General features: G+C 43.8%; 3 protein-coding genes across 6 annotated transcripts; 2 read left to right on the plus strand and 1 right to left on the minus strand.

The window, feature by feature from the left end:
* Positions 1 to 1,474: 1,474 nt before the first annotated feature.
* Positions 1,475 to 7,211, plus strand: LOC106577897 (plasminogen activator inhibitor 1). The gene is made up of 8 exons (XM_014156332.2): positions 1,475 to 1,713; positions 3,499 to 3,737; positions 4,214 to 4,438; positions 4,667 to 4,861; positions 5,169 to 5,468; positions 5,711 to 5,797; positions 6,214 to 6,297; positions 6,732 to 7,211. The coding sequence occupies exons 2-8, from the start codon at positions 3,500 to 3,502 to the stop codon at positions 6,776 to 6,778; spliced, it is 1,176 nt and encodes a 391-aa protein (XP_014011807.1). The 5' UTR covers positions 1,475 to 1,713; position 3,499; the 3' UTR covers positions 6,779 to 7,211.
* Positions 7,212 to 9,938: 2,727 nt separating this feature from the next.
* On the plus strand, positions 9,939 to 22,116 carry LOC106577896 (AP-1 complex subunit sigma-1A). Of its 4 annotated transcripts, XM_014156329.2 has the most exons (7): positions 9,959 to 10,140; positions 10,822 to 10,858; positions 14,297 to 14,439; positions 15,130 to 15,308; positions 17,261 to 17,369; positions 19,220 to 19,357; positions 19,766 to 22,116. In XM_014156329.2, the coding sequence occupies exons 1-7, from the start codon at positions 10,138 to 10,140 to the stop codon at positions 19,811 to 19,813; spliced, it is 657 nt and encodes a 218-aa protein (XP_014011804.1). In that variant the 5' UTR covers positions 9,959 to 10,137; the 3' UTR covers positions 19,814 to 22,116. The 4 variants fall into 4 exon arrangements, with proteins under 4 accessions (XP_014011805.1, XP_014011806.1, XP_045557486.1 ...); XM_014156331.2 differs by lacking the exon at positions 14,297 to 14,439 and having other exon boundaries at positions 9,955 to 10,140; XM_045701530.1 differs by lacking the exon at positions 10,822 to 10,858 and having other exon boundaries at positions 9,957 to 10,140.
* Positions 22,117 to 28,708: 6,592 nt separating this feature from the next.
* Positions 28,709 to 38,794, minus strand: LOC106577895 (neurosecretory protein VGF). The gene is made up of 2 exons (XM_014156328.2): positions 38,579 to 38,794; positions 28,709 to 33,826 (listed from the first exon to the last, which is right to left on the minus strand). The coding sequence occupies exon 2, from the start codon at positions 33,770 to 33,772 to the stop codon at positions 31,562 to 31,564; it is 2,211 nt and encodes a 736-aa protein (XP_014011803.1). The 5' UTR covers positions 33,773 to 33,826; positions 38,579 to 38,794; the 3' UTR covers positions 28,709 to 31,561.
* Between the last annotated feature and the right edge of the window lie 33,295 nt (positions 38,795 to 72,089).

The raw sequence follows: 72,089 nt of genomic DNA on the forward strand, positions 1-72,089 counted from the left end.
AGGAAAGCTTTGACTATGTAGACTCAGTGAGCATATCCTTGTTATTGAGAAAGGCTGTCGTAGGCAGACCTGGCTCTCAAGAGAAGACAGGCTATGTGCACACTGTCCACAAAATGAGGTGGAAACTGAGCTGCACTTCCTAACCTCCTGCCAAATGTATGACCATATTAGAGACATATATTTCCCTCAGATTACACAGATCCACAAAGGATTTGAAAACAAACCCAATTTTGATAAACTCCCATATCCATTTGGTGAAATCCCACAGTGTGCAATCACAACAGCAATATTTGTGACCTTTTGCCTCAAGAAATGGGCAACCAGTGAAGAACAAACACCATTGTAAAGACAACCTATATTTATGTTTATTTTTTTCCCCTTTTGTACTTTAACTATTTGCACATAATATGACATTTGTAATGTCTTTATTCTTTGGGAACTTTTATTGTTTATTTCACTTTTGTTAATGATCTACTTCACTTGCTTTGGCAATGTTAACATATGTTTCCCATGCCAATAAAGCCCTTAAATTGAGAGACAGAGAGAGAGAGGGAGAGAAAGAGGGGTTGGCAGAGAGAGAAAGTTGGAGAGAGAGAGGGGTTGGCAGGGGGAGAGAGAGAGAGGGAGAGAGAGAAAGGGAGAGAAAGAGTGGTTGTCAGGGAAAGAGAGAGGGAGAGAGAGGGGGGAGAGAGAGAGGGAGAGAGAGAGAGAGAGATGATGATGAATGAGTAGACACACTACAAGGTGGAACAAGCAGAACATTTTAATGAGAGAGCTTTCTTTCTCAGTGGGATTCCTTGGTGGAAAGGTGTATACAACCTCTCTCTGTCAATTAAATTCAATATAAGGGCTTTATTGGCATCGCAAACATAGATAATAAACAAAAATTAAATAAACAATAAAAACTTTCTCTCTCTCTCTGTCCGTCCGTCTCAGTTCCTCTCCTCTCATAAAACCCCTATTTTAAGCCGTACACACTTGAATTCTCTTAAACATGAATAGTCAGTGAGGGCATTTCTAAAGATAACAATGGTTACATTGGTTTAGTAAGCATGAACTGGACATCGGCCAGTTGGTGAGTAGGGATTTTTTTCTTCCCAGCAGCCCTTGCCAGACAGTGGGCGCTCCCAACTCCCCTGAGTAAACAGCATGACTGGACGTACTCCTTCACTCTCTTTCTCCGAGTGCAAAAAGAAACAAAGAGAAAAATGTGTCTGTGAGATATAAAGAGAGTGACAAAGAACATAAGTGAGTGTGTGTGTCAGAGAGTGAGAGAGAGTGTGTATGTGGGTGCACTAGTGTGTGTCTATGTACGAGTGTGTGCATGTATGTGTGTGTGTGTGTGGGTTTGCACATGTGTGTGTGCCACAGCCTCACTAAGGAGTGAGGCCCGTCCAGACAGTTACGGATGATGACCTCATAGACACTAATAACTTCCTCTCGGCGCGTGTCTACAGGGGCGGGGCCTAGAGGGAAGAGGGAGTGGCCTGTGGGGAAGCATGTCGCTACGACTACGCTATAAAAACCAGTAGACCTCTCACTCACACACTCACACTCAACCGGTGATTCTCTTCTAACGCACAGGGAAAAGACTGACCCACTACTATTACAGCGACTCTCAAGCAACTCTCAAGCAACTCAAGAGCTACTCAAGCGACTCTCAAGTTCATCTTCAACAAGTTCATCTTTCAACACTTCAACTTCAATTTAAGAGTGAGTTTGGATTATTCTATTCTTTAGAACAGGTTTTATCACATCTTAGAATATGCCCCTCATGCAAACTGCTTAGAAATGTAATTTGTTGTTGTTATTATTATGTACCAAATCGCTAAATGGAAACATATTTACCGTCTGTCTGTCCGCGGGTGTCTATAAACTATCTCAGAGTTTTATTTCCCTTCAAGCCAATCAGAAACGAGTATTCAACAACGCCATGGTATCAGAGTCAATATTTGAACAGTGAACTTCAGTAGACTGTTCTGTAGAAGTCCCGTGGCACAGCTATTGTCTGTTGTCCAGTCACTAGGTCAGTCACCACACAGTGAAAGGGCTTTTGACAGGACGAGAGGTGAGTCAAGTTGGACAAACAGAACCTGCAGACCTTTACGTTTGAACTGGGGGAGCCTGAGTAGAGGAGTAGTAGACAACACTAGTGTAGGACCCCCCCCCCCCACCCCCGCTCAGCAGCTCAACTTCATCCTATCTACTTTCTAACACACTTCTGTCTCCCTTTCTCTCTCTCACACACACTCACATTCTGTCTGTCTGTCTCTCTCTCTCTCTCTCACTCACGCTCACATTCTGTCTGTCTGTCTCTCTTTCTCTCACTCACGCTCACATTCTGTCTGTCTGTCTCTCTTTCTCTCTCTCACTCACGCTCACATTCTGTCTGTCTGTCTGTCTCTCTTTCTCTCTCACTCACACACACTCACATTCTGTCTGCGTGTCTGCCTGTCTGTCTGTCTGTCTGTCTGTCTGTCTGTCTGTCTGTCTGTCTGTCTGTCTGTCTGTCTGTCTGTCTGTCTCTCTTTCTCTCTCTCTCCGTCTCTCTCTCCGTCTCTTTCTTTCTCTCTCTCTCACTCCCTCTCGCTCTCTCGCTCCCTTTCGCTCTCTCTCTCTATCTCTCTCTCTCTTTTTCTCTCCCCCTTCTCTCTCTCTCTCTCTCTCTCTCTCTCTCTCCCTCTTTCTGTCTCACACCCGCATGTTCAAGGCTAGCACCTGTGTCTTGTCTCTTGTTTTGTCTCACCCATGTCTGTCTGTACCCACAGCATTCCAATGCCAGGGCCACTGTGTCTCTGTGCCAAGGTCTGTTTTCCATTGAGAACCAGGGTCATATTAATTAGTGCACACCATAGCAATCCAACAGTAAAATGTACATTTCTTATTGGACAAGTCCTGTTTCAGTCCGTTTCCTTCCATTTGTGCCTAGTGAATATGACCCAATGTGAACTATTCTGATTTACTATCCTTCCTCCAGAAGTGTTGTAACATACCTCTGGTTGTACTAGTCTGGTGGAATGAGCATTTAGCTCAACTACGAACAGATTTAGCTATGAACAAGCTGTGGAATGCTTTTTAAAAGGGTTCTAAATTCTAATAGCTAGCCAGCAGAAAGTGTGCCAACTGCAAGGTATTTTATGCTGACTCAAAAACTGACCTGGGTGTTTCAAGAAAACATATGGTATTAACGTTTTTATACGTAACCCCTCGGGTAACACTCTTGTACAGCTAAGCATCTGACAGATATTTCATATTTCTTCTTTGATCCTTCAATCATTTCACTAATATTCCTCTCCTCTCCTCTCCTCTCCTCTCCTCTCCTCTCCTCTCCTCTCCTCTCCTCTCCTCATTTCCTTTTACACAATATTGTTAGATCTCTCTATCATTTCACTAATCGCTCTCTCCTCTCCTCCCTCTCTCCTTTGAATGCTTTACCTGTATATAATGTTGTTAGAGTCCTCTAACCTTCTCCTCCCCCTCTCCTCCATCTCTCCCCAGGATGCTGTGCCTGTACGTGTGGTTCTTCCTCGGCCTGTCCGGAGCCGCCATCTCTAACCTCCAGGAGAAACAGACAGACTTTGGGATGCGGGTCTTTTCCCAGGTGGCCCAGAACTCCAAGGGGTCTAACCTGGCCTTCTCCCCCTACGGCGTGGCCACCATTCTGGGCATGGCACAGCTGGGAGCTGGGGGCAACACCCTGAAGACCCTGAACGCCAAATTGGGTTTCTCACTACAAGGCAAGGAAGGATGGCTGCTGTGTGTCTGATAACATAGGGGACATTTACAAAGCAATACCAATGGTAGCCTTGACGATGACATAACCGTAGGCTGACATATTCAGAACAAAAAGAGAATCTAATGACTAGCAACATTCGACTTGGTACTGGTACCCCTGTATATAGCCCAGTCATCATGTATCTATTACTAGTTTTGTTATTGTTTTACTTTTCTATTATTTCTCTATTTTCTTTCTCTCTGCATTGTTGGGAAGGGCCAATAAGTAAGCATGTCACTGTTAGTCCACGAAGCATCTGATGAATAAAATTAGATTTGATTCCCACTATCTCAACATCTCTCTATGCAATTGTGACTCATTCATTCTCTCATTCTCTCCTCTCCTCTACCTCCTCCTCCTCTTTCTCTCCAGCCTTCTTTGTACCTTGAACCAGAAATTAAAATCAATTAATCAATGAATCCTTCTCTCCTCCTCCAGAGAGAGGGATGGCGCGTCAGCAGCGTCTTCTCCAGCGGGACATCTCCAGTGAGGAGGGAGTGGAGCTGGCCAGCGGCGTCATGGTGGAGAGAAAGATGACTCTGGAGAAAGGCTTCAGGAGGGGGCTGGGGAAAGCCTTCCAGGCCTCCCCTCACCAGCTGGACTTCTCCAGGCCAGACCAGGCCCTGGACATCATCAACGCCTGGGTCTCTGACCACACTGCAGGTGAGATACAGTAGTACTGAATACAGTACACCTTCACAGATGACACAAAGTGGAGGATAGTTTAGTATTCATCAGAATGAGGATAGAATGGAATGGAATAGAATAAATAGAATAGAATAGAACAGAATGGAATATACTTTATTCGTCAATTTGACCATGACATCAAACATTTGTGTCAGCACTGACCCCACTGTCTCAACAAACCTCCATACCTCTCTCTCCTCTCAGGTACCATCCCTTCATTCCTGTCCTCCGGTGCGCTGACCGATGAGACCCGTATGGTCCTGCTGAACGCCCTTCACTTCCAGGGGCTATGGAAGGTGCCCTTTGACCCAAAGATGACAGAGGAGAGGCTATTCCACTGTGCCAACGGCAGCTCTGTGCCCGTACCCATGATGAGGCTCACACACCGCTTCAAATACGGTGGGTAGCACGTCGGCACCGGAAACACTTCAGAGTTTCCCTTTTAATCCAGCCTTTTTTGTGTGTAAACACTCGTGTTACTTTAAGAAGACCTCACTCACAGGACATGAGATCTGTGCACGTAACTCGCATCTCCCATTGACATAATTTTACAGTTAAGACTCTTAGGGTATGTACTCTTCAACAGTCATTCATACAAGTCAGCCCCAAGCCAGCAGCTATAGTGTTTAAACCAAATCATGACTGCTACCTCCACCAATCAAAACAAAACTAATCCAACCTCCATCTCTCCTCTCCTCCTCTACAGGTGAGTTCGTGACCCCCGATGGCGTGGACTACGACGTCATCGAGGTTCCGTACGAAGGCGAGTCCCTGAGCATGCTGCTGGTCTCCCCCTTCGAGCCCGAGACGCCAGTGAGCTCACTCAGTAGCGAGCTGACCACCCAACGGCTGCAGCAGTGGAGACAGGAGCTGAGGAGCGTTAAACGTCAACTGGCCCTGCCTAGGTTCACCCTGGACACTGAGGTGGATCTGAAGTCTATTCTAATCAAGATGGGGTTGGGGGATATGTTCAACCTGGCCAAGGCAGACTTCACACGCATCACCAGTGAGTACCTTACCATTACTATTCATCAGTTAGTGCTTGGTGTCTGAAGTGGAATTCTGTTTACTACGCAGTGCACTGTTATGACCCGGCTCAGGGCCTATGGAATAGGAAGGGCTCCAATATCCACACTAGCATTCCACTTCTATATAATCAGTGTCCAACAAATATACTGTATGTTTTCTTATTCTTTTTAGACAAAAGAATATAACCTCCCTCCCTCTCTTTCTCTCCCTCTCTTTCAGCTGAGCAGCCTCTGTGTGTGTCCAAGGTTCTACAGAAAGTCAAGATTGAGGTGAACGAGGAGGGAACTAAGGGATCAGCTGCTACAGGTAAAGGATCCATGGACTACATGTTGATGACAGACTCAATTCAGTATTTATTATATGGATCACAGGCGGCCGGTGGCACCTTAATTGGGGAGGACGGGCTCATAATAATAGCTGGAACAGAATGGATGGAATGGTATCCAACAATGGTATCCAATGCCATTCCATTCCGTCCATTCCAGCCATGATTATGAGCCGTCCTCCCCTCAGCAGCCTCCTGTGATATGGATGTATGCTATGGTAATTCATAAGGAATTGATGGTAACTTTACAATAATAAATAATAGAGAGTTGTGTTTTGACTGCATTGCCTATCATAGAGAGGCACGTAAAGACAATACATTGAGGATGAATTGATGATAGTATCTGAGTTGTGTTTTGACTGCATCGTCTCCTCTCCTGTCTTTTTCCTCTTTCCAGCTGCCATCCTGTTCTCTCGTATGGCTGTAGAGGAGATCACAATGAATAGACCTTTCCTCTTCCTCATCCATCACAAGTCCACAGGTGAGTTTCCCCTACTATACCTACATCACAGTGGAGGCTTTTGAGGAGAAGACGGCTCATTATAATGGCTGGGATGGCGCAAATGGAATGGCAAAAAACACATGCAAACCACGTGTTTGATGTATCTGATACCATTCCGCTGATTCCACTCCGTCATTACCATGAGCCCGTCCTCCCCCATTAAGGTGCCACCTTCTTCCTGTTGCTACATCACCATCTATGTAAAAAAAAAAACATGTTAGCCTTGGTTATCCACTGTCTCCACTCACCATAAGTCTAGCTAGCTGTGCCCTCTTTATACAACTGCATACACGTTTGAGTAAATTCATATACTGCATGATCTTGTTGGAATTATCTTTGTCCCTCTGACACATTGACATACTTCCTACCTTGTTCTTTCTCTAATATAAAATATATTTGTTTTCCCATCCCAGGTGCTGTTCTGTTCATGGGTCAAGTCAACCAACCCCAGCAACACTAGTGACCAATAGGAACCCTTGAAACACAGACTAGATCACAATGACCATGGACACTCCTATCATTCCATTGGCAGGGATACCTGCCAATCAACTTGCTACTGAAACCGACCATGAATAGTTACATCTATGACCTTGACATTAACAACAAGTTAATTATACATATCCACCTTACCGAAAGGGAAAAATGCATATATTTTGATAAGAAGTGAAAGTTTATATATCTGTTAATTGTTCTGATGGGATATATTTTTTTAATTGTAATGTGAGCAATTGGTATGGTTGAAAATGAATTTGATATGAAGGGAAAATGATTGAATGGGAAAAAAGATGTATGAATTTTATTTTTATTTTTCTGTATTGCTCTGCTTGTTCCAACACGTTGTATTTTTAAAGTATTTATATATTTATTAAAATGACAACTTCTAAAAAACCTAATGTGTTGACTCGTACAATTGAAAACGTTTGCATATTAGTGTCAACCTCTTGTGTCCATAACATGAACAGTGACTTAGAAAATCAATTATTTCATTGGAGTAGTTGGATCCAGAAATCTAGGTTTTAATTCAGATTCTGAATACAATAAAATAGGCCCCACAGTGTGACATAAGATGTGTGCAGCCTGCATGTTGTGGTTGCACTAAATTTAGGCAACAGAGCAGGCCTAAATGTAATATTGCCTGCAATATGTAGAGCCTCTGATAAAACCGGCAATTTAACTTGTGTATAAATCTATAAAAATCTCTCTATCTTTCTGACTGAATGAACTCATTTTTGGCCATCATTTCGTAAGAACTGAATTTCCATGGAAACCACATCAACCGGCTTGTCATGGCAACACCACCCGAACACACTGAACCCATGCGAGAGACACTCTCACATGTCATGCCCCCGATCCTCCCAAGAATACTCATCATGCACACCAAATCAAGATTTATAACAAAATATAGGCTACTCATGAACGCAAATGAAAGCACTTTATGTTAGTTTTACTAACGCAATAGTTTGAAATAGGCCTAGATCCTGAGTGTTGAGACAGGGAATAATAGTTCTTATACCCAAATCAAAGGACTCTCTTTACCTGGACAACTGGATAGCAATCAAGTTATTGGCAACTGACTTTAAATTACAAGCCCATGTCTATGTCAATAAGCTGAAACAAGGCCTTGATGATATAATTAGTGAAACTCAATCAGCCTTCATTAAAGGAGTATTCATAACCATGTAAGATTGGTTTTAAATATTTTAGATTACAGTGAATTCATAGAAGACGGCTTCATATAGTTTTTTAAAGACTTTTGCCACTTTAGAACACAACTTTTTATTTAGAACTCTCTACTTTTGGGTTCGGGGAGAATTTCTGTAAAGTGATAAGGATGTATAATACTAGCATCTCAGTAACTGAGTAATGGCACATCCCCTCGTTTCTCTATTGCTAGAAGACTTAGACAGAGGGGAAATTGGACAACCCTATTTATTTTTGCCACATATATACTAGCCATATTTAACAAATCTGAGAATTTAAAAGTAATCTGCATTTTTTTGGTAAAGATATAACAGTCAATTTGCAGATGATACTGCCCTTTCCGAAAGGATAGGGCGACTATTCCCTTGGCTATTGACAGAATCAAGATATTTTCTATGGCCTCTGGGTTGACTCTCAACATTAACAAATGTGATCTCACGCCAATTCATTTGTGACTCCGACAACATTGCCTCCATACCTGTTAAAAAGTTAAATATTTTGGAATTGTTATCACCAAAAACCTTTGGAAAATTGTTTAACATCAAAAATAGGATTAATTCCATGAGTTTCATTAAGTCAGTGGCTGCAAAGTGATATCTGTTAAGCGGAGCGACACAGGGGAACCCAAGAGCAGACTCAGAAGAGGAAACAGTGATGAATGAACCAAATTATTTATTGTTACACAGAGAGATATGGAGTGCAGATCCAGGGAAGCTCAGATGAGTTGCAGATAAACCAGATGTGGAGACTGAGGTTGAAGTTAGCTGAGTAGAACAGGCTTAACAGGTCCTGAGGGGTATCCAAGGTAGTTGTGGTAAGTAAAATCCAGAGCAAGGTAGTTGGGTGGTGAGATGTGGAACAGGAGACAGAGAGGTAAACTGCAATGACAAGATAAACTGTGTCATGCAAGGAAACAGGCACAGCAGCGTAACAGGATCTTGACTAATCATACATGGCTAGAATCACAAACTGACTGAGCAGAGACTACAATCTGGCAGAGAGGAAGTGGAAGGACTGAGTTTTTGTAGAGGTCTTGATTATGGAACAAGTTGCAGCTGGTAGGGATCTGCTCTGACTCCAGCACACCTGTCTCCAACCACACAATCACACAGAGAGGGAGAGGGAGAGAGAGAGTGTGTACAGGGGGAGTAACTGCAGGTCAAGAAGACACCGGATGAACACCTGAGGGCGTAGCAGGAGCAGATGTGACAATATCTCAATTTTGGGTCGTATTCTTTTGTCCAAGACTGATGGTTTATCGAGAATCATTTAGCCAAGTCAGTCCCTATTTATTTATTCTAATAACATGAAAAAGTAAATTCTGTTATACTTAGATTTGTTTGGAGGAATAAAAAGCATTCTATTCGGAAATCTCAATTAGTGAAAGACTATGATTGTGGAGGTTTACAGGCTATTGATTTTGAGTCGTTAGTGGGTGCTTTCAGAATTAATTGTTAAAATTATGTCTGTCTAATCCTGCCTCTATGTGGTATCATATCCCTAAAAGTCTGTTTAATAAACTTGGTGGATTGAAATCCTAATGAAATGTTATTTTGACCCTCCAAAATTACCTGTGAAATTGTCTAAGTTTCATCAGTAAATTGAATTTTTATGGAAAAGATTATTCAAGCACAATTTTTCCCCCCATAAAACATTGATTTGGAATAATATAATTATTAAAATGATCAGGAAATCCACCAAAGGCCTTTGGTTTGACAAGGGTATTATATTTTGTCTGTGTGTGTGGGAGGCGGGGGGGGTCGTTCGCCTGGTGTTTGTTTATTTTATTTTTTCATTGTATTCACAGGAATGTCCCTGTATAGATGTGTAATATTGTTATTATTGTTGCAATAAATAAAAATAAATAAATAACTAGCGAGTTCGCCTGGCTACAAAACGGTTGCCTCAAAATGCGCAATGCGCATGTTCAGTGAGCTGACGTCTGTCACCGGATTCTTTCCTACTACTAGCTAGTTGACTGACCGGATGGGTTGCTCGCGTTAGCGTAGTACTCTGCTAAAACAGACATGGAATGTTGACACTTGCTGCGTTTAAAACCAAATCAAGTAATTAATCTAGGAAGCCACGAGTTAATATTCGCGTCGAGAACCCGATAAAATGGTAAGTATTGTCGGCGATAGTATCGCCATAAAAATAGTTGACTAGCTAAAGCTAACCTGCTAGCTCATTAGCTAGCAAAGTGTATGGTTTCAGGAAGCAGTGTAAACCAAGCCGGTTGGCCAACTGACAGTTGAGCTGTGTTACCTAGTTAGTAATGTAAAGTGGTTAATGCTAAAATATAGGTAACTTGCTTGCTGATAGACACGCTGTACATTCGAATTGTATCTAATATAAATTCTAACTTCGCCAGCAAGATGTTCGTTAGTTAGCAAGTTAGCTTCGAGGCTTCAAACTAACCTTTGATATTTGTTTAGCCAAATACTATAGTCATTAGACCATTGGATTAGACAAACATCTATCTAGATACCTGCAATGATACAAATGAACAATGTGTGTTGATTTCAATGTGTAGCTAACTATTCAGACACTAGTTTCTCTGTTGCGGACCTGTTTGTCAGTCAGTTAGGCTAACTACCTATTGTATTGCTGTCCTGATACCATTATTGTACTAGTGTGGACAGAATGCTGAACTGTTGACTGTTAGACCATGTCCACCTTTGTCAACTTGATAAACACTCCTTTCATCGGTACACTCCAATGCAAATGGGAAATGCTGTCTCCATGTCACCAGTATCCTACTACAGGACATAACACCCCTTCCGTGTCTCTTCTCTCTGTCAGCTTTATACTAGAGAGAAAGCACTGAGCAGGTTTGACTGTAAGTAAAGTGGAACTAGCATAGCCCAAGTAGTCTGTATTATTGATTGGTGTGAGTAGTTTGTACTAGAGCTGGGACGATGAACCAAAAATGATCGACACCAACCAAACACTTATCTTGAACATTTTGCTAATAGTGTTATGATAAATAACCTGTAGGGCTCTACTACAGAAATGTGAAGTTTGAAATGAAATAAGTTTGCTAATATGGGTTATTTTTAATGGGACAATTGATAGCTAGAACAGTAACAGTTTTAATGGTTAATATAAAAAAAAGACTTACACATTGTGATAAACTTAATGTTCAAATTAACGTGATAATTAATTTATAGTGGATTTTTGTCTATCACCCAGCTCTAGTTTGTACGGTTCGTCTAGTTCTGTGTATTTAACCTATGGTCCCTAACATCATGTGTAGCTCAGCTTTGCTTCTGTGTTCTTCGTGGTAACTAACTAGCTGTAGTGCCAGTCTGTTAGTGCCAAACAAGGAGTTGCCATGATGGCACAAAGTGACAAGGAGTTGCCATGATGGCACAAAGTGACAAGGAGTTGCCATGATGGCACAAAGTGACAAGGAGTTGCCATGATGGCACAAAGTGACAAGGAGTTGCCATGATGGCACAAAGTGACAAGGAGTTGCCATGATGGCACAAAGTGACAAGGAGTTGCCATGATGGCACAAAGTGACAAGGAGTTGCCATGATGGCACAAAGTGACAAGGAGTTGCCATGATGGCACAAAGTGACAAGGAGTTGCCATGATGGCACAAAGTGACAAGGAGTTGCCATGATGGCACAAAGTGACAAGGAGTTGCCATGATGGCACAAGACAGACTGGCACTCAGGCTACTTTTTAATTTGTATTTATTTAACCCTTATATTACCAGGTAAGTTGACTGAGAACACGTTCTCATTTACAGCAACGACCTGGGGAATAGTATCATCTCCTCTGGAACTAACTACTGATGTTCTCTGTATAGCTTTCAATCTAATATTGTTTGCTTTAGCCTCAGTCTAACTTTTAATGATCTCTACAGTTGCTGTTAATAATATTTGATTACTAAACTAACTAATATTTATGGTTGTCTGGTCATTGCTTCTTGAAGAGTGATGGGTCTCTGAGTTCTAATTGTGTTTTACATGGACATATTGTACACAGAAGAGCTCTGTCAATTCTGTTGGCTAAATTGAATGTTAGCCTGGTTCCCGATCTGTTTGCGCTGTCTTGCCAACTCATATATGGTCATTGTCATGCCAAATGCGACAACGACCATAGATCTGGGCCCAGGCTACAATACTGTGGGTCCTTTGATAAAGTCTTATGACTGCTGCTGCTACATCGCATCATATTTTAGGATCTGACACAGATGAGACTAAGAATACTCCCAAAGAGAATTCTATTCTTGTACACAACATGGCCGCTTCTACCGCATCACATGTCTCTCTCGCTGTCTGTAGTGTCTCTGAGGACACACACTGTTTAGTTCTCACATCTTCACTGTTCTTTCCTGTTATCTCTCTCTTTCTCGCACACACAGGCAGGCAGTACGCACTACGCACATACATTTATGGAGTCATTTTAGAAGGTGACTTTCACATATGATGATGTTTTAGGCAGGCTGTATTACAGAATAGAGAATGAGAGCTGGCCCAGAGTAAAAGAGTGGTTGGTGTGTTGGGCCATATGCTACTGGGGTTAATGTTTGTGCTACATTAGTATCTAGGAGATTGACGCTCCACCAGACCACACGGTGCCAGGGAGTTCCAGTGTTGTATAGCAATCTCTGCTACTGGACAGTTGTTCCTCCTCAATATTAACACTATGGGCATACAGTACACCAGTGGTTCCCAACCTTTTTATAGTCCCGTACCCCTTCAAACATTCAACCTCCAGCTGCGTACCCCCTCTAGCACCAGGGTCAGCACACTCTCAAATGTTTTTTGTTGTTGTTGCCATCATTGTAAGCCTGCCGCACACACTAATTGATACATTTATTAAACATAAGAAGGAGTGTGAGTTGTCGTCACAACCCGGCTCGTGGGAAGTGACAAAGAGCTCTTATAGGACCAGGGGCACAAATAATAATCAATTATTTTGCTCTTTATTTAGCCCTCTTACATATAAAACCTTATTTGTTAATCAAAAATGGACAATAACTCACCACAGCTTAATGAGAAGGGTGTGCTTGAAAGGATGCACATAACTCTGCAATGTTGTATTGGAGAGAGTCTGTCTTAAAAAAAAAATTCACACACAGTCTGTGCCTGTATTTAGTTTTCATGCTAGTGAGGGCTGAGAATCCACTCTCACATACAGTTGAAGTCGGAAGTTTACATACACCTTAGCAAAATACATTTAAACTCAGTTTTTAACAATTCCTGACATTTAATCCTAGTAAAAATTCCCTGTCTTAGGTCAGTTAGGATCACTACTTTTATTTTAAGAATGTGAAATGTCAGAATAATATTAGAATTATTTATTTCAGCTTTTATCTTTCATCACATTCCCAGTGGGTCAGAAGTTTACATACACTCCATTAGTATTTGAGAGCATTGCCTTTAAATTGTTTAACTTGGGTCAAACTTTTCAGGTAGCCTTCCACAACCTTCCCACAATGTTAGGTGCATTTTGGCCCATTCCTCCTGACAGAGCTGGCGTAACTGAGTCAGGTTTGTAGGCCTCCTTGCTCGCACACACTTTTTCAGTTCTGCCCACACATTTTCTACAGGATTGAGGTCAGGGCTTTGTGATGGCCACTCCAATACCTTGACTTTGTTGTCCTTAAGCCATTTTGCCACAACTTTGGAAGTATGTTTGGGGTTGTTGTCCATTTGGAAGACCCATTTGCGACCAAGCTTTAACTTCCTGACTGATGTCTTGAGATGTTGCTTCAATATATCCACATAATTTTCCTTCATGATGCCATCTATTTTGTGAAGTGCACCAGTCCTTCCTGCAGCAAAGCACCCCCACAACATGATGCTGCCACCCCGTGCTTCACGGTTGGGATGGTGTTCTTTGGCTTGCAAGCCTCCCCCTTTTTCCTCCAAACATAACGATGGTCATTATGGCCAAACAGTACTATTTTTATTTTTGTCAGACCAGAGGACATTTCTCCAAAAAGTACAATCTTTGTTCCCATGTGCAGTTGCAAACCGTAGTCTGGCTTTTTTATGGCGGTTTTGGAGCAGTGGCTTCTTCCTTGCTGAGCGGCCTTTCAGGTTATGTTGATATAGGACTCGTTTTACTGTGGATATAGATACTTTTGTACCCGTTTCCTCCAGCATCTTCACAAGGTCCTTTGCTGTTCTGGGATTGATTTGCACTTTTCTCACCGAAGTACATTCATCTCTAGGAGACAGAACGCGTCTCCTTCCTGAGCGGTATGACAGCTGCGTGGTCCCATGGTGTTTATACTTGTGTACTATTGTTTGTACAGATGCACGTGGTACCTTCAGCCATTTGGAAATTGCTCCCAAGGATGAACCAGTCTTGTGGCGGTCTACAATTGTTTTTCTGAGGTCTTGGCTGATTTCTTTTGATTTTCCCATGATGTCAAGCGAAGAGGCGCCGAGTTTGAAGGTAGGCCTTGAAATACATCCACAGGTACACCTCCAATTGACTCAGGCTAATTGACATCATTTATCAGAAGCTTCTGAAGCCATGACATCATTTTCTGGATTTTTCCAAGCTGTTTAAAGGCACAGTCAACTTAGTGTATGTAAACTTCTGACCCACTGAAATTGTGATACAGTGAAATAATCTGTCTGTAAACAGTTGTTGGAAAAATTACTTGTGTCATGCACAAAGTAGATGTCCTAACCGTCTTGCCAAATCTATAGTTTGTTAACAAGAAATTTGTGGAGTGGTTGAAAAACAATTTTAATGACTCCAACCCAAGTGTATGTAAACTTCCGACTTCAACTGTAGGTCTGTGGTTGCAAAGGGCATCAGTGTCTTAACAGCGCTCTCCTCTCTCTCTTCCTCCCACCTTGCTCGCTCTCTGTCTTTCTCTCTCTCTTCCTTCCCCCCCACTGCGCTCTACCATTATCCGAGTGCAGGCTGTTAATGTATCAGACTCACTGTGTGTCCAGTATTGATCCAACAACTGAATATTTATCTTTATTATGCCTAGATCTCCTTTCTGGTAGCTTCTGTCTATCATGCCCCCTGCTTCCTCCTCCACGCTCCCTGGTTTCCCGGACACAGATTAAACCTAATCTTGGACAACCTATATATTTCAATGTCTTGCTATCTCCTCCCCCTGTATAGATGCGTTTCATGCTGCTGTTCAGTCGGCAGGGGAAGCTGCGTCTCCAGAAGTGGTACACGGCCACGGCCGAGAGGGACAAGAAGAAGATGGTCAGGGAACTGATGCAGGTGGTGCTGGCCCGCAAACCCAAGATGAGCAGCTTCCTGGAGTGGCGGGACCTCAAGATCGTCTACAAGAGGTACTGGAATGCTCTCTGTCTCAACACAAACAGTACATATACATTCACAATATTCATGATATGATCACCTCCTACATGTACAGTACTACATCCTACACTTCCCTAAAAGGACAGGCTGTTTGTTGTATGCCTACGTTTTCATGGTTGTGTGGAACAGCAGGTAGGCGCTATGCGCTGTTCACACACACTTGAGCATGTGCTCCATGGGCTGCTGTCTGTGAGCTATACGTGCATTAGTATCTGAAATTGTGCGTACTCGCTCTCTCTAGGGGGCCTCTGGAAAGTGTTAATTGTGGAATGAGCTTCTGAAATGCCAACTGTCTCTGAAAGTGAGTTGTCATGGTTGGAATGATGAGTCAACCAGTGACTCAGTGTTTGGTGTTACGTTCTAATCATTCCTCCCATCAAAACATCTGGCCCCACTTTACTGGTAATAATTGCCATTCAAATGTGTTTCCAGGGGGGATGTTAATAATTGCCCTTCAAACGTGGTTCCTGGGGGGGTGGGGGGAGATTTTAAGAGACAATGTCACCTCGTGATATTACTGTGTGTGTGCTCACAGTGAATCACCCAGAATCTTTCAGGCATGTGTATTGTTTTCTCCCAACACTGATGTCCCACAGCAGACAGCGTTTTAGATTGTACAGTGTGTTCCAATACAGTGGATGCTCAGTGATTCTCTGTTATAACACTCATTCCACCACTCATGCAGAAGGCATCCACACACAGCACTCTGGGTTAAAGCTGCCCATAGGATCCCACAGTAGCTTAGAGTTTAGACACACCGAGACCTGACGGGTCGATAGGTACCTATCTCAGTAGTAGGCCGTTCCTTCTTTTACTAGAACAAAGAACGTGCCTGTCAGTGGCCGACAACTTAACTGAACCAATTGGAGAGCCCGGACTAATTTAAACAATTAAGCAGCATACTATAATTTATTTTTCTAAAGCAAGTCTTTACGTCTTTTACATTTAGCTAAGGAGTTTTGCGCATAAATAATTTGTTAGGTTTGATAATGTGCACTTGCAAGAACAAATCCTTGAATTTAATTATAATGTTGATACTAGCCAGATGGAAACAAGGACATACTACACATTTTAGCTAGCTATCAACATTAGCTAACTACATATTTAGAAATCACATTTATTTATATAGCCCTTCTTACATCAGCTGATATGTCAAAGTGCTGTACAGAAACCCAGCCTAAAACCCCAAACAGCAAGCAATGCTTGGGCACAAGCCAAACATAGCGTTGCTTTCTTAAGCTATCTAGGCAGACGGCAGATGATCTGAGTGAACAACAAAACATTTACTGCCGACGCTGGACAGATGTACTAAGTACCTCTCGGCCGTCAGTATCCTTGGTGTGAGGCTTTGACGCTCAGTGACTCTGTAGAAGGGTCTAATCATTGTGTGCTGCAGTGTCATGCGGTACCTGTTTCTGGCAAGGGGAGGGAGCCAAAGAGCTGACTTCTCTAATGCCGAGACCTGACGGGTCTTGGCATTAGAGAAGACGCACACTATGGTGTATAAGACTGGCACATGCCATTTTGAATGTCACACCCCTTGAATTGTCTGACTACACTGCATAGACTTGAGTCATTAAAGAGGCAATCTGCATTCAAACAATAACAAAGAGCCACCTGCCACTGCTTTGGTGAAAAGGCTGAGGATTTAACTGCTACACTGCATAGATTGGCATTGTTAACAGCAGCATATCAAGATTTTCTTTCAGTAGTTATTAGTTTCCTGGGTTACGGACTGGACTGGCGCTCCAGAGATTCCCCCAGGACCTTTTATTCTCAGCTGAACCCAGGGTTGCAAAATTCTGTTAACTTTCCCTGAATTTCCAGGTTTTCCAGAAGTCCTGGTTGGAGTGTTCTAGATTCCCTGGTTATTCCCTCCTGTGGAACACCCCAATGATGAGTCTGGGGTGTGTGTGTGTGTTAGGTATGCCAGTCTGTATTTCTGCTGTGCGGTGGAAGAGCAGGACAACGAGCTTATTACTCTGGAGGTCATCCACCGTTTCGTAGAGCTGCTGGATAAGTACTTTGGCAGTGTGAGTCACTCTAGCTCTTTCTCTCATCCCTCACGCTGTTTCTCCACCCTCTCTCTTTTGCTCTCTCACTCCTACTCTATATTTTTCACTCTCTATTTTCCTATTCTTTCTTTTCTCTCTCTCTCTCCCTTTATCTCATCCCTCTCTCCTCTCACTTACCATCTTTTATTCTATTGCCAACTCTTTCTCTCATCCCCCTCTCCTGTAGCCAACCTACTCGCTTTTTTCTTCACTCCTGTGGTCAAATGTCTCTCCTCGCTCTGTGCCCCTCTCCTCGCTCTGTGCTCCTCCTCCTCAATCTACAAATAATACCCCATAATGGTAAATCAACAGGTTTTTCAAAAATCTTGCTAATTTATTCCAAATAAAAAAATGGAAATATAACATTTGCATAAGTATTCAGACCCTTTACTCAGTACTTTGTTGAAGCGCCTTTTGCAGTGATTAGACTCGAGTCTTCTTGCGTATGACGCTACAAGCTTGGCACACCTGTGTTTTTCTCTGCAGATCCTCTCAAACTCTGTCAAGTTGGATGGGGAGCGTCGCTGCACAGCTATTTTCAGGTCTGTCCAGAGATGTTCGATCGACCACTCAAGGACATTCAAAGACTTGTCCTGATGCCACTCCTGCGGTGTCTTGGCTGTGTGCTTAGGGTCGTCCTGTTTGAAGGTGAACCTTCACCTCAGTCTGAGTACCTGAGCGCTCTGGAGAAGGTTTTCATCAACGAACTCTCTGTACTTTGCTCCGTTTCTTTGCCTCGATCCTGACTAGTCTCCCAGTCCCTGCCACTGAATAACATCCCCACATCATGATGTCGCCACCACCATTCTTCACCGTAGGGATGGTGCCAGTTTTCCTCCAGACGTGACGCTTGGAATTCAGGCCAAGAAGTTCAATCTTGGTTTCATCAGACCTGAGAATCTTGTTTCTCAAGGTCTAAGAGTCATTAGGTGCCTTTTTACAAATTCCAAGTGGGCTGTCATGTGCCTTTTACTGTCGAGTGGTGTAGTGCTGCAGAAGGTCTGATTGGTGTAGTGCTGCAGAGATGGTTGTCCTTCTGGAAGGTTCTCCTATCTCCACAGAGGAACTCTGGAGCTCTATCAGAGTGACCTCCCTGACCAAGGCCCTTCTCCCCCGATTGCTCAGTTTGGCCGAGTGGCCAGCTCTTGGAAGAGTCTTGGTGGTTCCAAACTTCTTCCATTTAAGAATGATGGAGGCCACTGTGTTCCTTGGGGACCTTCAATGCTGCAGACATTTTTTGGTACCCTTCCCCAGATCTGTGCCTCAACACAATCTCGGAACTCTACGGACAATTCCTTTGACCTCATGGCATGGTTATTGCTCTGACACGCACTGTCAACTATGGGCCCTTATATCGACTTTCCAAATCATGTCCAATCAATTGAATTTACTACAGGTGAACTCCAATGAAATTGTAGAAACGTCTCAATGATGATCAATGGAAACAGGATGTACCTGAGCTCAATTTCGAGTCTCATAGCAAAGGGTCTGAAAATGTATGTAAATAAGGTATTTCTGTTTTTTTATTTGTAATAAATTTGCTAACATTTCTAAACCTGTTTTTGCTTTATCATTATGGGGCATTGTGTGTAGATTGCAGAGGATTTTTATTTATTTAATCAATTTTAGAATAAGGCTGTAACGCAACAAAAATGTGAGGAAAAAGTGAAGGGGTCTGAACTTTCTCAATGGACTGTATGGTCACTATCCCTCTCTTAAACCCTCTCCTCTTTCTCTCCCCCTCAAATTCTGTGTTTTTATGTAAATGTACTTGGTAAATAAAGGTGATTCTGATTCCTCCCTGCGTGTGTGTGTGTGCGCCCCGGCAGGTTTGTGAGCTGGACATCATCTTTAACTTTGAGAAGGCATACTTTATACTGGATGAGTTTCTGATCGGGGGAGAGATCCAGGACACGTCCAAGAAGAGTGTACTCAAGGCCATCGAACAGGCCGACCTACTGCAGGAGGTAACACACACACACACACACGCACACACCACAGGAGGTAGAAGTGATCTCTCTTATTAAAGATCATGTGAAACTCCAGCTAACCAGTTTTATTGATTCTTCAAACTATTGAATGGCTGTTTTTAACCAACGTTTGGGTGTCACTCAACCTCAATCTGTGTATTTTGGAGTTCTCTCTACCACACTTGCTAGGACTCTACCTTAGAATGAATGATGTATGCTTTTTTGTGTTGTACGGTGGTGGTAATCATTATCCTGTCAGAGCATCTGTTCCCCACAGAGATACCCTCTTGTAATTCAACAGTATGAGGTCATAGACCCTCATAATGCTAGAATGTGATAATGTACATTCTATACTTGTAATATGTAATTCTATGCTGTTCCCCTTCTCTCTATCTCCCCCTACAGGAGGATGAATCTCCCAGGAGTGTTCTAGAGGAGATGGGTCTGGCATAGTGACAGCAGGGTACTCTGCTCACAGCACTTTTTATCAGGCTACAGACAAAGACTCTTTGGGTTCCAGGTGCAGGGGGAGGGAAGGGGGTTTGTGATGTGGGTGTGTATGGGGAGGGGTTTGGGTTAAGCGGGGGGGGGGTCCGATGAGATTCACACCGTTGACGTTCTGGTACTACTGAATTCAAAGCATTGCTGACATTAATTGTATATTATCATGATGGTTTAAGGTTGCAAAACTAACTTTCCCAAAATTCTCAAGTTTTCCAGAAATCCTGGATGGAGGATTCTGGATTTCCTGTTAAATCCTGTCTGATTCCTGGGATTTTACAACTATTTTTGGAAAACCTGGGAATTTTTGGGAAGTTACCGGAATATTGCAACCGTAATGATCCACGCCCTATGTATATTAGCTATGTGAAAATCATTCCACTTTTGACTGGAAGATGTACCTATTACTACTGTTATGTAACCCAGATTTGGGTTCAAATAGTATCTGAAAATCCTTCAAGTACTTCCAGCGTTTGCTTTGGCCTGCCTGGAGACATTCTATTGGTTCCATTGTGCCAGGAAGCTCAATCAAGCTCGGCTTTAATAAGTATTTGAAATAGTTTTAGAACACAGGTCTGATTTGACCTCTGACATTTCCCTCAAAAGAGGCAGGTCAGAACACATCTCAAGCCTTTTTATAGCTGGGGATGCAATTAAACATCACTGAACAGATTACGTTTAATCAGACTAGGGTTGCGTCGCCAAATGGTAACCTATTCCCTATATATAGTGCACATGGGTTCTGGTCAAAAGTAGGGCACTACATAGGGAATAGGGTGCCATTTGGGGGACATGAATTTGCTTTTAATTAAATGGCTGTTTTAAAATGTTTTGTATATGGACCACATGTTATGAGATTATTATTATTATTATTATTAATAGTAATATAATACGTTTGCTGTTTTTAAGGGAACACATTGATTGTTTGCATTGGTGAGCTTTGTTCAACCTATAGTAGGATCTTGTCAGGGAACAAACAAAGAAGTAACCTTGACATTCATATAAAGAGGAAGGGGAACAATCTGAAAAATGATTCTTCCCAAAATTCCAGTTCCATCCAGAGTTCCTTAGAATTCTAGTTCTGCGTTGTATTCCGGAACTGTTTCTGACCATCTCTCTCTCGCCCAGGCTTTCTTGTGTTGAGCAAGTAACCTATGGAGAAGTGTTTGCCGTTTTTAGCCCTTGTGTGGATGTGCTAACGTGAATGTGTTTAAAGGGCTCAATGTGATGGTATGCAATGTGAAGATGATGATTCAACTTGGTTAAAACTAACCCAGGGCAAAAAATAGTTTCAGGTTGTTTTTGAGCTGCAATGCATAAAAAAGTGAACTACTTTGAGATGCATGTGACTTTTTTTGAGAAATACTCAAAGAATTATGGACCTAGCTACCATTCCTATATATACACACACACTAAATGCAGTACTATACCACATGGTAGATCATTTCTCCCCAATTTACACCTATGGAATACCTACTTTCCAAAGAGTAATCATGTGTTTGTCTGCAACAAGAGGGAAGAAACTGCAACTAGTAGAGAGTTTGGCTTCAGACCATAAATGTGTTCTTATAACCAGACTTTAGCCCTTTTGCTTTTAACAATGTTCATACCAACATACTACTTGCCAGTGTCCATTCCCAAATGCGTTGCTTCACTCCAAGTAGTATCAATACATAGGCTATTTTCCAATATCCACACTGGCATACAACTTAGAATTCATGCCCAATATATTACTTACCTACCTACTTACCCAATCCTCTTTGTGTCTGGAGTAACATAAGGCTTCTAGGAGAGAGCACCAGTGCTTCCGATCTGCAGCGTTCTTGGTGAGGATTGATTAGATCAAGTCATACTCCATCTTCTTTTCAATCCTCCATCTCATCTGCCCTATATAGTGCTCTGTTCAAAGTGGGATGAAGTGGTCTGAGCAATGGGACAGAGCTTCTTAGTGGTCTAGTGTGGATTATTGGAACTGCACCTGAAATGTGAAGATATTTTGAGTAGTGTTGAGGTTTTTCAGGGACTCTGTGGTGTTTTATTCATTTTGTAATCTGGCATTAGGGGTGGGCGGTCTGATAAATAGCTAGTGAACTACGGTCCAGTCATGGCACCCTCTTCCCTGAATTTATTTATTTGACTAGGCAAGTCAGTTAAGAACAAATTCTTATTTGCAATGACTATTTACAATGGGTTGCAGACAGGGAATCATGTGGGAATGTAATTTTATAATGACAATAAAATCACATTTTAAAGTATTGTGTTTTTGTGCCTTCTGAATTGTTTAAATGTTTTACCTACCTTAGTTGAATGTACTTGACAGTAAGTCGGTCTGGATAAGAGCGTCTGTCCTTTATTTGAAATGACTAAAATAACTATCTAATAATCGTTTGTTAAAGCATTTTGTGTTAACTACAGAATGCCCATGTGTGTTTCGAAAAAAAAAGATGGCTTCCGATAGGAGGAAGTGCCAGTCTATAGACTTTAATACACAGCTACCAGTTGATGTAGCTGCTGTTTTGAAATTCAGAGACGTTTCAAAGCCTCAGTGTAGGAAGCTGTTTGTGGGAGATAAGGGACTGTTTTTGTGTCAACATATGTTAGAAAGTGGATGCATGTGTTAGTGGGAAATGTCAGTCTCTATAGGTGTAAATGCATACCTGTTGATGTAGCTACTGTTTTAAATTCAGAGAGAATCCAAAACCAAGCTGTTTGTGTAAGATAGGGAGAGAGAAAGAAGGGGGAAAGAGAGATGGAGCCTCTAAGTGTATGAGTCACCGTTCTTTTGTGACTGTGTTGAAGTGAAGCTCAGCCTTGCCATACAGCGGAGAGGGAGCGAGAAATGAGTCTGAGGGAGATGGAGGGATGAGATAAAGGAGGACAGTCGGTCCGTAAATAAGGGCAGAGAATAGGAGTACAGGGAGTGCAGGTGGATTTATTCAGGCAATACCTAACCCACCACAAACTATTTGATGTTTTCAGAGCTGTCACAAAGTATTGAGGATGAATTGGGCATTCAGGGCATCATGCTGGCACCAAACTGACATGGCGGTCTTAGAGCTACCATGGGGACGCTGCAGTAGCTCTGGGCTGACTAGCTGATGGAGATATGGCTCTACGCCAACATATTGATCTTGCAAGTATACAATGAACACACTTCCCCGGCATACTTCCTAAAATGGTACTAAATATGCCTAAATACATTTGGGACTTAAGTCCCTTGTCCCCTCCAACCCTCACATGGTCCTACTTGGCTCCCCCACAGCCAGATGCCTCTCTCTAACCCTCACATGGTCCCACTTGGCTCCCCCACAGCCAGATGCCTCTCTCTAACCCTCACATGGTCCTACTTGGCTCCCCCCCACAGCCAGATGCCTCTCTCTAACCCTCACATGGTCCTACTTGGCTCCCCCCCACAGCCAGATGCCTCTCTCTAACCCTCACATGGTCCAACTTGGCTCCCCCCCACAGCCAGATGCCTCTCTCTAACCCTCACATGGTCCTACTTGGCTCCCCCCACAGCCAGCTGCCTCTCTCTAACCCTCACATGGTCCTACTTGGCTCCCCCCACAGCCAGATGCCTCTCTCTAACCCTCACATGGTCCTACTTGGCTCCCCCCACAGCCAGCTGCCTCTCTCTAACCCTCACATGGTCCTACTTGGCTCCCCCCACAGCCAGCTGCCTCTCTCTAACCCTCACATGGTCCTACTTGGCTCCCCCCACAGCCAGATGCCTCTCTCTAACCCTCACATGGTCCTACTTGGCTCCCCCCCACAGCCAGATGCCTCTCTCTAACCCTCACATGGTCCTACTTGGCTCCCCCCACAGCCAGCTGCCTCTCTCTAACCCTCACATGGTCCTACTTGGCTCCCCCCACAGCCAGCTGCCTCTCTCTAACCCTCACATGGTCCTACTTGGCTCCCCCACAGCCAGATACCTCTATCAAACCCTCTGTATTATGCATCTTTAATGCTGTGTTGTTTCAGCAAGCCCACATTACAGTCACCGACAAAGGCTTGGAGAGAGCGCTAGTGAGGGAGAGAGGGGGTGTGTGTGTGTCGGTTCCTAAGGTGTAGGTGGCTTAGTATCAGAGTAGGCAGGAAAGGGCTCTCAGATTTGCAATGGAAATACAGTACACCACACACACACACACGCACAGGCTGATAATGTGAGGCCATGCTGCATTCCCACAGACTGTTCCTGCTATGATGTTGAGGTTGGTGAACTCTCCCCTCCTCCTGCTGACCCCCCCTCCTCTTCCTGACCTCCCCTCATCTTCCTCTTCTCATTTCCTCTTCCTCTCCTCCTCCCTCACCTCTTTCGCAGATTCCCGCCCTCCCGCCACCCTTCCATCCTTCTCTTCTAAATGGCAGTGATTAGCCCAGACCTTTTTTGAGAAAGCTATTATCCTTGGTGATGGTATGGGGCCCTGAAATAAACATAGAATGTTAAAATGCTGCTCCATTCTGTTTTCCATCTGATTGCGTCCCAAACAGCACCCTATTCCCTACATAGTGCACTACTTTTACCTATGGGCCCTGGTCAAAAGTAGTGCACTGTAGCGGGAACTACATAGGGAATAGGGTGCCATTTGGGATGCACACCATCAATACATCATCAGTACACAGAGATGGAAAATGACTGGGAGTACATCACAAATAATAATGCAGGTCGTGGGTGCACCGTGTGTGTGTGTGAGAGAGAGGAACTGAAGGAGAAAACAACATGAGAGCGAGAGAGGGAAAGAAAGAGAGCTATGGGTCTGTTTTTGATTATGTGGGTGTGCATTTCATTTGTATGTATCATGTCCTAATATGGCCTGGCTGTGGCTGGTTATACCAGATGAACTATCTGTAGTTGGTTGGACTGAACCGGATCTACTCTCTTACATTACAGTCAGGTCCAGAGTTATTACCACCCTTGATAAAGATCAGCAAAAAATACTATAAAATAATAATACAAATACTGAGGGAAAAATTTGGAAATTCTATATTATACTAATACAATTGTAAGAGGAAGAGATTTTGTTTAAGAATTAATACCAAAAAAAACATTTAAAAGATAGGGGTCAATTATTGGTGCCCCTGTTTTCATTACTCTAGCACACTCTCCTTGCAAGGATAATGACACTGAGTGTACCAAAAGTGTACCTTTTACCAAAATGTTGTATGAGATTGGAGACCACAGGGATCTTAGACCATTCTTCCATACAGAATCTTTCCAGATCCTTGATATCCTTCGTCTGCTCTCATGGACGGCCCTCTTCAATTCAAACCACAGGTTTTCAATGGGCTTCAAGTCCAGAGACTAAGATGGCCGTTGCAAAATGTTGATTTTGTGGTACTGCGTAAAGTTCATGATGCCGTTGACCTTAACAAGGGCCCCAGGACCAGTGGAAGCAAAATAGCCCCATAACATCAAAGATCCACCACCATATTTTTACAGTAGGTGTGAGGTTGTTTTCTGTATAGGCTTCTGTTTTACAACGCTAAACCCACCACTGGTATACGTGGCCAAAGAGCTCTGACCACCACCACCTGGAGTTTGGTGAACGGCATTGGCACTTCGGTTGGAACCGGCGCTATTGTCAGATGACGTGAAAATAGAGCTCTTTGGCCATGCACACCAGTGGACTGCAGTATGTATGTGTCTCTGTGTGAGTGTGTGCCTGACTGTGCGCATGCTGTGTGCACTTTTGTGTGTGTGTGGCTGCCTGAGGGTTCTGCAGTGGTTCTGCATGAAGATGGAGGAGCGAAGGATGACTCACCCAGCAGAGAAGGGAGGGATGGAGGACAGAGGGAGGACAGAGGGAGGGGGGGAGTCACATGACCAATGAATCACTGCTGCTATCCCTCCGTGAGCTGGCTGCAGTCATCAACCTCTCCTCTCCTCCTTTCTCCTTTCCTCTCATTTCTCCTTATCTCCTTCCCTTCACCCTTCTCTGCTCTTTTCCTTTCTTTCCCCTCTTATCCCATCCCTCCCTCCCTCCCTTCTCTTGCTCTTCTCATCCCTCCTTCTCTCCATCCCCTTCTCCTCTCATCCCCCATCCCTCCCACCTTCCTCCTTCCATCTATCCTCTCTTCACTTTCATTCTCTCATCTATTTTTTATCGATCTCTTTATTTAGACTATTTATATTCCGTTTGTTTGTTTCTGATAGTCTATTATTATTATTATTATTATTATTATTATCATTCTCTCTCTCTCTCTCTCTCTCTCTCTCTCACACACACACAGAACCCCCCCACACTTCACCCATCCATGTATCCCATGCCTCCCTAGCCAAATTATTGAATAACCTTTGACAGCATGAATCTCCATCAGATTTCTTAGCTCCAGAAGGCTCCAGGGGGGGGCAGCCCACCTGTTCAACAAGGGGGAAACGGGCACTCGTTACTGGGATCAAAGCTCTGGGATCAAAGCCCTGTGCTCTGGATCTAAGCATGGCAGGGATGCATGTTTGACCCTCCCCAGTAACAGTGGTAGGTCCCAGACATCGCAGCACCACCGAGGGGCTTTGTCGGTACATGTAGTCTGATATGACTTCTCCCTTCTCTCCTTCCACCTCTTTCTCCTCTCCCTCCCTTCTTCTTCTGCTTGTGTGTGTATCCATTTCCCCAGTGAGCAGTGATCAACCTTTCCTCTGATCACCAATTTAACCTCTTAACAACTCCCTGAACACACACACACACACACACACACACACACACACACACACACACACACACACACACCAAGCCTTCTTCCACATCCTTCCCTCTTCCACTTCTTCCTCTCATCTCTCTCCTTAGGGGAGCATGTTTTATGAAAGCAACACAACCTTTCTTCATCCCTGTATTCCTCACTTCCGTCGTTCTCTCATCTCCCTCTTCCGTCCTCCTCCCTCACATCCCTCACATCCCTCACATCCACACTTCTTCCTTCACTCATCCTCCCTTCTCCTTCCATCCCCCCTTTCTCCTTCCATCCCTCCCTTCTCCTTCCATCCCCCCTTTCTCCTCCCATCCCTCCCTTCTCCTTCCATCCCCCTTTCTCCTTCCATCCCCCCTTTCTCCTTCCATCCCCCTTTCTCCTTCCATCCCCCCTTTCTCCTTCCATCCCTCCCTTCTCCTTCCATCCCCCCTTTCTCCTCCCATCCCTCCCTTCTCCTTCCATCCCCCTTTCTCCTTCCATCCCCCCTTTCTCCTTCCATCCCTCCCTTCTCCTTCCATCCCTCCCTTCTCCTTCCATCCCCCCTTTCTCCTTCCATGCCCCCTTCTTCTTCCATCCCCCCTTTCTCCTTCCATCCCTCCTTTCTCCTTCCATCCCCCCTTTCTCCTTCCATCCCTCCTTTCTCCTTCCATCCCCCCTTTCTCCTTCCATGCCCCCCTTCTTCTTCCATCCCCCCTTTCTCCTTCCATGCCCCCCTTCTTCTTCCATCCCCCCTTTCTCCTTCCATCCCCCCTTTCTCCTTCCATCCCCCCTTTCTCCTTCCATCCCTCCCTCATCCCTCCAATCAGTATAGAATGAATGAGTGGTGTGTTGGCATTGATTGGCTGTAAGTCTCAGGCAGGATGTGAGCTAGTCGTGTTATTATGACGGAAAGAATGGCAGCAGTAGCTGAGTTGGCCTGAATACTGTACATTCTATGGCAGCAGTAGCTGAGTTGGCCTGTATACTGTACATTCTATGGCAGCAGTAGCTGAGTTGGCCTGTATACTGTACATTATATGGCAGCAGTAGCTGAGTTGGCCTGTATACTGTACATTATATGGCAGCAGTAGCTGAGTTGGCCTGTATACTGTACATTATATGGCAGCAGTAGCTGAGTTGGCCTGTATACTGTACATTATATGGCAGCAGTAGCTGAGTTGGCCTGTATACTGTACATTCTATGGCAGCAGTAGCTGAGTTGGCCTGTATACTGTACATTCTATGGCAGCAGTAGCTGAGTTGGCCTGTATACTGTACATTCTATGGCAGCAGTAGCTGAGTTGGCCTGTATACTGTACATTCTATGGCAGCAGTAGCTGAGTTGGCCTGTATACTGTACATTATATGGCAGCAGTAGCTGAGTTGGCCTGTATACTGTACATTATGTGGCAGCAGTAGCTGAGTTGGCCTGTATACTGTACATTATATGGCAGCAGTAGCTGAGTTGGCCTGTATACTGTACATTATGTGGCAGCAGTAGCTGAGTTGGCCTGTATACTGTACATTATATGGCAGCAGTAGCTGAGTTGGCCTGTATACTGTACATTATGTGGCAGCAGTAGCTGAGTTGGCCTGTATACTGTACATTATATGGCAGCAGTAGCTGAGTTGGCCTGTATACTTCACATTCTAAAAACTAACAGATCACACAGGTTGGGTTGCAAAATTCAGTTAACTTCTCCCAAATTCCTAGATTTTCCAGAATTCCCAGTTGGAAGATTCCTGGATTCAGGATGGAATAAGCAGGACATCCGGATCCTCCTACCAGGATTTCTGTAAATCATCCCACCTACTTTTGTTTTTTTAAAGTTAATTTTGCAGTGGTTCTCAATCCTGGTCCTGGGGACCCAAAGGGGTGTACAGTTTTTGTTTTTGCCCTAACACTACACAATGGATTCAAATGATCAACATCATCAAGCTTTGATGATTTGAATCAGGTGTGTAGTGCTAAGGCAAATACCAAACTGTGCACCACTGCTATCGTGGATATAGAACTGAAGGTATCAAGCATAATGTTTTCATAATGTTTTTTTTCCCCCCATTATTGCTGCCGTATGATAGGTAGGAAAAGGAAGCAAAGGTGTCGTCAGAAAATATAACTTCACAAAATGTCTACTAAAAAAGAGTTGTAAAAAAAAAGGCATTTCAGTTTCATAATAAAAAATAGTTGATTTTATTTCTTTCTGTGTAGCAAAACTAGTCATCATGGATACATGCGGTTATTTACAATCAGCAATACGCATGTTTATTACGATATAGATACAAGGTACAGCTAGACATAGAGTACATAGATCAGAACAACATCCTCGTACAAGACTTCAACAGGGTTTTATATCTGGTACGTCATACGTCTATAAAGTCATCTTTTAGCTATTTTAGTTTTTTTTTATACTTTTTTTCAATGCTTGTTAAGTTCATCAAAAAGAAGCAACACATTTTAGATGCAGGTACATGCAGCAGAAACTGTCTTCTGTCTGTCTTTCTCTCTCTTCAATCATCCCCAACCCTTTCTATTTCTCTCCCTCTCTTTTCGTCCCTTAATCAAAAAAACTGTTTCAAAATGAAAGTAACGTTTTAGGTCCCTCCCTCATTTCATGACTTTCTTTAACATCTCTTGGTCTCTTTTTCTCCTACAGCAGATACCTCACAGTTAGGGAACTTCAGTATTGAGTACCAGGTTTTGAAGGGTGAGCCTGTCCCCTTTGATCAGTGTTCCTAGTAAACGGTGAACCTGTTCAAATATCAAATGGCAATGAGTTCAGTTCAACGAACTGGAACAGTCACAAGGGTGCGTCCTAAATGACACACTATTACCAATAGTGGCCTACGGGCCTTGATCAAAAGTAGGGCACTATGTACGGGAATAAGGTGCCATTTCTTTAATCAAAGGTAGTGCACTATGTAGGGAATAAGGTGCCAAGTCTAAATGTCAGTCAAGCGGAACACACATATCAAATCAAACACCACTCCCAATGTTCCCCCAGTGTTTCTCCCCTCATCTATTCTGTAAAATAAGGGATTTTTCGCAAGTGTCTGTGGCGTCAGTCACATTGAAAATGGTTTCACTTTGAGATTGTCTATGCTGTGTTTGATTGAGCTATGGCCAATGGGTTCGTCCCAAATGGTACCCTTTTCACTATATTGTGCAGTGCACTACTTTTGAACAGTGAGCTCTGTCAAAAGTAGTGCACTATGAAGGGAATAGGGATCCATTTGGGATGCACACCTTGTCTCGGCTATGAGATTGCCACATGGTTAGTTGAAGACTTGGGCAGGTAAACGTGACAAAATGGGAGTTTGTTGGGGTTTGGTTCCCAAGGCAATATTAAATGAGTAAGGATTTGGAGGTGATTAGATATTGATTTCCTGTAACACCTGTGAGATTCTGAATCCCGGTCCTCTCTGCAGCCTCTAAAGGCATAAACAGAGCCATATTTGTTTCTCTATGGTAGCACAGAGTGAATATCCTTGACCTTTTCAGTCTTTTTATTTTCCCTTTTCTCTTCTCATATCACTCATTCATCGGGAACGCGGGAAGATTCCTTTCCAACTCATGTCAGTTTCATTGAAAAATCCCCATACCGTTTTTCTATTTGTGAATCGAATATTGTAATTCATTCTCTGAATCGACTTGAGATCGAATGGAATTGAGATCACAACCCCATTTTACTCCCTACAAGAGCGTCACTCCATGAAATTCTACCACGGTAACAAAGCTGACCGCCTTTAGCAAGATGAGGGGGAATTCATAATAATAAGGCAATATAAAACTGTATTTCAGTATTTTCAGCTTCTTTTCATTAAAATCACTTTGTCTTACTAATATTTGGAATGTATGAATATGTAAATCTTAGCACTACTTTGTAATTAAAAAATAAATAAAGTACATTACAAATACAGAAATAAAATCATCAAATTGTCTGCAGACGGGCAATTTACAAAAAAATCAAACATTATGCAAAAACATTATGACAAAAAACAAAACAGAATTGATAAAAACAGACAAGTAACACTCAAAAGGGAAAAAAATACAAAAGAAAACATATTTTGAATGAATTGACAGTCTTGGACTGCATATGCTATGGCAACTTATCAAGGGTATCAATGGAATAATGGTGAGTTTTTCTCCTTTAGAATAACTGCTTGTATCTGTGAGTTCTTGAAAAGGTGCAATTCAATCTTTTTTTACAAGTTTAATTTTCTACAAACAATGATGTATAACTAGAACGATCATGTAAATGCTCATTTAATAATAAAACCTAACACACATGTTGGTAAGGCTTAATATCGATGGGGCCTCTGCTCCAATAGCGATGGCTAGTCTTTTGGAATATAAACATGTTTGACTGCACATTTTGGTTCCAATCATTGACATCTGAGTATTTGTTAACTACAAAACTCAAAAGTTTCGAATGACGGGCAACATGGTTGTCAGGCTGCATCATAAATGGCACCCTATTACCTATGTAGTGCACTACTTTTGACCAGGGCCCCTAGAACTCTACACTACATAAGGAATAAGGTACTATCTGGGAATCACCCTCAATGATTAATGTCCTCTGAATGATGCTGATGCTCCCTCATATCCGCCAGGATTCCATGATGACATGGTGAGAGTCGTAGTTCCGGGAGTTCCACTGGAGAGTTCTGTATGTTTTATAGTTCTATACATGGTTGGTTTTGTGCCCCTCTTAAAGTCATTCTGGACAATGACCCTCAGTTTCTCATGTGATCTTCCAAAGTGGAGGAATGAATGAATGGATGTTTCCTCCTATCTGCAAGTTTCTTTTATACTCTACAGCGAACGAAAGCCAATCCCCCCCCCCCACCGCTAAATTACATTTTTGTGTTGCTTTTCGACCAAAATCAAGCTAAACATTAAAAAGACATGAGACTCAAACCCAAAATCAAAAGTAAGCGGTGAGAAAAATAAACATTCCATTGTTACCTCTTCCTCCCTTTTTCCCCTCTCTCTCTCTCGTGCTCCCTCTTTCTTTCTCTCCTCTCCCTTCACTGATACATTCTGGGTCTGGGTTTCATAAAGACCTGTTGAATGTAGTTCTCCAGGTCTTCGTCACTGTCTTGCTGCTGCTGCCCCAACCCCTGCATCCCATAATAATCTTGGTCCCGGGTCACTAGAGGCGCTGGGGGCGCTTGGTAATAGTAACCATGCCGACGTCGAGGCTGAACCTGACCCCTGGGAGGCGACGACCGGGGTTTGGCCATGGGGATGGGGAGGTGGTTGTACGTCCGGGGGTGTGAGGGGAGGAGGTATTTGGGGTAGTAGAGCTTCTGCCGGAGTGCCACGGGGGGATTCCTTGGGCGGGGTTGTACCCAGGGACGGTACCTCCTCTTGGGGGGGAAGTCAAAGTCGTAGTCCAGAGAATTCGACAGGAGGTCGTTGAGGGAGGATTTGGCGTAGTAGCGAGGTTTGGGCTTGGGAGGGGGGAAGTAGAGGGGGTAGTACCCTTGGTAAGGCCTCTGTTGGTAGAAGGGATAGGCAGGGTAGTTGGAGGAGGAGGTCCGAAAGGACTTGTGTCGCGGTTTGATCCAGACGTTTGGGTCTTGTTTTGAGGAGGATATGTCCATGAACCAGGCCTTGAGGGGGTTGATGGCTGGAGAAGGCTGATTCAGTGTGGGATTGCGTGGGGCCGAAGGCTGGGTGTCAAAGGCGGGGGCTGCTGGGGGAACTAGGGGTCGTTGCTGGGGTCGTTGCCAGGGTAACATCTCAGGAGTGTCTTTCTTCTTCTTCTTCTCGACGTCGCTGATGATGTCGACAATGTCGTCTGCTGGGAGGTGGAGTTTACTGGAGATTTCGATGAGCTTATCGATGGTCTGAGGATCAATATCGTCATCCTCGCTGACCACCTCCTCATCGGAGCGCTTGTCCTCGGCTGCGTTGGACAGCAGGGTCTTCTTGTTCTGGTTGGAGTACTTCCCTTTGTCCTGTTTAACCATGTACTGCAGGAGCATGTCTGAGGCGATATCCGCCAACTTCTCCTCCTCAGCTTTGGCCCTCTGTGCCTCCTTCGCCTGCCTCCTGACCTCCTCCTGCTCCTCCTTCGCTCTCCTCTCCTCTTCCTGGGGGCTCAACACCTCCTCTTCATCTTCGTCTCCCTCATCATCCTCCTCATCCTCAGCCGTTTGGTGAGCCAAATTGTCGTCAAAGTGGTCCATGAAGTTGCCTCCTCTATAGGTGGGCATGTTCAGGGCTTTCTGAGTCTCCTCCTGCCATTTGAGCTTCTTCTTGGACATGGCTAGTGGATATCCTCCTTTCACTTTAGGTTTTATCTGGTTGTCCATCAGGGCTTGGTCTGTGTCATGTTGGTTGTAGCCCCTGCTCTCCCTCTCTCTCTGCTCCTGGGCCTGGGACTCCCTCTCTCTCTGCTCCTGGGCCTGGGACTCCCTCTCTCTCTTGTTGGCTGTGTTGTAGTTCTGTAGTTCCTCCAACATGGTTTGGAGGTTCTGCACCTCCTCTGGGCTTAGCTGCTCCTGCTCCTCTTGTTGGATCTCCTGGGAGGTGGGAGGTCCCTTCTGCACCTCCTCTCTGGCCCCTACCTCCTTTACTCCCACCTCCTCCCCTCTTTCTTCTACCGTCGGAGGTTGTTTCTCCTTCACAGGAACAGTCTGGCTGGTGGTACGGCTAGTCACCTTCTCTGTTAGTCTTTCTTCCTCCTCCTGTGCTCTCTTCCTCTCTTCCTCCTCCTCCCTCTGTCGCTCCTCCGTGCCCTGCTCTGCAGCGGCGGCCATCACCAACTCAAGTTCCTCTCGACCGTCCCTGTCTCGGTCCGCTCCCTCCTCCAACGCAGCTCTCACCTCCTCTCCCTTCTCCTCTTGCCTTTCTCCCTCCTCCTCCTCCCCTCTCTCCTCATCCTTGCTCCCATCCTCCACGCCTCCGTTCATCCTCTCCCCGTGCGGCTTATTCATCGCCTCCAGCAGAACGGCCGCTAACGTTTTGGGGTCCATGTCTCCGAAAAGCTCACTCTCCTCTTCCTCCTCCTCTGCTCGCTCTCTCCGTGGAAGTCCGCCCTTCTTCCCTTCCCGCACATCCCTTTCTCCCTCGGGTAGCCTAAGCCCAGGAGGTGGAGGAGCATGGCTGTCGCTGGGGCTGTGTGTCTCGGTCGGCACAGGGACGGAGGTGGCAGGCGGAAGGGTTAGGGTGATTCCCAGCAGGATGACCAGTAGGATAAGGGCACTTGTGGCGAATTGGCTCTGCGTCATGACCACACAGAACGGACAAGGGGGGGAGGGGCGAGGGAAGGTGATGTGATGTGCCTGGAAAGAAATGGGGAGAAAGAGAGAGAGGAGGGAGAGAGAGAGACAGAGAGAGAGAGATTTATGTTAGGATGATAAAAATTGGTGAACCAATATATAATTTTAATTATATGGAATCCCCTCCCCTTGTACAATGTAAAGTGTTTATCTGTAGTGAAAGGTTTTACAGGGATGATACTAATTGTTTTGTGGTTTAATGAAACTATACCATATACAGTTCAGATCAGGTTCTCTCCTCTTTTTAAACTAGGTAGTTTCATTGCCAGTAAAACCATTAGCTCACAGCATTAAAGTGAAATGTATTGCTGGAAGTGAGTTGGCCTGTGTAACGGAATGACGACGTGAACCAAAGAAAAGAACCCAAGAGGAGTAGTCAAAGTCAAGACTCATCTAGCAGTGAAAACATTTCTCAATTTAGGTTGTCACTACCCTGCCCATTTCTACAATTTATCTTCTTAAAATGTAATTTTAAACCTAACCCTAACCTTAACCACACTGCTAACCTTATGCCTAACCTTAACCTTTAAATGAAGTCCAAAAAGCACATTTTTGCTTTCATTAATTATTATGCTATAGCCAATTTTGGCTGTGGTAACTAGAGGAAAGCAACTCAGAATCGTCTTTTACAGTCTAGACATCTGGTAAGCCTCGACACTACCAGTAGTCTATACATGTTTCCCACCATAAATATCACACATATAATAGGTAAACCACTATATTCATTCACCTTCTGTGCAGGTCAACAAATAACATAAATTGAGCGTAGAGACCCACGTAAGATGTCTTATCAATGTCTTTCCCTCAACATTTAGTAACATAACATTTTAACAGATGCTTTTATCCAAAGCGACTTGCAGTCAAGTGTGCATTATTTTTACGTATGGGGTGGTCCCAGGAATCAAACCCTCTATCTGGACGTTGCCAGCACCATGCGCTACCAACTGAGCTACAGAGGACCACAGCTCAAAAAGCAACACTCCGCAACAAAAGTGAATCGAATGTTCATATACAAGGTAAGCTAAAACAACTAGACTTGGCTGGGTGTCTGTGAATGGGCGTGCTTGCTTTTCATGGTAATAAACCATTCATTTAATTCCATGGCTCACATTAATTGCTTTCACAACAACACCTTTCATGTCCAAATTGAACAAATTGGATTTTCCTCAATTTAACTTCTTAGCTCTACAGCCTAAACTACTATATACCATGGCGTTGTTGAATACACGGTATATATTTGCATGGTAGATTTCGATGGCTATAGTTAATTTCTACAAGTTTTGTTTGAGCTGGCTAGGACTGATGCTTTGGTTAGCTAAACTAGCGAGTCTGTTTGTTTGGTTACCATGGCAACTGTTGTAGCGATCTAGTCAACTTGCTAGCTATTTTAGTGGAAGTTGAACACATTTATACCGGCAAATAAACACATTTTTATGCAAATGTTTTAAATTATAGCCATGGCATATAATCAACTATGAGTTCTCTGGAAAATAATGCAACTCTGTGGAAGGTCAGTTCCGCTCTGCTAGCGCGTTGTGGAACACACATTCCACGTCATTCATTATTTTCCATGGAACGCATAGCCCCTCATTGGTTATCTCTTACACATAATATATAGGCCTACCAGTGGGACTTCTACTGGAAGGTGTCAAGATAAGTACAACTCTCCTTCGTCGATTTGGGTTATCCTGTACAGTTTTTTTTATATATACATATTTTCTCGCGCCTTCACTCTTCTAACAAAAACGTAATTGTCTCAGTGTCTAGAGCTGGTGCTGCAAGTTTTAATATGCGTTTCGCATGTGAACGCGGAAAGAAAGCGTTCCAAGGCGCGTTCCGCGCGACGCCGCGATAGGGCTACAGAGAACTATTAGCAGAATTGTTAGACTTGTAAGGTCATCTATATCTGTGGCCATGGCAACAACAGATTTCACATTGATCATATTCTATGTAGCCTATGCAGTATAATATCGATCCATAAATGACGTAACCTAACTGCACAATACTTTAAGATGAATGTTTTTCTGTCTCTGAGAAGTAGAACAAAAAGCATGAATAGATTGATCAGATATTCAATCACAATTGATAATCTCCATTATACGAATCCATTACAGCCGCAACAATATCAAACATAACCCCATTGGATTTAACCACTGGAACGAATCTTTATTCGTTGCAGCTATTTATAGTCATAGAATCTAGATGCGATTGAAAAAGGATATAGGCCTACAAGATTAAAGGATCATGATGCCGCATTGAAGTGCGTCCCAATGGCACGCTCAGCCTATTGCCAATATAGTGCACTACTTTTGACTAGAGCCCCATGGGTCCTGGTCAACAATAGCGCAGTAAATAGTCAAGAGGGTGCCATTTGGGACCAGTATTGAGGTTTGACCCCTCGCTCATTATATCACAGATGGATCAGTGTAATCCACAGAGAGAGATTAGGAAACAATCTACAATGACCTGGCTTGATGATGCACCATCCATCTCACTTTCTTCCCATTGAGACTGATTTTTCCTAATATGTAAAGTTCTGTGTGTGCAAACTGTATAGCAAGGATCTATTTCACCTGGCAATTATTGTATATCCTTTGCAGTCTTAATTAGTCACATTGTCATAGGCTACTTAATACTTTAGCTGTGTGGTAGGCTTCACTTTGTACAGTCATCAAAAAGCATATTTTAACCGCCTCTCTTCTTACTCTCTCTCTCTCTCTCTCAAAGTACATTAGTAATCCGATTTTAAGAAGCCCTATCTCGCCTTAATCTGCTCTGCACCACGCTTCTACGATCCGGTGGAATTTCTCTCTGTTGTTTCGAAATTAAAAATGCATGAACTGTATAACCACAGTAACATGAGAATGCATGTGAGTATAGAAAAAAGCCAAGCAATTCGTGTTTATACACATAAAAAAGATGCTCAACTAACTATATTCTAAAAGCAGCATCAACATTGGTTTCACGCGCAAAACCACTCTTTAACGCAGCCAAAACCACTCTTTAACGCAGCCAAAACCACTCTTTAACGCAGCCAAAACCACTCTCTAACGCAGCCAAAACCACTCTCTAACGCAGCCAAAACCACTCTTTAACGCAGCCAAAACCACTCTCTAACGCAGCCAAAACCACTCTTTAACGCAGCCAAAACCACTCTTTAACGCAGCCAAAACCACGCTCTAACGCAGCCAAAACCACTCTTTAACGCAGCCAAAACCACGCTCCAAGGCAGCCAAAACCACTCTCTAACGCAGCCAAAACCACTCTTTAACGCAGCCAAAACCACTCTTTAACGCAGCCAAAACCACTCTTTAACGCAGCCAAAACCACTCTCTAACGCAGCCAAAACCACTCTTTAACGCAGCCAAAACCACTCTCCAACGCAGCCAAAACCACTCTCTAACGCAGCCAAAACCACTCTCTAACGCAGCCAAAACCACTCTTTAACGCAGCCAAAACCACTCTTTAACGCAGCCAAAACCACTCTTTAACGCAGCCAAAACCACGCTCCAAGGCAGCCAAAACCACGCTCCAAGGCAGCCAAAACCACTCTCTAACGCAGCCAAAACCACTCTCTAACGCAGCCAAAACCACTCTTTAACGCAGCCAAAACCACTCTTTAACGCAGCCAAAACCACTCTTTAACGCAGCCAAAACCACTCTCCAACGCAGCCAAAACCACTCTCTAACGCAGCCAAAACCACTCTCTAACGCAGCCAAAACCACTCTTTAACGCAGCCAAAACCACTCTTTAACGCAGCCAAAACCACTCTCTAACGCAGCCAAAACCACGCTCCAACGCAGCCAAAACCACTCTTTAACGCAGCCAAAACCACTCTCTAACGCAGCCAAAACCACTCTCTAACGCAGCCAAAACCACTCTCTAACGCAGCCAAAACCACTCTCTAACGCAGCCAAAACCGCCAAAACCACTCTCTAACGCAGCCAAAACCACTCTCTAACGCAGCCAAAACCACTCTCTAACGCAGCCAAAACCACTCTCTAACGCAGCCAAAACCACTCTTTAACGCAGCCAAAACCACTCTCTAACGCAGCCAAAACCACTCTTTAACGCAGCCAAAACCACTCTCTAACGCAGCCAAAACCACTCTCTAACGCAGCCAAAACCACTCTCTAACGCAGCCAAAACCACTCTCTAACGCAGCCAAAACCACTCTCTAACGCAGCCAAAACCACTCTCTAACGCAGCCAAAACCACTCTCTAACGCAGCCAAAACCACTCTCTAACGCAGCCAAACGCGGCTCTTTAAAGGGTCACTTTCACCCTTTGTCTTTATTTTTGGCAGTTGGTGATGCCATGGTGATGGAAGGATGATGGAAGACTGAGGAGAAGCGTGGCTATGATGATGATGATGGTTATGATGATGATATGACAATTATCACCATCTCCGGTAATCATTGTCAACATTATTATCACAATCGTTAGCCAAGCTCATCAAAATCATTCTAATCCACACCCATTTCCTTGTAGGCTTTGCATAGTTCCTATTGGGCTTTGTCTTAAAATAATTATTTTGTAAGCTTGTGTACCAACATTTCTGTTCCTAATGTATTTGTTTCAACTAGTATGTCCAACACAAAGGAAGGTGGATGTCCCAAACAGTAACACATTCACAATGGCCATTTAGATTTCCACCACATTCTTTTTTAATTGTAGGCTACATGTCAGTTGGTATGTCAGTCAGTTTGATCACTTTCAAATGAAGAAATTATGAATAAGTTTGTCCTTCTTACCTGGAGTCTTGTGATGAATCCAGAAGCGCAGTCTGGTTTAGTATACTGTCACTCCTCAAACCTCTCTCTGACTCAGCTTCCTACTCTATAACTCAATACACCAATGTTTTCCTAAAACAAATAAAGCTCTGTATTGTTCGGAAGCGTCTGTATAAAGTACTTGTTGTTATTTTTCGCTTTAGGTTTCCATCCCTACTGTTGTTGTGTGTGTGTCTGTTTCAGTGAGTATTTTCAGAACCGCGGACAGCGCCGCGTCTTTATACGTCCGCCCTCGCTGCCCACGTGACCCGATGTCAGCGTTTCCCCCCATTGACGTCAGCAAGCTTTCATTGATAAGAATTTTAGCTTCGATCGAACGAACCAACGAGCGTTCTGGCTCTGCCACACTGCAGTACCCTGATGAATGAACGGAAGCGGGGTGAATGAAATAGTATTTCTCCCGCTGGAGGGGGAAGAGGGAGAGTGAGATAGGAGGTTTCTCTCCCCCAGATGTGGAGCCAGTGTGAACTGAATACTGACACAGCGTGAGCATTCAGGGGTTTGGTTGTTATGACAATATCAGAATATCGAAGTATGATTTCAAAGCGAATGCAGGGTCATATGACAGGCAGACGTCATGTTATTCAGGGCCGACCCTAACTTTTTTGGGGCCATACGCTAGATTTGGTGGACCCCTTGTCTCCATTCTGCCATGAGGCATAGAGAAAAGGTTGTGGTTTTAAAGCAAATTGGGGCGGTTGATGGCCCCCCTAGCGGCCGGTGGCCCTAAGCGACCCCTTATATTGCTTATGCCCAGGGCCGGCCCTGATGTTATGATTATTTTTGATGAAAGCAATAATATTGAATCATAATAGAAGATGAAGTAGATTTTATTTTAAACTGAGACAGAGATATGTAGGCCTAAACCATCCCTTTCTCAATTTTAGACAGCTGTCATAATATAGTTTATAGAAGTATAGGCCCACCGGTCTAATTTGAAGTGTTTTGGCACTTTGCCAGCCCAGTGCAGTGCGGAGGAATCTTTCCCACTGGAGCTTGCCTTGCCAGGCTTGCAGTTGCATCACTACTCGCTGTCTCACTTACCTCCGCCAACATTCCACTGAACTGTTGCTGGCTTCTGTCTGGTTGTGTGTATTGTAGGGCTCCTAGTGCGAGCTGGCCACGCACTTTAGACCACGGGGGAAATTGGTGAATTAGTCTAGCATGTTTTTTTTGTTGTTGTTCTGTATTGGACTTATATAATTGTATTTAATTTTAGTGCATGTGTAATGACAATAATATATTGTCTGTTGTTTATCAAAATACAAACGACAACTTATAGGCCTATGTATTGCATGTACTGATGAAATAGAACTCCAAGATAACTTGATAACATTCTATTCTTTATTTATATGGATCCGTTTTGGAAATCCCACATTCAACGGATGTGTCTAAACCGTTCACGTGACTTCGGAGGAAGTGCAAAAGATAAAACACATTAAGCACGGTGAACGTTATTATCTCCCGAGAAGCATGTACTTCCATTTACGTATTACTTCTAATGAACTGGGGTGGGACACTAAATTAACTCACAATCCATCGAGAGGCATAGCCAGGGCTGTAAAGAATTGCCCGGGGGCACTTAAGAAAAGCAATAACGGCACTGCCAAGACTATAAAGGTTGGTTAAAGGTGTGTGTGTGTGTGTGTGTGTGTGTGAGAGAGAGAGAGAGAGAGAGAGAGAGAGAGAGAGAGAGAGAACAAACACAATGTTGCCTTCACCATCTTTACCTTAATGTACCTATTAAGTAAATTAGGCCTGTGTCCGTTCTGACATGGTCAACGCAGGACTAATTTACTATCTACCGGCTCCTCGGCCCTTTGCTCTTGTTTAAACATTATGAATTTCCAAGGCGTGCACTGCTGTATGGAGAGAACAATCCAATCAAATTGAAGGATAATTGAATCTGATGGTGGTGCTGGCTGCAATGAGTGGCGCCAGTCTGACTCTTTCAGTGATTGGACACGGATGCATGTGAGAGGGAGAAGGGTGTGTGTGTGACACTGTTCTTTATGTGCGTGCTTGCATGTGTAGGCCTGTGCGTGTGACACCACAGTGTTCAGTGTGTGTGTGCGTGCGCGTGCGCGCGTACGTGCATAACGGCCTGCATGCGTGTGTTACCAGCAGAGATAAATTAGGCCGGTAATCGGGAGCTAAGGGGGCATATCTTCCTATAACCGTTGAGCATTACCGTATGCCACTCAACATTAGAGCGCGCGGGTTCGGTGTTTTGCAGCGTCCTCCTTTCACCGCAGTGACTCACCTCTAAAGCTGCCCGCGTGGACGCTTTGGGACATGGGTTGGATGATATATGTTTGAATGTGAAGTCGAAACTAATTCTCACATTTGGTAGTTTAATATGCCTAGCTATAGGCAGGCCAACTCTGTAAACAGAAATAACACTACTATTCTCAATTATCTCAATAGTTTAACTATGCCTATAGCACAGGCCTGGTTAGAGCGTTGGGCTAATAACCGAAAGGTTGCTGGATCGAATCCCCGAGACGACAAGGTAAAAATCGGTCGTTAACCCACGCTTCCCCGGGCGCCGAAGACGTGGATGTCGATTCAGAGGGGTTGGGTTAAATGCGGAAGACACATTTCAGTTGAATACATTCAGTTGTACATCTGACTAGGTTTCCCCCTTTCCCTTTATAGCTATAGGCAGGACAACTCTGATTGCCTAACTATAGGGATAGGCATATAATGTGTATTAGTTAAATGTAGGACCGTTGCATTATTATTAGCTTATTTGTGTGTAGTAAATATAGGCTGTAGCATCATTATATGTCGTTGGAAGGCTTTTGACTAGGCCTTCCAATTTCAGCTTTAGTTTTTGCATCGTCAGCTGCACGGATCAGCATCACAAGGACTGCCATAATCTGCACCCACGGTGTCTCCCTCTGCATCCGGCTGCTGCTGGAGAGCAGCCCACACACACCGCACCGGGATGGGTCTTCTCCTCCAGCTTAGTCCGCATTGATTAGCTAATCTGGCCGGTTGAGAGTCAGGAACCGATGGGGAGGAGGCTGGCGAGCAGTGTTGTGTTGTTGAGGTTGTCTGTCGCGGCCGCAGTCGAAATAAATCACTGCATCCGCGAGTTGTGTGCGTCGCTGTGTCAGTTCTGTCTGACTGGCATTTCGCATGAAGTCACTGTTCAAAACAAAACATTGTTGGCGATACATTATTTGTCTATAGGCCTACTGATTGATATTGCGCATGGATGCTGCACGCTTTCTTAAACGAGCGCACTAACTCTTTCTCGTTTTTAATGAAAAAAATACCCTTCTATTTTACAAGCACTGACTATTTTGTCTGAATGTGACAATGACATAGGGGTTTTGTCTGTATAGTTTCTGCCTTTGATCAATGGCGTCTCGCTGCTTGCCTGTATTCCTTCTGGCACCAGACAACTCGAGCGCATTCTGTCTTCAGCCAGGGAGTTCCGATAATGGATGCCGCATTCCATTCACAAAAAACCCTCCGCAGGCTTTACCGGGCAGGCGGACCGTGGTTTAAAGAGGCATAGGCCTACATTCACATCTTTCACTCTCGACGAAGGTTCCTTTCCTAAATGCATCCGTTGTCGTACATTTTGTCTAGTCTGGTTGCTGTAGTGGTGTTTTTATTGTTATTTGTATTCTATTTGCTCAGCATTAAACAGGAATCGTGTCATGACTCACATTTGTTAGTGATCACTGGTGTCTCCCCGGATTCTATTGCATTTAAGTAGCCTGATAACCTAAATCTGGTTGGCTATATGGGGGAATTAAAAACAGCCCATTCAAATGTTTATGCGGCGGAACAAAACAGAATCCATGGCAGGAGTAATGTTCTATTCGCAGAGTCATGTGGTTGTGTACATGGTGCTGCCTGTGCCAAAGCTTTTCATTAGAGGGCTAGCCTGCCTAATCAAATATCCCCGGGGTTGAATGATTCATTCAATGAATCATGAGACATCATTTCTTTTAATTTAGGATAATACAGAGACAGTAGTATGGTTTTTGTTGTCGGTTTATATTGTTCGAGATGTTTTGTGTTCAGTCCAGTTCATTTCCGTTCTGAACAGTAGATTTGTCATCATCGCGCCAGTGACTATGAGTGCTTTGCGTTGGCTTGATTGCTCGAGTCTCGAACTCCAAACAGCTCCCTAATACCAGGGGCCGTTAATTATAGGTTGGCTGCCTGCTGCACAATATTTTCCATAATGTCGCGTGGGTGGTTCTAGGCCGTAAAAACAACTCAACCTCTCTCGTTCATCACTTCACTTCCGCCCTTTGAAGCAGTTGGTGGAGAATGCCACGTGCCAGGTATAGGCCTATTTTAAAACAGAAAACCAGTCGCGCTGCCTGCTGCTGCCATCGCTGTGCGCATCAGGGGCGAAGGTGGAGACGGATCTCTGCCGCGTTCGACTTTGAAAGTTAATGAGGCGGGATTCGCTCTAGCAGCGGTGTCCTCCTCTTGGCTAGATCAATCTCCCTCGCGCGCAAAGACATTCACAACGGAATCCCAGCCCCGCGCGAGGCGAGGTTATCTGTCTGTTTTAAATGAATCCATTTATAATCCCGAGGCAGTCAGTGTGCATCAGCATGACAACAACCCGTGGGAGGAATGCCCTTATAGGTTTTGTGATAAGACGCGTGCGGGACCGGGGAGCGTCGGAGAGATTGGCCGCCCACGCGCACTGTCAAGACGGTGATTTCTGTTTCCTTCACTCAGCCTGCCAGAAGAAGTCAATGGTTATTTAGTAAAGCCTACGCGGTGCCTCCCCCACAATAACCCTTAACAAGAGTGCCATTTCAACAAGTTCTGGAGTTAAGAACTTTGATATAGCAGGGCCACGTTCGTTTGCCAAACATTGTAGAACGTAACATATAGAAATTCCACGAATAGAACCGACGTGATTCGTTATTCTACATGTCAGAGGAATGTCTGTTCGACATACACTGTAAAGGGGTTACTGTGAATTTGACAGTAGCTTACAGGCAGCTTGGTGACAAGTAAAATTCTGTATTTTATAATACAGGACTCCTATTGTAGTATAAATATGAGTGCTAATGTGTAATGACACAGTACAATACCGTAAAATGTAATGTATTATACTGTAAATAAGTAAATGCTAAGTAATGAGAATGAATGAATGAATGAATAAATGGATGAATGGATGAAATCCGTTGAGGGGAGGGGTTTGTATTTCACATTCTACTGTAATTACAAGCGTTTGGTGCACGCAGGTTGGCTCCTCGGTGAAGCGTTTAGTATTAATTAGTATTAGTATTAAGTATTAATTAATTAATAGTTGGTGTTTTATACCACTTGCACTTCTAAAGGCCTTAAAACTTCTTATGGATCCAAAAAATATGGTACAGTACTGTATTCTTTGGGGTGGAATTCACAGTACCATTCGAAATACAGCAATTCTTTCCCCACCCACAACATTTTCCCACAATGCACCATAATTTACAGTATGCTGCATTAAAATGTTGCTGTATATTGCTGTTGATAATACAAGCAATTGCTTTATAATTTACAGTTTTCCATTACTGTGTAGCATTTGTATCTGAGCGATTCACAACGGTGTGTCCTGATGGATGCGCCCCAGCGTGTGCCCTTCATATCAGGGGTAAAGAGAAAATGATCAGATATATTCACCATCTAAAATAAGGAAATTACGTTGTGCCTATGATCCCCATTCATAGTGATTGAGGCCTATATAGCTACATTTTCAGAAACCCCCTAACAACTGGGGTGCATGGGAGTTTTGAGATCTGGAAGCAACTGACAAACTTTGATTTGGGAGTGAACTGTAACTTGAATTACTCAATAGACAAATGAAAAACGGAGTAGCCTAGTCAGTCATGTTCTGGTTGTTGTAAGCATACAGTCTCTTCTATGGTTTAACTGAGTGACTAATTCCACATCACAGTGATGATTATTAAGTAGCTTCTTGGCTTTCTAGACTGATTGGGAAGTTAATGAACCTGCTACCGATGATTAGGCCTACATCAACCACAGTAATAAGCTCTCCTGTGTGTGTGTGTGTGTGTGTGTCAGTACGTGCGTGTGTGTCTTTGTGTGTGTCAGTGTGTGTGTGTCTCTGTATGTGTGTGTTTCATCAAGACAGTGAACCAATACTTCCACAACATGTTTACAAACAGTGTGAGTGTGTTCGTTTGTGTTACGACAACCCCCTGGAGAGAAGGGTCCTTTGGAAGCCTCTTAGAATTGTTAATGTACTGGCGTGAGTCATCCAGTCCTAAATGGCACCATATTCCCTACATAGTGCACTACTTTTGACCAGGAAACGATGGGCCCTTGTCAAAAGTAGTGCCCTATGTAGAATAAAGTACAATTTGGGACTCAGACATACTTATCACCTCACAGGCGATCCACAGCAAGGTTTACACAGGAAGAGTGTGTGTGCTTCTGTGTATGTTTGGGAGGTTGGAGTGGGGGGCTCTGTGTGTGTTTGGGAGGTTGGAGTGGAGGGCTCTGTGTGTGTTTGGGAGGTTGGAGTGGGGGGCTCTGTGTGTGTTTGGGAGGTTGGAGTGGGGTGCTCTGTGTATGTTTGGGAGGTTGGAGTGGGGGGCTCTGTGTGTGTTTGGGAGGTTGGAGTGGGGGGCTCTGTGTATGTTTGGGAGGTTGGAGTGGGGGGCTCTGTGTGTGTTTGGGAGGTTGGAGTGGGGGGCTCTGTGTATGTTTGGGAGGTTGGAGTGGGGGGCTCTGTGTGTGTTTGGGAGGTTGGAGTGGGGGGCTCTGTGTATGTTTGGGAGGTTGGAGTGGGGGGCTCTGTGTGTGTTTGGGAGGTTGGAGTGGGGGGCTCTGTGTATGTTTGGGAGGTTGGAGTGGGGGGCTCTGTGTGTGTTTGGGAGGTTGGAGTGGGGGGGCTCTGTGTGTGTGTTTGGGAGATCGGGGGTCTGTGTGTGTTTGGGAGATTGGGGTGGGCGATCTGTGTGAGTGTGTGTATGGGAGAAGGTGTCTTTTGGGGGAGAGTGTGTGTGGGGGGGCAGTGCGTGTGAATTTGGTGTGTTTGTGTGCGAGTGTTTATGAGAGAGTGGAAGATTGAGTGAATATGACAAAATACTGTGAGAGTGCCAGTATTTGTTTATTTGTAACTTGACCTCTTACAAAATGTAATACTAACATTAAAAAGCATCTGAAACACACATCCAACCAATACATTTGTGATGAGTTGAAACACACCACAGCTCTTTACACAGTATATATACAGTGCATTCGGAAAGTATTCAGACCCCTTGACTTTTTCCACATTTTGTTACATTAACATTTTGTTGCCTTATTCTAAAATGGATTACATTGTTTTTTCCCCCTCATCAATCTATACACAATACCCCATAATGACTAAGCAAAAACAGGTTTTTAGAATAAATAAAAAAAACGGAAATATCAAATTTCCATAAGTATTCAGACCCTTTACTTTCTGTGTGTGTGTGCACCATGTTGGAATGGAAATCCTAAGCTTCTATCTTAATTAGATATATATGCTGCCTGCATGATGTTACTGTATGAATGATTCAGAGAGGCCATCCTCCGTGTGTGTGTGTGTGTGTGTGTGTGTCTCCTGTCTTACATCAGATTTCTCCATCCTGCCCAGAACAGAGCTGGGCATAGTGCCACCAACACACCCTGAAGGGTCTTTCTCCTTATTCATCTTCATGTACATATTAACTAAATCATTGATTGCATTTACATAGCACCTTTCCAGATGCTCAAATAGCTTTAAGGGGGGAACTTACCTCATCCACCACCAATGTGTAGCACCCACTAATGATCTAGGCCAATTAGGAATGAGTATGGATGATTAGGTGGCCAGGTCGGGAATGGGGCCAGGTTAGGAATTTTGCCAGGACACCGGCATTAACACCGCTACTCTTACGATAAATGCCATGGGATTTTAGATGACCACAGAGAGTCAGGACACCTGCTTAACATCCCATCCGAAAGACAACACCCTACACAGGGCAATGTCCCCATCATTGCCCTGGAGCATTGAGATTAAGACCAGAGGAAAGAGTGCCCCCAACTGGCACTGACGTCTGTTGCAAAGAGAATCCTACTGGATATTTTAATAGGAAACCGTGTCTCCAATAGGACTTAATGAGGACTTTCCCATTAGCTATTTCCAGTGAACAACATCTGTATGTGCAGGCTTTATTTATTTTAGACTAGTTTTGGCCCTGCACCCCACTAAAGGATGTGTGTTTGATCAAACTTTACTTCCATCACTCCAAAACCACGTCCGGCAGCATCTGGATTACTGGCCCTCCAAAACCACGTCCAGCAGCATCTGGATTACCGGCCCTCCAAAACCACGGCCGGCAGCATCTGGATTACTGGCCCTCCAAAACCACTTCCAGCAGCATCTGGATTACTGGCCCTCCAAAACCACTTCCAGCAGCATCTGGATTACTGGCCCTCCAAAACCACTTCCAGCAGCATCTGGATTACTGGCCCTCCAAAACCACGCCCGGCAGCATCTGGATTACTGGCCCTCCAAAACCACGTCCGGCAGCATCTGGATTACTGGCCCTCCAAAACCACTTCCAGCAGCATCTGGATTACTGGCCCTCCAAAACCACTTCCAGCAGCATCTGGATTACTGGCCCTCCAAAACCACTTCCAGCAGCATCTGGATTACTGGTTCTCCAAAACCACGTCCGGCAGCATCTGGATTACTGGCCCTCCAAAACCACGCCCGGCAGCATCTGGATTACTGGCCCTCCAAAACCACGTCCGGCAGCATCTGGATTACTGGCCCTCCAAAACCACGTCCGGCAGCATCTGGATTACTGGCCCTCCAAAACCACTTCCAGCAGCATCTGGATTACTGGCCCTCCAAAACCACTTCCAGCAGCATCTGGATTACTGGCCCTCCAAAACCACTTCCAGCAGCATCTGGATTACTGGTTCTCCAAAACCACGTCCGGCAGCATCTGGATTACTGGCCCTCCAAAACCACGCCCGGCAGCATCTGGATTACTGGCCCTCCAAAACCACGTCCGGCAGCATCTGGATTACTGGCCCTCCAAAACCACGTCCGGCAGCATCTGGATTACTGGCCCTCCAAAACCACTTCCAGCAGCATCTGGATTACTGGTCGTCCAAAACCACTTCCAGCAGCATCTGGATTACTGGCCCTCCAAAACCACTTCCAGCAGCATCTGGATTACTGGCCCCCAAAAACCACGTCCGGCAGCATCTGGATTACTGGCCCTCCAAAACCACGCCCGGCAGCATCTGGATTACTGGCCCTCCAAAACCACTTCCGGCAGCATCTGGATTACTGGTTCTCCAAAACCACGTCCGGCAGCATCTGGATTACTGGCCCTCCAAAACCACGTCCGGCAGCATCTGGATTACTGGCCCTCCAAAACCAATTCCAGCAGCATCTGGATTACTGGTCCTCCAAAACCACTTCCAGCAGCATCTGGATTACTGGTTCTCCAAAACCACTTCCAGCAGCATCTGGATTACTGGTTCTCCAAAACCACTTCCAGCAGCATCTGGATTACTGGTTCTCCAAAACCACGTCCGGCAGCATCTGGATTACTGGCCCTCCAAAACCACGCCCGGCAGCATCTGGATTACTGGCCCTCCAAAACCACTTCCAGCAGCATCTGGATTACTGGTTCTCCAAAACCACTTCCAGCAGCATCTGGATTACTGGTTCTCCAAAACCACTTCCAGCAGCATCTGGATTACTGGTTCTCCAAAACCACGTCCGGCAGCATCTGGATTACTCGCCCTCCAAAACCACGCCCGGCAGCATCTGGATTACTGGTCCTCCAAAACCACTTCCAGCAGCATCTGGATTACCGGTCCTCCAAAACCACTTCCAGCAGCATCTGGATTACTGGCCCTCCAAAACCACGTCTGGCAGCATCTGGTCTCCCATCCAGGGACCAACCAGGAATGACGCTGCTTAGCTTCAGAAGCAAGCCAGCAGTGGGATGCAGGGTGGTACCCCCCCTCCGTGCCTTCTGGAAAGCTCTATCAGGTGTGTCCTTCATGGAAAGTGAAAGTCTACTGGTTGATTGGTAAGATTCTCTTTTGGTATTCAGAATTGGCTACAAGATTCTGGTTTGGAAGTGGGGATGAAGGGAGAGGTTGAAAGAGATGTATGAAAGAGAAGTGGCTAGTAGAGGAGATGTGGGGATAAAGAGAGGGATAGAGTTCAAACGTGGTTGATGTAATAGCAGAGGGAGTGATGGAGAGAGAAGAAAGGAGGGAGAGGTGAAGGGAGAAAAGGAGGGGGTAAACATGGTGTTGACCTTTGTCTGTTTACATCTGTTTACATGAGTCCTCTAGTTGCTATGGTACCTAGTGGCAGCCTAGGCAGAGAGCTCATGTAAATTCTGTACATCGTTTTCATGTGCCTATTTTTAGACACTTATTTACTTTTTAATAGCTAAATGAGTGCAGATCGAGTTTTGATATCATGAATTGGATTCCTGCCCGTAAATGTATGAACATAATAAATCTAATGCTAGCTAGCCAGTGTGTGTTTTCATTTGAATTACACCTACTGACTTTAGGTTGTTTTCACCAGTGGTAACCGAAGAGGAGGCTATGCAGGCGGAGTTAGCCAGCTTTTCATTGCTCAGGGGGATACTTCTGAAGTAAGGAGTGGGCTGTACTCTGTTAGGAGCTAAAACTTCATCACAGAGTCCCAATACAGAGAATCTGCAGTCGGAGGAGACGCCTTGCAGACATGGAGCTGTCTGACTGCCCTTGGACATAACCCCCTCTACTACCATCTAGCCATGATCTTCCATATCCGCTCATGACCTTGGCTTGATGTAGCTGATTTAGCTACTATTGAAGTCTACATTTATTTTTTAATTACTTCTTGTTGTTTATTTTCCTTAACAAGCACTTTGATATTCTGTCTGTAATGAAAAGCGCTATGAAAGTAGAATACATTATTATTATTATAACCCCTTAATGGTATGGTCAAGGCTGATGGATGGCCAGTAACCATGGAGACAACAGATGTGGTGTAGTGACGCGTAGTGACTGTATGACCTTATAAGGTCGTTCCCTTTGCTGCTTCCTCTTGGTATAGTTTAAAGGAGAGGAATTGGAACCAATTGTGTGTGTGTGTGTCTGTCTGTGTGTACGGGTCTGTTTGTGTATGTGTGTCTCTGTCTGTGTGTACGGGTCTGTTTGTGTATGTGTGTCTCTGTCTGTGTGTACGGGTCTGTTTGTGTGTGCGTGCGTGTGTGTGTGCATGTGTGATCGCTTGTGTGTTGGTACAGTTAAAAGAAGAGGAATGGGAACCAATCATGTGTGTGTGTGTGTGTGTGTGTGTGTGTGTGTGTGTGTGTGTGTGTGTGTGTGTGTGTGTGTGTGTGTGTGTGTGTGTGTGTGTGTGTGTGTGTGTTGGTACAGTTAAAGGACCTATCATGTGGTGTTTTACAGGTTTAATAAGAAAAACATTTTCAGAACAAGACAGCTTTCTCTCTCTCTGTTTGTCTCTCTCTCTCTCTCTCTCTCTCTCTCTCTCTCAAAATCACTCCTTTCTTTGTTTTTCTCTTTCTTCACTTTGTTTTATTGTGTCTGCTTTCAATTCAATTTCAATTTAAGGGGTTTTATTGGCATGGGAAACATATGTTAACATTGCCAAAGCAAGTGAAGTAGATAATATACAAAAGTCAAACAAACAATATAAAATTAACAGTAAACATTACACTCACAAAAGTTCCAAAATAATAATGACATTTCAAATGTCATATTATGTCTATATACAGTGTTGTAACAACGTAAATAGTTAAAGTGCAAAAGGGAAAATAAATAAACATAAATATAGGTTGTATTTACAATGTTGTTTGTTCTTCACTGGTTGTCCTTGTGAGAAAATTAAGATTTACTTAATTTTAGGTCAGTCACAGTGGTCAGGTATTCTGCCACTGTGTACTCTCTGTTTAGGGCCAAATAGCATTCTAGTTTGCTCTGTTTTTTTGTTAATTCTTTCCATGTGTCGAGTAATTTATATTTTTGTTTTCTCGTGATTTGGTTGGGTCTAATTGTGTTGCTGTCCTGGGGCTCTGTGGGGTCTGTTTGTGTTTGTGATCAGAGCCCCAGGACCAGCTTGCTTAGGGGACTCTTCTCCAGGTTCATCTCTCTGTAGGTGATGGCTTCGTTATGGAAGGTTTGGGAATCGCTTCCTTTTAGGTGGTTGTAGAATTTAATGGCTCTTTTCTGGATTTTGATAATTAGTGGGTATCGGCCTAATTCTGCTCTGCATGCATTATTTTGTGTTTTACGTTGTACATGGAGGATATTTTAGCAAAATTCTGCATGCAGTCTCAATTTGGTGTTTGTCCGATTTTGTGAATTCCTGGTTGTCGAGCTCTCTCTGTCTCTCTCCTCTCTCTCTTTCTCTCACCTCTCCCTCTCTCACTGTCTCTCTCTCTCTCTCTCTCTCTCTCCTCTCCCTCTCTCACTGTCTCTCTCTCCCTCTCTTACTCTCTCTCTCTCTCTCTCTCTCTCTCTCTCTCTCTCTCTCTCTCTCTCTCTCTCTCTCTCACTGTCTCTCTCTCTCTCACACTGTCTCTCTCTCTCACTGTCACTGTCACTGTCACTGTCTGCATGCAGAGTCTCAATGCAGAGTCTCAATTTGGTGTTTGTCCGATTTTGTGAATTCCTGGTTGGTGAGCTCTCTCTCCTCTCTCTCTCTCTCTCTCCCTCTCTCTCTCACACTCTCTCTCACACTCTCTCTCTCTCACTCTCTCTCTCACTCTCACTCTCACTGTCTCTCTCTCTCCCTCTCTCTCTCGCTCTCACTGACTCTCTTGCTCTCTGCCCTCTCTTTCATTCTCTTTCTTTCTTTCCCTCTTTCTCAGTACTGTATATTTCTCCTTCTCTCATCCCTCTCTTTTTCTATCACTCTTTCATTTTCTCTCTTTGTCTCTCTTCTCCCTCTGTTGCCCCTACCCTGTCATTAAGCACAGATTGTTGTTTTATTGAGAAAAACCTTGTTTGACTTTTACACACACACACACACAATTGGAGGAATGGGAATTAAATGGAAAGTTGACTCTGCAGATATGTGGGAGAGGAAGGAGAGAGAGATGAGATTAGAAAAGTGCTCAGCAAGGTATGACGGCGGGAGACAGAGAGGGAGGGAAAGAGAGAGAGGGAGAGGGAGGATAGACGAGAGAGCGAGACAGAACCAGTGTAGTGGAAGTGATGAATGAAAAGTGAAGAGTAATTCAGAAAATAGATAAATGCAGTCTCTGAGAGAGGGAGTGTGCATGCACGTACACACACACACACGCACGCACACACACACACACACACACACACGCACACACGCACACACGCACACACTCTCAAACACACTATTTACTATCCAGACACACATGTAGGCAGAAAATGATTAAAATATGAATAAAGAAAAATGACTTTGAGTGCTTTCCCTTTCACTGCTCACATACATTTGCATACACTCTGTATGCCCATTTGTATGTACGTGTGTGTCTGTGTGTTTGTGTGTCTGTCTGTGCGTGCACGCTCATGCACATCTGTGTGTCTGGTCAAATTCACCGATCTAGCTAGTGTTTGAGCAGTGGCATTATTATTGCGGCAGGCAGGCGATTTAATGCTTTGTTTGGTCCAGTAGAGCTCACGCTCTTGGCAACAGTCTGTCTGTCTCTCCCACGTACCTTCACTCCCCACTGCACACAGCGTGGGTGGCAGGGTCAGAGAGGGAGGGAGGCAGGCAGGCAGGCAGGCAATCAGGAGTTGGAGAAAAGGTGGGAAGTGGGGTGGAGGGAGGAAGAGGGGGTGGAGGGAGAAGGGGTGGAGGATGGGGGATGGGAGGTGGAGGGATGGGGGTGGAGGGGTCCAGGGGTGGGGGGATGGGAGGAGGCCCAATCAGAAGTTGGAGACATGGCTAGATACTTCCAGTTGGTATTAGATAGAACGTTGCTGCCCCGCCCGACTTGTGGGAAAACAACTTATGGTTACCTTGGTTACCCTATAGGCTCACAGCAAAAACTTTACTTTTTTCAAACACAGTTTTCTCGTTTTCCTTGTTATAGTCGTCATGTCTACTCCCGCTTCTTCCCTCCGGCGTTCGACGTCGCCGGTTTACTAACCACCGGCCCTGGCAACCATCGTTATTCGCACCTGTGTCTCATCATGAGACACACCTGGACTCCATCACTTCACTGATTACCTCCCCTATATCTGTCACTTCCTTAGTTCCCTTCCCAGTCAGTATTGACTGTGTTTCATGTCTATTCGCTACTCATGTTTCTTGTATTGGTCGATGTTCAGTTTATTATTCAACTCGCCACTTGCACTTGATTTCTGACTCCCAGCGTATACATTACAATTTAAGAAAGTGCATCGTGTCTAAAGATCACTTTTCAACATTGCCTGCTCCTGAGCGTTCTCACTACTACAAAGTGATAGTTCATAGGGCTTCACTCATGCCCCTTTTCATGGCTATGCTAGCAGCCACTTGAGTGAGTGCTAGCTAGCTAGCTAGCTGTCACAGCCACCATCCTGTAGACAAACGGTGTGCATCCTGTTTTCCTCTTTTATAACTCTTTGACCCCCTCTTCTCTTGTCTCTCTCTCTCTCTTCCTTTCTCACTTTCTCTCTCTTCTCCCTAGCTCTCTCTCTCTAGCTCTCTTTCTTTCTTTTGCTCTCTCTCTAGCTCTCTTTCTTTCTCTCTCAATTCAATTCAATTTAAGGGCTTTATTGGCATGGGAAGTGAAGTAGATAATAAACAAAAGTGAAATAAACAATACAAATTAACAGTAAACATTACACTCACAAGTGTTTGTTCTTCACTGGTTGCCCTTGTGGCAACAGGTCACAAATGCACATTGTGGTATTTCATCAAGTGGATATGGGAGTTTTACAAAATTGGGTTTATTTTCAAATTCTTTGTGGATCTATGTAATCTGAGGGAAATACGTGCCTCTAATATGGTCATACATTTGGCAGGAGTTTAGGAAGTGCAGCTCAGTTTCCACCTCATTTTGTGGGCAGTGTGCACATAGCCTGTCTTCTCTTGAGAGCCAGGTCTGCAGTCTGTGGCCATTCTCAATAGCAAGGCTATGCTCACTGAGTCTGTACATAGTCAAAGCTTTCCTTAAGTTTGGGTCAGTCACAGTGGTCAGGTATTCTGCCACTGTGAACTCTCTGTTTAGGGCCAAATAGCATTCCAGTTTGCTCTGTTTTTTTGTTAATTCTTTCCAATGTGTCAAGTAATTCTATTTTTGTTTTCTCATGATTTGGTTGAGTCTAATTGTGTTGCTGTCCTGCGGCTCTGTGGGGTGTGTTTGTGTTTGTGAACAGAGCCCCAGGACCAGCTTGCTTAGGGGACTCTTCTCCAGGTTCATCTCTCTGTAGGTGATGGCTTCGTTATGGAAGGTTTGGGAATCGCTTCCTTTTAGGTGGTTGTAGAATTTAACGACTCATTTCTGGATTTTGATGATTAGCGGGTATCGGCCTAATTCTGCTCTGCATGCATTATATTTTGGTGTCTTACGTTGTACACAGAGGATATTTTTGCAGAATTCTGCATGCAGAGTCTCCATTTGGTGTTCGTCCCATTTTGTGAATTCTTGGTTGGTGAGCGGACACCAGACCTCACAACAATAAAGGGCAATGGGTTCTATAACTGATTCAAGTATTTTTAGCCAGATCCTAATTGCTATGTCAAATTGTATGTTCCTTTTGATGGCATAGAAGGCCCTACTTGCCTTGTCTCAGCTCGTTCACAGCTTTGTGGAAGTTACATGTGGTGCTGATGTTTAGGCCGAGGTATGTATCGTTTTTTGTGTACTCTAGGGCAACAGTGTCTAGATGGAATTTGTATTTGTGGTCCTGGTGACTGGACATTTTTTGGAACCCCATTATATGTATTTTACTGAGATTTACTGTCAGGGCCCGGGTCTGGCAGAATCTGTGCAGAAGATCTAGGTGCCGCTGTAGGCCCTCCTTGGTTGATGTCTGAAGCACCAGGTTATCAGCAACCAGTAGACATTTTACTTCAGATTCTAGTAGGGTGAGGCCGTGTGCTGCAGACTGTTGTAGTGCCCTCGTCAAATTGTTGATATATATGTTGAAGAGGGTGGGGCTTAATCTGCATCCCTGTCTCACCCCACGGCCCTGTGGGAAGAAATGTGTGTGTTTGTTTGCCAATTTTAACCACAGACTTGTTTTTTGTGTACATGGATTTTATAATATTGAATTTTTTTCCCCCAACACCACGTTCCATCAATTTGTATAGCAGACCCTCATGCCAAACTGAGTCCCCAAAAAATGTGAAGTCAACAAAGCATGAGAAGGCTTTGTCTTTGTTTTGGTTTGTTTGTTTGTCAATTAGGGTGTGCAGGGGGAATACGTGGTCTGTCGTACTGTAGAAAGACAATTTGACATTTGCTCAGTACATTGTTTTCACTGAGGAAATGAACTAGTCTGCTGTTAATGATAATGCAGGGGATACATAAGATTTTCCCAAGGTTGCTGTTGACGCATTTTTTATTTATTTAACCTTTATTTAACTAGGCAAGTCAGTTAAGAACAAATTATTTTTTACAATGACGGCCTACTAAAAGGCAAAAAGCCTCCCGCCGAGTAAATAGATAAATACCATATAAATATAGGACAAAACACACATCACAACAAGGGAGACACAACACTACATAAAGAGAGACCTAAGACAACAACATAACAAGGCAGCAACACATGACAACACAGCATGGTAGCAACACAACATGACAACAACATGGTAGCAGCACAAAAACATGGTACAAACTTTATTGGGCAAAGTCAACAGCACAAAGGTCAAGAAGGTAGAGACAACAATACAGCATACAAAGCAGCCACAACTGCCAGAAAGAGTGTCCATGATTGAGTCTTTGAATGAAGAGATTGAGATAAAACTGTCCAGTTTTAGTGTTTGTTGCAACTCGATCCAGTCGCTAGCTGCAGCGAACTGAAAAGAGGAGCAACCCAGGGATGTGTGTGCTTTGAGAACCTTTAACAGAATGTGACTGGTAGAACGGGTGTTGTATGGGGAGAATGAGGGCCACAGTAGGTATCTCAGATAGGGGGGAGTGAGGCCTAAGAGGGTTTTATAAATAAGCATCAACTAGTGGGTCTTGTGACGGGTATACAGAGAAGACCAGTTTACAGAGGAGTTTAGAGTGCAGTGATGTGTCCTATGAGGAGCATTGGTGGTGAATCTGATGGCCGAATGGTAAAGAACATATAGCCGATCGAGAGGACCCTTACCTGCCGATCTATAATATCCCTGCCGATCTATAATAACTACTGCATATCCCACGGTAGTTATTGGGGTCAAATTTGTCTCCAATTTTGTCGATTGGGGTGATCAGTCCTTGGTTCCAAATATTGGGGAAGATGCCAGATCTAAGGATGATGTTAAAGAGTTTTAGTATAGCCAATTGGAATTTGTGGTCTGTATATTTTATCATTTCATTGAGGATACCATCAACACCACAGACCTTTTTGGGTTGGAGGGTATGTATTTTGTTCAGTAGTTCATTCAAGGTAATTGGAGAATCCAGTGGGTTCTGGTAGTCTTTAATAGTTGATTCTAAGGTGTGTATTTGATCATGTATATGTTTCAGCTGTTTGTTATAGGGCCAAAAAGATTGGAGAAGTGGTTTACCCATACATCTCCATTTTGGATAGATAATTCTTCGTGTTGTTTGTTTAGTGTTTTCCAATTTTCCCAGAAGTGGTTAGAGTCTATGGATTCTTCAATTACATTGAGCTGATTTCTGACGTGCTATTCCTTTTTCCAAAGTGTATTTCTGTATTGTTTTAGTGATTCACCATAGTGAAGGCGTAGACTCAGGTTTTCTGGGTCTCTATGTTTTTGTTGGACAGGTTTTTCAATTTATTTCTTAGGTTTTTGCATTCTTCATCAAACCATTTGTCATTGTTGTTAATTTTCTTTGGTTTTCTGTTTGAAATTTTTAGATTTGAAAGGGAAGATGAGAGGTCAAATATACTGTTCAGGTTTTCTACTGCCAAGTTTACACCTTCACTATTACAGTGGAATGTTTTGTCCAGGAAGTTGTCTAAAAGGGATTGAATTTGTTGTTGCGTAGTTGTTTTTTGGTGGGTTTCCACACTACTTTCCTTCCATCTATAGCATTTCGTAACCCTTATGTTGTCTTAAGGGTAAAAAATGACCCACCACTATGTTTAACAGCAGAGAAAACCCCCTAAATTATATTTTTTCAATTTGAAATTTGGTGACTTTTCCTAGAGTGACCCCAACATTAGAAAAAGTGAAACATCGCCTTTTTTCATATTTCCATGAAAGCTGTACACCACCAGGGTACAAAGATTGTCTTAGGGTCATTTTTGACATGGCAGTTATAAAATCATTTACACACCACAAAGACAGACACACACACACACACACACACACACACACACACACACACACACACACACACACACACACACACACACACACACACACACACACACACACACACACACACACACACACACACACACACACACACAATGAGAAATGTAAATTATGTGTGCTACTGATTGAACTCAGCCAGCAGCTCCTGAAGAGGAAGATCACCATGGTTGGCACAGTTAGAAAGAACAAGCCTGAACTCCCCCCTGCACTCCTCGCAACAAAGGGGAGAGAGGCCTTCTCATCAAAGTTTGCCTTCACCCCCACCACCACTCTAGTTTCTTACCTCCCAAAGACGAACAAGAATTTGGTCCTCCTGAGCACACTGCACAAAACGGCTGAGATCAGTGATCATGAGGACAGGAAGCCAGCCATCATCCTGGACTACAACCACAACAAAAGAGGTGTGGAACAAGGACAAGGTAATGAGGATGACTGGCCGCTGGCCCCTGGTCATCTTCAATAACATCATTGATGTGTCTTCATACAATGCTTTCGTGATATGGAACAAGATCAACCCTACCTGGATGTCTGATAAGCGGAACAAGAGGAGGGTGTTCCTGGAGCAGCTGGGAAAGCCACTTGCAACCCCACACATTCAAAGAAGGGAGCACGTCCCCTGCACAGCAGCCTCTGCAGTGCTTGTGGAAGCTGTTCAGGGGGCTGAATCTTGTCCTGATCCACCTGAGGCTGCAGCTGGGGCAGGCAAGAGGAGGAGATGCCAATTTTGCCCCCAATGAAGGACTGTAAAACAAATACTATGTGCTGCACATGTGAGAAATACATCTGTAAAGTCCATTAACACACACACTTCCGTACTGTCCTACATGTGCTAATTAGAGTTGATTGATTTATGTTCTTCACATTTTTGTTTTGTATCTTATTTTATTCTTATTTATTGTTGTTGTTTATACACCTTGTGGGTGGGGGCAATGATTCAAAAGATGGGAGAAGACTAGTATGTTGTAGTTGAATTCCTCATTGTGCAGTATATAAGAATATATCACTATGTTGCCAAAAAAGTTCAAGACTGTTGTTTCCCTTCAATAAAATACATTCAAAACTACTTTCTGCACATTTCTGCGATTTTCTTAGGCTATACAAGTGCTATCTCTTGCTAAAAAATGTATGTTTACACCTATGCAGTACCTTTAGCAATAATAATAATAATAATAAACCTCTACTTTAGTAAAGAAAACAATTATGACAGGTGTGTTGTAATAAAAATGTGTGGTGTCCCACTGATTAAATGTAGTCTTTCTGCATTGTGAAGAACCCAGATATTCACAAAGTTTGGGATGAATGACAAGTTGTTTCTTCCTGAAAAATAGATTTGGGATTTCAAATTCAATTAAGCTGCTTTATTTTAGGGGTTTAGTGAAGGTGGGTCATTTTTTACCCTTAGGACAAGGGGAGTATATAGAATGTTAAGACCACACAATTGTTAATATTATTCAGTTCCTTTGGCTTTGATGCCTCATGATTGAGTATTGCTCTGTTCAAGTAGACTGTGATTTTGCTGTGGTCTGATAGGGGTGTTATTGGGCTGACTGTGAATGCTCTGAGAGACTCTGGGTTGAGGTCAGTGATAAAGTAGTCTACAGTACTACTGCCAAGAGATGAGCTATAGGTGTACCTACCATAGGAGTCCCCTCGAAGCCTTCTCTCTCTCTTTCTTTGTCTGTCTGTCTGTCTGTCTGTCTGTCTGTCTGTCTGTCTGTCTGTCTGTCTGTCTGTCTGTCTGTCTGTCTGTCTGTCTGTCTGTCTGTCTGTCTGTCTGTCTGTCTGTCTGTCTGTCTGTCTGTCTGTCTGTCTGTCTGTCTGTCTGTCTGTCTGTCTGTCTGTCTGTCTGTCTGTCTGTCTGTCTGTTCTCCCCTTGTCCAAGTGATGTGACTATCATTTCCCTCTCCTTTTCTTGTTCAGTTAGTCTGTGGGTGTGTGCATGTGTGTGTGTAATGCTGAAGTAGTTCTGGTTTCTCTCTGGTCACCTGATAGTCCTATCTCTAATACATATTCAACAGCTATGCTACCAGAGTGGACAGCTGGCAATTTACAGTCACAACCAGATGCATTTAGAAAGTTGGGACATTGAGGTTTCTGCATTATGATGAATTTACATGACACTGCAACATTCTGTGGCAGCCATGTTAGCTCTCCATTAACATAACATGAATGTCTAGAAAACATATTCAAAATTCTAAAAGTTGGCCCAACTCTCTAAATATAATGCTCTGCTCACCACCATAACACAGACTGGCTGGACGTAGAGAAAGAGTTGCTTTCATGAACACTCTTTCCTCTCAGTGATTTAAATCTTATTCAGTTGATTCTAGCGTAGGTAGATTTAACAGGTGCAGGGAACTTCTACTTCACTGCAAAATGCTGTTTAATCTACCTTAGCAGCTTGGCCTGGTGGGCATGTAAAAGTTCAACTGCTTTAACGTTTTCTACCACTTTGTGTCTTAGTTTTATGTTTATCTATGTGTATCAGAGGAGGCTGGTGGGATGGACTATAGGAGGACGGGCTCATTGTAATGGCTGGAATGGCATTAATGGAACGGGGTCAAACAGGTGGCTTCCATGTTTGATGTGTTTGATATCATTTCATTATTCCATTCTGACCATTACAATGAGCCCGTCCTCCTATAGTTCATCCCACCAGCCTCCACTGGTGTGAATCTAATGTTAAGCCCTAGTCAACCATGTGTGTGGAGTTCCTTACTACATTAATTCATCAATCAAGTACAAGAGAGGAGCGAAAACCTCCAGCCACTAGACCCTCTGTGGAATGAGTTTGACACCTGTGACGTAAGGTATTCCCTTACTGACTTGTATCTTTAAGTAAACATTTTAAATAGACACCATAGGGAATTTAGGTTAGTGCGTAATTTTAGCTGTATATCTGGATTTGTGACGGCTATCCGTGCTTGGAAAATGGGTTTTTTTTGTTTGTTTTTTTTGCTAAGGTGCTGTCCTAAAATAATCAAATGTTTTGCTTTCACCGTAAAACCTTTTTGAAATCGGACAATGTGATTGGATTAACGAGTAGAGTATCTTTAAAATGCCGTATAATACTTGAATTTTAATTTAGAGATGTTTTTTTTTTCAATTTCGCGCCGTGCTATCTCACTGGTTGTTGTCCAACCAATCCCGTTAAGGGGATTTGATCTCGAAGGGGTCCTCTAGAGGTTAATTGAAAGGAAAAAACAGAAACCTGCAGAAATATGCCCTCCATGGAATGAGTTTGACACCCCTGCTTTATGCATTGTGGATACAGGCATTATGTAATGGGGAACTCCCCAACCAGTGTAGATACTTAAAGACCCCAGTTATACAGCCAGGAGAATCCCAGTCTTTAAGACCCCAGTTATACAGCCAGGAGAATCCCAGTCTTTAAGACCCCAGTTATACAGCCAGGAGAATCCCAGTCTTTAAGACCCCAGTTATACAGCCAGGAGAATCCCAGTCTTTAAGACCCCAGTTATACAGCCAGGAGAATCCCAGTCTTTAAGACCCCAGTTATACAGCCAGGAGAATCCCAGTCTATGAGACCCCAGTTATACAGCCAGGAGAATCCCAGTCTATAAGACCCCAGTTATACAGCCAGGAGAATCCCAGTCTTTAAGACCCCAGTTATACAGCCAGGAGAATCCCAGTCTTTAGTGAGACATGGTGTTAGTAATGGTGATCTGGAGAGCTAGTTTCTGGGGAACTGGGATAGCCCACGCAAACACACACACACACACACACACGCACGCACGCGCACACACACACTTTAGTGTTAGTAATGGTGAGTCTCAGAGGATCAGGGATATCCTACCCTGAAGGAATTGCTTAGTTAATCCATCTGGACTAGCTAGCTGTGTGTTCATCCAGAGAGATGGATGGAGGGAGGAATGGAGGGAGGAATGGAGGGAGATAACTGTTGGGTGTGAGGGAAGGAGGGAGTGAATGCAGAAAAGGAGAGAACATTAAGGAGGGATGAAAGCAGACACAATAAAACAGGAGGGAGGGAGGGGAGAGAGAGGGGGAGAGAGGGGGAGAGAGAGAGGGGGGAGAGAGAGAGAGGGGGAGAGAGAGGGGGAGAGAGAGAGAGAGAGAGAGAGAGAGAGGGGGAGAGAGAGGGGGAGAGAGAGAGAGATAGGGAGAGAGAGAGAGAGATAGGGAGAGGGGGAGAGAGAGGGGGAGAGAGAGGGGGGAGAGAGAGGGAGAGAGAGGGAGAGAGAGAGAGAGAGGGGAGAGAGAGAGAGAGAGAGGGGGGAGAGAGAGGGAGAGAGAGAGAGAGAGAGAGGTGTAGCTGGTAGGTTCCCGGGGGCAGTATGACTCATAGCTCTGCAGCTCTGTGTCGTGCGTCACCAGCGCTGGAGGAGGAGACACACACATTTACATTTTAGTCATTAACAGACGCTCTTATGCAGAGTGATTTACAGGAGCAATTAGGGTTAAGTGCCTTGCTCAAGGGCACATCAGGGAGTCAGGACACAGGTGGTCATACTCATAGCAATACTGGTTATTTACACAACTGCTGCTGGTATTAATGGATCTCACTGTGATCAAATGCAGAGGTAGTCATGTGATCTAATGCAGAGGTAGTCATGTGATCTAATGCAGAGGTAGTCATGCACTGGAACGTAATGTAAACAGTGGCACATGTATGCAGAAACACACCGGATGGTTTAATAGAAAACGTTCACATACACATGCTAAACAAGCTAATCATTCATTTCTGCATTTGAATAATGACTCTCATCTGCACACACACACACACACACACACACACACACACACACACACACACACACACACACACACACACACACACACACATACACACACACACACACACACACACACACACACACACACACACACACACACACACACACACACACACACACACACACACACACACACACACACACACACACACACACACACACACACACAACACAGAGGTAATAACAACTCCCTGTGTGTGTATGTGTGTGTGTGTGTGTGTGTGTGTGTGTGTGTGTGTGTGTGTGTGTGTGTGTGTGTGTGTGTGTGTGTGTGTGTGTGTGTGTGTGTGTGTTGGTACAGTTAAAGGACCTATCATGTGGTGTTTTACAGGTTTAATAAGAAAAACATTTTCAGAACAAGACAGCTTTCTCTCTCTCTGTTTGTGTGTCTCTCTCTCTCTCTCTCTCTCTCTCTCTCTCTCTCTCTCTCTCTGTATGTGTCTCTCTCTGTCTCTTTCTCCACATTGCCTCAATTCTGCTTCTTTGATTGGCTGAGCCCACATTGCAGCAGATGACACAACAGCTTGTCATCCTAGACAGTTGCTGTTTATTTCTCTGCAGATGAATTGAGAGAGAGCATGTGTGTGTGTGTTTTATGTATCAGCTTCACTGAGTGCCATAAAGGGCCACTCTCGCCCAGCTGTAGAGATACCCACATTAAACCTTATTTCTCTCTCTCGCTCTCTCTCCGTCTCCCTCTCACTCTCTTTCTCTCACCCCCTCTTTCAACCCCCCTCCCTCTGTCTATCACACACGTTAATGAAGTTTCATGCTTCCAGTCCACTGATTTGCTCTGTAGACCATGAAACAGTCCAGACAGAAACAGAGGAAGATTGCATGAGACCGAAGGGAGAGAAAGGGGGAGGAGAAAGAGAGGGGAGGGAAGATGGAATATGACAGAACATGAATAGCTGTGTGGAATGAAAGAGAAAAGACGAGAGGGACGCTGAGAGGAAGATGATGAAGCACACTGTGCTACTGACGCTGTGTGTGTGATGATCATTCAAAAGTAGTGGACTATATATGGAATAGGGTGCCATTTGATACACAGTCTCTGTGTGTATGACAGATAGCAGAGTCATTGTTCCGGTTATTTGGGAGGGACAGGATGTAAATGAATCAGCAGAGAGTATTTCCATTGTGCTGGATAGACTGTTTCAGTCCAGATTACTTTGACCATGTCGCTGACTATGTATACTGGCAACAACAATCACTTCTGCTAATTTATATCTGAAATGATGGAGATAGAGAGAGAGAGACACAGAGAGAGACACAGAGAGACAGAGGAGGACTCCTTATGGACTCAAAATATATACAAGACAAAAACTTTGCCCAAACACAGAGTGTCTAAACTCTGGTGTCCAAACACCCAGCATGCCTGAGGACCAACTAGGGTCACCCAGCCACATAATAATACACACAGGCACAAACGACCTGAGGGCACAGCAGGAAAGGGTGGCCACAGCACTGAAGGGAGTGATTTAAAAAGCGTCTTCTACTTTCCCCAATGCACAAGTGGTTATCTCCACCCTGCTACCACAAAGACTTCCACCCTGCTCCCATACAGCGGGTAAACGCAAGTATTTGCCGTAACTGTGCCTCAAAACCAAACGTTTTCCTGGCCCACCACTTCAACCTGGACTTGAACAGCCTCTATGACCAGGTCTACCTATACAAGGCAGCAGTGCCCACCTTCGCCCGGACCCTAAAGGACATCGCTCTCAAACGTAGCCCCAACACCTCACACAGAAGCAACAGATCAATAGACACCCCGCCCAGACCAGCGAGTCTCTCCCAGACCTGGGGACCCCCCCTCTGGACCTACACATAGAGGACCCACGCCGAGAGGACCTACATCCAGACCACAGCACCACCAGCCACATCCACACCCCCACAAGTCAACCATGCCCATACCCCATTCAGACCCTCTCAGATCAGACATATGCCCCTCCTGCCCAGCCCATGCCCCCCACTCCCGCAAAGAGGGCCTCAACAAGTCGCACATACACCCAGGCCGTGAGCGGGCAAACAGGGCCCAACCCCCACTCTTACACTAGCCCAAGCCAATGGCATGTACCAGATGCTCAGCAGGCTCTGCTCAAACTTACTGGCCTAACCACACGACCAACAACATTGGACACTTTATGGAACACAAAGCCTTCACCATCTCATCCTGGAATATCCAAGGCCTGAGGTCATCTGCCTTTGGCCTAAAGAGCAGGAACCTGGAATTCATCAAAGAACTCGGAAATACAGACATTGTCATCCTACAAGAAACCTGGTATAGAGGAGACGGACCCACTGGTTGCCCTCTAGGTTACAGAGAACTGTTAGTCCCATCCACCAAACTAGCAGGTGTGAAACAGGGAAGTGACTCAGGGGGTATGCTAATTTGGTATAGAGCAGACCTAATTCACCCTATTAAATTAATCAAAACAGGAACATTTTACATTAGGCTAGAAATCCAAAAGGAAATGATCTCAACAGAGATAAATGTCCTCCTGTGTGCTACCTACAACCCCCCACTAGAATCCCCATACTTTAATAAAAACAGCTTCTCCATCTTGGAGGGGGAAATCAATCATTTCCAGGCCCAGGGACATGTACTAGTCTGTGGCGACCTAAATGCCAGAACCGGACAAGAACCTGACACCCTCAGCACACAGGGGGACAAACACCTACCTGGAAGTGACAGCATTCCCTCCCCCATATGCCCCCCTAGGCACAACTACAACAACTTAACCAACAAAAACGGGTCACAACTCCTGCAGCTCAGTCGGACGCTGGGTATGTACATAGTCAATGGTAGGCTTCGAGGGGACTCCTATGGTAGGTACAACTATAACTCATCACTTGGCAGTAGTACTGTAGACTACTTTATCACTGACCTCAACCCAGAGTCTCTCAGAGCGTTCACAGTCAGCCCACTGACACCCCTATCAGATCACAACAAAAATCACAGTCTACTTGACAGAGCAATACTCAATTATGAGGCATCAAAGCCAAGGAACTGAGTAATATCAAGAAATTTTATAGATGGACGGAATATAGTGTGGAAACCTACCAAAAAACTATTAGGCAACAACAAATTCAATCCCTTTTAGACAACTTCCTGGACAAAACATTCCACTGTAATAGTGAAGGTGTAAACTTGGCAGTTGAAAATCTTAACAGTATATTTGACCTCTCAGCTTCCCAATCAAATAAAAAAATATATAACAGAAAACTGAAGAAAATGAACAACAATGACAAATGGTTTGATGAAGAATGCAAAAACCTAAGAAAGAAATGGAGAAACCTGTCCAACCAAAAACATAGAGACCCAGAAAACCTGAGTCTACGCCTTCACTATGGTGAATCACTAAAACAATACAGAAATACACAATGGAAAAAGAAGGAACAGCACGTCAGAAATCAGCTCAATGTAATTGAAGAATCCATAGACTTTCACCACTTCTGTGAAAATTGGAAAACACTAAACAAACAACAACACAAATAATTTTCTATCCAAAATGGAGATGTATGGGTAAACTACTTCTCCAATCTTTTTGGCTCTATAACAAAGAACAAACAGCAAAATCATATACATGATCAAATACCAATCTTAGAATCAACTATTAAAGGTAACCAGATCCCACTGGATTATTCAATTACCTTGAATGAACTACAGGACAAAATAAAAACCCTCCAATTCAAAAAAGGCATGTGGTGTTGATGGTATCCTCAATGAAATGATAAAATATACAGATAACGAATTCCAATTGGCTATACTAAAACTCTTTAACATCATCCTTAGCTCTGGCATCTTCCCCAATATTTGGAACCAAGGACTGATCACCCCAATCCACAAAAGTGGAGACAAATTTGACCCCAATAACTACCGTGGGATATGTGTCAACAGCAACCTTGGGAAAATCCCCTGCATTATCATTAACAGCAGACTTGTACATTTCTTCAGTGAAAACAATGTACTGAGCAAATGTCAAATTGGCTTTTTACCAAATTATAGTATGACAGACCACGTATTCACCCTGCACACCCTAATTGACAAGCAAACAAACCAAAGCAAAGGCAAAGTCTTCTCATACTTTGTTGATTTCAAAAAAGCCTCCGACTCAATTTGGCATGAGGGTCTGCTATACAAATTGATGGAAAGCGGTGTTGGGGGAAAAACATACAACATTATGAAATCCATGTACACAAACAACAAGTGTGCGGTTAAAATCGGCAAAAAACACACACATTTCTTCCCACAGGGCCGTGGGGTGAGACAGGGATGCAGCTTATCCCCCACCCTCTTCAACATATATATCAACAAATTGGCGAGGGCACTACAACAGTCTGCAGCACACGGCCTCACGTACTAGAATCTGAAGTCAAATGTCTACTGTTTGCTGATGATCTGGTGCTTCTGTCACCAACCAAGGAGGGCCTACAGCAGCACCTAGATATTCTGCCAGACCTGGGCCCTGACAGTAAATCTCAGTAAGACCAAAATAATGGGGTTCCAAAAAAGGTCCAGTCACAAGGACCACAAATACAAATTCCATCTAGACACCGTTGCCCTGGAGCACACAAAAAACTATACATACCTCGGCCTAAACATCAGCGCCACAGGTAACTTCCACAAAGCTGTGATCGAGCTGAGAGACAAGGCAAGAAGGGCCTTCTATGCCATCAAAAGGAACATAAAATTTGACATACTAATTAGATCTGGCAAAAAAATACTTGAATCAGTTATAGATACCATTGCCCTCTATGGTTGTGAAGTCTGGTGTCCTCTCATCAACCAAGAATTCACAAAATGGGACAAACACCAAATTGAGAATCTGCGTGCAGATTTCTGCAAAAATATCCTATGTGTAAAACGTAGAACACCAAGTAATGCATGCAGAGCAGAATTAGGCCGGTACCCACCAATGATCAAAATCCAGAAAAGAGCCGTTAAATTCTACAATCACCTAAAAGGAAGCGATTCCCAAACCTTCCATAACAAAGCCATCACCTACAGAGAGATGAACCTGGAGAAGAGTCCCCTAAGCAAGTTGGTCCTGGGGCTCTGTTCACAAACACAAACAGACCCCACAGAGCCCCAGGACAGCAACACAATTAGACCCAACCAAATCATGAGAAAACAAAAATATAATTACTTGACACGTTGGAAAGAATTAACAAAAGAAAAACGGATCAAACTAGAATGCTATTTGGCCCTAAACAGAGAGAACACAGTGGCAGAATACCTGACCACTGTGACTGACCCAAACTTAAGGAAAGCTTTGACTATGTACAGACTCAGTGAGCATAACCTTGCTATTGAGAAAGGCCGCCGTAGGCAGACCTGGCTCTCAAGAGAAGACAGGCTATGTGCACGCTGCCCACAAAATGAGGTGATAACTGAGCTGCACTTCCTAACCTCCTGCCAAATGTATGACCATATTAGAGACATATATTTCACTCAGTTTACAGAGATGCACAAAGAATTCGAAAACAAACCCGATTTTGATAAACTCCCATATCTACTGGGTGAAATTCCACAGTGTGCCATCACAGCAGCAAGATGTGTGACCTGTTGCCACAAGAAAAGGGCAACCAGTGAAGAATAAACACCACTGTAAGAACCACCCATATTTATGTTTATTTTTTTTCCCTTTTGTACTTGAACCATTTGTACATCGTTACAACACTGTATATATACATAATATGACATTTGTAATGTCTTTATTCTTTTGGAACTTCTGTGAGTGTAATGTTTACTGTTCATTTTTATTGTTTATATCACTTTTGTATATTATCTACCTCACTTGCTTTGGCAATGTTAACATACGTTTCCCATGCCAATAAAGCCCCTTGAATTGAATTGATTTGAGAGAGAGAGTGTGCAGAGGAGGAAATGCTATGAAGCTCATCTGTTTGTTCTGAGTTAGAGCCAACAATAGGCAAGTGGCCCCTCCCACACACACACACACACACACACACACACACACACACACACACACACACACACACACACACACACACACACACACACACAGTTAGCTAAAAAAATGAATACATTCATTGGTGAATTTTTTGTTTGTTTACAATTTGTTTCCTTGATATGACTTGAAAATAGATAGTTAATGGGAAAGAAGTTGAGGAAGAAGTTTGGATATACAACAGAGTTTATTCTAATGAAATAACCAGCTGTATAACAGTAATATGAACTGTCATTGATAAAGAAAATAATGAACCCTAATTGTAACCCCAATAGCCTCGCTACTGTTATTTTCACTGTCATTTTACTTTTTTTCTTTTTACTTCTGTACTTATCTATTGTGTACCTAATACCTATTTTTTACTGAAATTGCATTGTTGGTTAGGGCTTGTAAGTAAGCATTTCACTGTAAGGTCTACTCCTTTTGGATTCGGCACACAGGACAGATAAACTTTGATTTGACTGCTTACGGAATATGATGTAGAGTTCAATATTTCAGCTGAGAGAAAAATGTCTACATTTCAGGAATATTATTTGATAGCAAAAAGGTCAACTGGGAGGAATGAAAAAAAGAAGACAAGGTACAGGAAATATGAAAAAAAAGTACAAAGAGAAACAGATTTCCTGTGAATTAGCATCATTGTGACATCATCACTGCCCCCTGAGGAGATTTAGAACTGATGGAACAGACCCTGATAGTGTACACACACACACTCACTCACTCACACTCACACACACACACACACACACACACACACACACACACACACACACACACACACACACACACACACACACACACACACACACACACACACACACACACACACACACACACACACACACACACACACACACACACGCACACACGCACACGCACACACACGCACACACACACACACACACACACACACACACACACACACTCACACACACTCACACACACGTTATGTTCTTTTATCCTATTTGGGACATAAAATGTATTCCATTCAAAAACCTATTTTCCCTAACCCCTAACCCTAAACGTAACCCTAACCTTAACCCTAACCCTAACATAAACCCGTAACCCTAACCCAAATCCTAAACCATAAACCTAAACTTAAGTACTAACTCCTTACCCCAGGGGCGGAAATCCCGGGAGGGACGGGGGGGACACGACCCCCCCATCCTGGGAAAAATATGATTTGTCCCCCCAATATATCACTGAAACATAACTATGTAATTTAAATAATATTAATAATACGCAATGAAAGCAATTGTGCTGATTATAGACACTTAATAGCGCGTTTTTAAGTTTCAAAAGATTGCGACCCCCCCGCCCTTTGCCTCACAATGGTTTGATCCACTGCCAGTTCCTTAGTTTGCACGTAACTGCCGTGAGGTTCATCCAGTCAATCGCGCACACACACACTAGCTGAATATGCAGAGCTAGCGCGCAAATATTAACTATTAAGCTAGCTAGTACATATTCCATTTGTGGCGTCGTCAAAGATGGAATCTTTGCTATCGTCAATGTATTCCAAGATCAGCACGCAGATGATGTAAGTTAGTGCTTCAAAGTCCCTGCGATAAGGTTAGCGATAAACTGAAGTCCAAACTGAACAGAACTACACTCTTCTACCATTGTCTTAAATATATTTTATGGTCTCGTTGCAAAAGCTAAATTGTCGCAAGGGAACTTTTATTTATTTTATTTCACCTTTATTTAACCCGGGTAGCAAAGATTATAGCAAACACCACTGAAACTGAATTGGTGCTTGCTAGCTTTGCAAATTCAGCTATTGTTGGAAGCCAGCCAATATGAAACAAACTATTAAAATTACAAAAGGTTGCAGCATATGTTGTGTAAATGGTGAACTCATACAGCTGTCAACTCTTGTCATTTTAATCCGTTTCACATTTGCTAGCTACCTTTTAGATCGAAGCCCAAATAGAATGATTGAAGATGATAGAAGCCCATCTCCTACTGTAAATAACCTACACACTGTGTGTGTGTGTAGCCAGCCAGCCAGCCAGGTAGAAAAATGTCAGAAAAATAAAAGACGGACATCAGAGTATTTTTCAATACACCAAAACGCATAGTAAGAACCCTAGTAGCCTAATATCTCAAAGACTAGTTGATAAAATGTTTATAAGAAAGAAATGAAATTCTAATGGAAATGTTTCACAATGATGTCATTAGGCAGAGCAGGCAACAGATGGCACACAGACAGCAGAGTTGGGGACAGATATGCAGGGACAGACTGGCAGAGACAGGGAGTCTCAGGTAAGTTTGTTGAGTCTTTGTTTGGCAACATTATGAAAGGTTCTCCATTTTTTTTACTTGTAAAATAGGAACATAATTGGAAAATGCCATGGATACCCCCACTCTCAACTTAAACTGGTGACTGAACTAAGATTTGTTAAAGGCAATGGTATTGCTGTTGTGATTAGTTGTGTAGTTTTGGGTACCGGTAGTTAGGAGTACGGCAAACACCTTATTTCTTTGGTTCCTCAATATACATTTACCATATTACAATGTAGGCTATGTGTTACAGCACTACTTTTGGTGTCCCCCTCAGGAATTACTCTTGAGAAAATGTCATGTAATTGTCCCCTCCAAACTTGATATCAGATTTTCGCCCCTGCCCCTGCCTTACCCTAACCCTAATTTTAATCCTAACCATAACCCTAATTGTAAGGCCTAACCCTAAACTTAACCCCTAAGCGTCAAATAGCTTTTGTCCTCATGGGGACATGGGAAATGTCCCAACGATGGAGAATTTTCCTTGTTTTCCTTGTTGTGGGGACTTTGGGGGATTTTAGGTCCCCACAAGGATAGAAGAACCAACCCACAAACACACAAACACACACACACCTTCGGGTCGTGTCATACTTCATTGCCTCTTGTTGCCTCTTCTGGTCCTCCAGCTCATACAACAGCTGCTCTGTGCTATAAGCACTCCACCCTGAGGTGATTTAGAGCTGATGGAAAAACAGACCCTGATAGTGTACACACACACACACACACACACACACACACACACACACACACACACACACACACACACACACACACACACACACACACACACACACACACACACACACACACACACACACACACACACCTCCTCTGAGACATACCATATCTGTTTCATCATCTATGTATCAAGTGTGATTCTTGTTGATGGTGACTGGCCAAGTCCCTAGTGACATACAGCATCTAGATTTCTGCTGTATTGTAGTATTGCATGGTTGGCATGGCTTAATTATTATTCTCTCTCTCTCTCTCTCTCTCTCTCTCTCTCTCTCTCTCTCTCTCTCTCTCTCTCTCTCTCTCTCTCTCTCACTCTCTCTCTCTCTCTCTCTCTCACTCTCTCTCTCTCTCTCTCTCTCTCTCTCTCTCTCATTGTTTCTCTCTCTCTCTCCCTCTCTCTCACTGTCTCTCTCTCTCTCATTGTTTCTCTCTCTCTCTCTCTCTCTCTCTCTCGATCTCTAGCCTAGGACCTATCATGTGGTAATAATAAGAAGAACATTTTCAGAACAAGACAGCTCTTCCTCTCCCTCTCTCTTCTCTCTCTTTCTCTCTCGTTCCCTTTCTAGTTCTCTCTCTCAAAAGAGAAAAACAAGGCTTTTCTTTTTCTCTCAGGTGAGCTCCAGAACAAGGACAGAAAGCAGCTGCAGTCTTTAATCAGTCAACCATCAATTACATTAATTTACCATGGATACATCCCAAATGGAACCCTATTCCCTATATAGTGCTGCCAGTTTAAGCGCTACATTGTATGGCAATTAGTGTGTGTGTGTGTGTGTGTGTGTGTGTGTGTGTGTGTGTGTGTGTGTGTGTGTGTGTGTGTGTGTGTGTGTGTGTGTGTGTGTGTGTGTGTGTGTGTGAGTGTGTGTGAGTGTGTGTGTGTGTGTGTGTGTGTGTGTGTGTGTGTGTGTGTGTGTGTGTGTGTGTGTGTGTGTGTGTGTGTGTGTGTGTGTGAGGACCCTCTGACCCTTTTTATTTTAAGTTTTTAAATGTAACCAAGGGAGGTGTTGAGCGTATGATTCATATTTTGTCTTTAGTGGGTTGAAGTGGAGAGGATAGGATTAGAAGAAGATAGGAGGAGAGGAGAGAAGAGAAGAGGAGTGGAGAGGAGATAGCCTTTGTCCTCAAGGGGACGTGAGAAGTGTCCCAACGAGGGAGAATTTTCCTGTTTTACTATCCTTGTGGGGACTTTGTGGGGTTTTAGGATAGAACACACACACACACACACACACACACACACACACACACAC

The sequence above is a fragment of the Salmo salar genome, chromosome ssa18, assembly GCF_905237065.1.
Source record: "Salmo salar chromosome ssa18, Ssal_v3.1, whole genome shotgun sequence".
Classification (NCBI taxonomy): domain Eukaryota; kingdom Metazoa; phylum Chordata; class Actinopteri; order Salmoniformes; family Salmonidae; genus Salmo; species Salmo salar.

Coding starts and splice junctions, on each gene's coding strand:
- LOC106577897 (XM_014156332.2), top strand. CDS start 3,500: ATGCTGTGCCTGTACGTGTGGTTCTTCCTCGGCCTGTCCGGAGCCGCC. Junction 5,469..5,710: donor AGACTTCACACGCATCACCA/GTGAGTACCTTA, acceptor CCTCTCTTTCAG/CTGAGCAGCCTCTGTGTGTG. Junction 5,798..6,213: donor TAAGGGATCAGCTGCTACAG/GTAAAGGATCCA, acceptor TCCTCTTTCCAG/CTGCCATCCTGTTCTCTCGT.
- LOC106577896 (XM_014156329.2), top strand. Junction 10,859..14,296: donor AGCACTGAGCAGGTTTGACT/GTAAGTAAAGTG, acceptor TTGTTTGTACAG/ATGCACGTGGTACCTTCAGC. Junction 19,358..19,765: donor AGGCCGACCTACTGCAGGAG/GTAACACACACA, acceptor CTCCCCCTACAG/GAGGATGAATCTCCCAGGAG.
- LOC106577895 (XM_014156328.2), bottom strand. CDS start 33,772: ATGACGCAGAGCCAATTCGCCACAAGTGCCCTTATCCTACTGGTCATC.